Source organism: Sinocyclocheilus grahami, unplaced genomic scaffold (genome assembly GCF_001515645.1).
Source record: "Sinocyclocheilus grahami isolate Dianchi unplaced genomic scaffold, SAMN03320097.WGS_v1.1 scaffold1485.1, whole genome shotgun sequence".
Lineage (NCBI taxonomy): Eukaryota > Metazoa > Chordata > Actinopteri > Cypriniformes > Cyprinidae > Sinocyclocheilus > Sinocyclocheilus grahami.
In genome coordinates this window covers 88,085-143,129 of record NW_015506664.1, presented here as the reverse complement: position 1 = coordinate 143,129, position 55,045 = coordinate 88,085, and the positions used below count along the sequence as shown (strand labels likewise).

The 55,045-nt window shown below is 39.9% G+C and overlaps 3 protein-coding genes across 4 annotated transcripts; 2 read left to right on the top strand and 1 right to left on the bottom strand.

The window, feature by feature from the left end:
- The first annotated feature begins 1,518 nt into the window (after positions 1-1,518).
- LOC107570629 (zinc finger protein 536-like) lies at positions 1,519-12,974 on the top strand. 2 transcript variants are annotated; one of them, XM_016256879.1, is made up of 6 exons: positions 1,519-1,699; positions 7,220-7,310; positions 7,406-9,464; positions 9,713-9,856; positions 10,740-11,422; positions 12,145-12,974. In XM_016256879.1, the coding sequence occupies exons 3-6, from the start codon at positions 7,409-7,411 to the stop codon at positions 12,595-12,597; spliced, it is 3,336 nt and encodes a 1,111-aa protein (XP_016112365.1). In that variant the 5' UTR covers positions 1,519-1,699; positions 7,220-7,310; positions 7,406-7,408; the 3' UTR covers positions 12,598-12,974. The 2 variants fall into 2 exon arrangements, with proteins under 2 accessions (XP_016112365.1, XP_016112366.1); XM_016256880.1 differs by lacking the exon at positions 10,740-11,422 and having other exon boundaries at positions 11,462-12,974.
- Positions 12,975-34,661: 21,687 nt separating this feature from the next.
- On the top strand, positions 34,662-42,663 carry LOC107570621 (E3 ubiquitin-protein ligase TRIM39-like). The gene is made up of 7 exons (XM_016256873.1): positions 34,662-34,671; positions 34,781-35,397; positions 36,605-36,700; positions 39,519-39,752; positions 40,341-40,488; positions 40,568-40,594; positions 41,900-42,663. Exons 1-7 carry the CDS (start codon positions 34,662-34,664, stop codon positions 42,442-42,444), a joined length of 1,677 nt encoding a protein of 558 aa, XP_016112359.1. The 3' UTR covers positions 42,445-42,663.
- Positions 42,664-48,205: 5,542 nt separating this feature from the next.
- Positions 48,206-52,792, bottom strand: LOC107570627 (pyrin-like). The gene is made up of 5 exons (XM_016256878.1): positions 52,778-52,792; positions 51,922-52,155; positions 51,685-51,826; positions 49,033-49,059; positions 48,206-48,947 (listed from the first exon to the last, which is right to left on the bottom strand). The coding sequence occupies exons 2-5, from the start codon at positions 52,102-52,104 to the stop codon at positions 48,391-48,393; spliced, it is 909 nt and encodes a 302-aa protein (XP_016112364.1). The 5' UTR covers positions 52,105-52,155; positions 52,778-52,792; the 3' UTR covers positions 48,206-48,390.
- Positions 52,793-55,045: the final 2,253 nt, after the last annotated feature.

The following is a 55,045-nucleotide window of genomic DNA, read 5'->3' as shown; positions in this document are numbered from 1 at the left end:
ATTATAAAATCACTGTTATAACATTTAAAGATGAGTTAAAAGTCAAAGTTTACCATTTTGTTCATACAGACATATCAGTTTTTACAATTATGCCAGATTATGATTACAGTGAAACCTGAAAATGAAATATACACTCTTAAAAAGAGAAGACTTGCAATAAGTTTTGTTTCACCTATCAATTATTTCAAATATCTATATCTAAAACAAAATGTGTGTGCATGTATAACTGTGTATGTGTGTGTGTCTCTGTGTCTGTATGTTTAAGTAAGCTTATTGAGTATTAATAAACTAGTTTAATCATTTCATTTCAGTGTGTGTGTGTGTGTGTGTGAGCATATTCTACATTTTGGATGTGTTTTACTGTCAGCCATACATCCATGTTGGCCTAGACCTTAAAATAAACCACCTTCAATGCCTTCATATGCTTGAACCCCGGTAATTGCTGCTTGCAGCTATATTTATTATTATTATTTATTAATTTATTAATTATTGATGCAGTGAAATGCTCCAAATGCATTAGGAGTTCAACCTGTACTATTTAATTAATTTTCAAAAGGTGCAAAGGTGCCGAATCTGGTTTTCTATCTGCAAATAGGCCTAAAAAAACAAATAAATAAATACAAATTAAATTAAAAATAACAGTAGCTGGTTATGTATTATTTGTTTGTTTATTCATAGATCTCAGGTCAAACAGCAGACTATATATATATATATATATTGTGTGTGGGGGGTATATTTAGATAATAATAATAATAATAATAATAATAATAATAATAATAATAATAATAATGATAATAATAATGATGATTTGTTGTTGTTGTTGTTGTTATTATTTAAGTTATTAATTCTTGTCATAGGAAACATGTACTGAATCTCATATACAAAGCTTTTCTGTTATTGGCTTAAACAAATAACAGTAGGTGGTTATTTGTTTATTCATGTATCTCAGGTCAATAGAGGGTAAATATCAGATGCATATTGATATCTATAAGAATATATATATATAGTCTATTTAGAGTATATATAGAGATACATTATTATTATTGACTTTGCTATTATTTCTTGTTTTACAGAAAAGTGCCAATAATGCTACAAATGCATTAGTAGTAAATGCATTTATGTATTTATTGTATAGTTCATGCATCCGTCAGTAGCTGGAATAGTGGATGACCCGCGCGCGCACCTGCGCAGCTTCCACGTGGAGCGCAATCTCAAGCAGCTCGCAACACAAACCCGCAGAAGAAGCCCTTTCTGACGGCCACCAAAGTTACGAAGAAGCGTTCACGATCTTCAAAAAAACGCTCGATGCAAATCTGAGCCCCGCGAGACACTCGCACGCGATTTGCAAGCGCGCGGCGAGTCAGAAGTCCATCCCGCAAATCTAGAGATCGTTTTAAAATGGTGCCTCTGCGAGATTATAATTACATTTGCAACCTTCAGCCTCCGCCTCTCTCTCTCTCATTCACTCACTCACGACTGCACAATAAATGGATCTTTGAGAAGAGAGAGAGAGAGAGACGTGTGAGGAAAGAGAGGAGGAGGAGGAGAAGATAGAGAGGGCAGAAGGGAGGGGGCATCGGCGTATGCTTGTATACAACTACCCCCGATTTCCATTTTTCCCCCTAACTCCTAATGTATTTAATTCAAGTGAAACGTAATCATGACGTGTGTTGTCATTAATCTCCTCGCCGCCTCTCCCGTAAGTACATTCAGCCTTACTTTCAGCACAAAACACCCGATTCCTTTCAAATAACTGACCTAATCTGCGCTTTTTGAGCGATTTTACTGATGCACATCGCTCGCGAGTGCGCGTGCAGTTTGAGACGTATAAAGAGCGATTGCTGTCGCCTTCACAAACAACAAATATCCGACGACGACTTTTTTTTGGGGAGGGGGGCTGATCCGGGTGATGCAAAGCCATGGAGACTGAATGGTCGTCGCGTTTTCTTTCACGTGCATGCACCGGGACATTGATTGGCGTCTCGTCTCGTGTGTCTCTGTTAGGGCGCATCATACGTGTTCTCGCGCATACACACTTCCTCACTTTTGTCTCGTGCCGTGTATGTTGCCGGTGTGTGTGTGTGTGAGAGAGAGAGAGCGCGCGCATGCTTGTGTGTCCTGAAAGAGATGCGAGACTCGCGCATGAAAATGCAACTTTCGTTTTTTAAGGCCCTTGAATATTTTCAGAGCCTCGAGTGTGGAAAAAAAGTGCCCCGAACTGAGCGGAACAAGCTGATTGTAGACGTTTGAAGTTTTTTTTAGAGCGAGAAGCGACTGTTCATTTCTCCACTGCAGCAACATCGCGGAGTTGTATACTTTATGAGAAGCTTTGGTTAGTTCTGCTCCAGTTTGTTCCGCGTCAAAACCCGCATGCTTGAACTTAGTTCGTGAAGGTCGATACAGATCAGTTCTGAAAAGCAGCGTATTAATAACTTTGACGAAAAACATGTGAAAGCGTTCGGTGCGTGTTAATATAATAGCTGGAACTGCACGCGCTCTGCCTGTCCTAGAGTCACCTCGCAGATGCGCGCTCGTAATCGCTGTTTAAACTGTAGCGCAAAACCTGCAGCTGCCAGCTTTACCAACGAGCCCTGAAAGCGTAAAGTTTCACACAGTGTTTTGTCACGATGGCGGCGAGATTGGCAGCGGGTTTCCAGATGAAACCCCACGATGGCACTTTTCAGCTGCACCCTGATCGCGTGTGCTTTCCCCCTCCCTTCATCTTCTGTTGAAAGAAAATCAGGAAGAAAATGGAGCGCACAACATCCCGTCCCAAAAGCTGCGTTTCTGCCTCCGTTTTGGGAAAGCGATGCTTGTGTTGCTTCTGTAAATCGCGCTTTCATGCTCGGGCTTAATCGTGGTCGTGCGCGCATTTGTTTGTGAGCATTTATTTATTTCATTAATGTGCCTTTTTAATTGAGATGGCCGCGAGAGAGGGAAGGCGACTGAAAATGGTTGCGCGTTACTGACGCACATCACGCGAGGAATGTCCTCTCCACAGGCTGATGTCCTGCAAATACATCCCGCCAAGAAACTTTATGCATGCATGTAAATGCAAATCACATAAGGTGCCATTCCTTGCCATTATTTAACGCTGGCACAGATTTGGGGCATAAGGCTGTTATCTCTGCCCTCGTATGTGCTCGCGTGAGGGGTGACGGAATGAGACCTGCCCCCTGAACTGACGTGAAAGAGGGCAGAGCAGCGCAGAGATGTGGCCGAACAGGGCCCTGTACAACTCTTACAACCAGATCTGCTCCTGCTCATCTGCGCGGACAGCACGTCTGGATGAGCTGTTGAAGTGGCTTAAAATTTGACCCAATCATCCACAGATTTTCGGTCTGGATGCACAAATATGAATGGCATAATTTGCACTAACATACATCCTATACTTTGAATTTGGGGAACTGGGATTTACTCATGTTCATGAACGATCAAAACCACATGCTTGCAAGGAAAACATTTGTATATACTTGTTTTATGAAAGGAACAACAGGTTGTCAGTACTAAGTATTTGTGCGTTTGGCATGACAGATATGCCTGCTGTTATTATGCATCACGGAAATATGCCAACTGCATGCAATTTTACCAAATTTGACCACAGGCTTTTGAATGGTGTAACAATGTAGTTATGTTCATTTAGTCTCATTAGATAACATTTCTGATGTCAATAAATCTCATAAAGCATACTTTTATGTGACTTGACAAACCATTCTTTACATACCACATTATTATTTTTTTTACATAAGCATTGCCAAGTTCAAATTCAGCAGATATGTGTCTGTATGAGTTCCTCGTTGTGCTCAGATGCCTGAAGCTAAACTTTCTAGCACAGCACACTGCCTTTGTGCACTTGTTGCGCACAGCGAACACCTTACAGCTCGTTTCATTGGTGGAGGTTCCTATACTTTGAATTTGGGGAACTGGGATTTACTCATGTTCATGAACGATCAAAACCACATGCTTGCAATTAAGGAAAACATTTGTATATACTTGTTTTATGAAAGGAACAACAGGTTGTCAGTACAAAGTATCTGTGCGTTTGGCATGACAAATATGCCTGCGTGTTATTATGCATCACGAAAAAATGCCAACTGCATGTAATTTTACCAGATTTGACCACAGGCTTTTGAATGGTGTAACAGAATGTAGTTATGTTCATTGAGTCTCATTAGATAACATTTCTGATGTCAGTAAATCTCATAAAGCATACTTTTATGTGACTTGACAAACCATTCTTTACATACCACTTTTTTTTTTTTTTACATAAGCATTGCCAAGTTCATATTCAGCAGATATGTGTCTGTATGAGTTCCTCGCTCTGCTCAGATGCCTGAAGCTAAACTTTCTAGCACAGCACACTGCCTTTGTGCACTTGTTGCGCACAGCGAACACCTTACAGCTCGTTTCACTGGTGGAGGCCAGAGGTGGGCTGTTCGTTGTAAAACAAAATCAAACTAATTCTGATTGAAAATGATCACTTCTTTAGATCAACCTGAATCAGAGCTCGTGCTCTCTTGATACTGACTCTGTCTCAGGTGATCCGGCATTGGTTTTGACAGGGCAACTTATTAATATGTGATTACATCACATATACGTCAGGCTCTTATTGCAAGTTAATAAAATGAAAAAAAAAAAGCATATTTATGCTCCCAAATAAAAACTACTTTTTAATATTAATCTAAAAAAATGCATATGCGTTTGGGTTTTCCAAAGGCTTAAATCACTGTCATCCAGGAGCATTAATCACAGTTGCAGTGTGTTCGAAAGTGGTTGGAGTGATCAGATCAAACACGTTTTGGATCCCGTTTACACCTGCATTTACCGTTATTGGATCACCTGAGATGGCTATTCATACCAAGTATAATAAAACTAATCTTAAAAATAAAAAATGTGTCACTCTCCTTTAAGTTGTTCCAAACCTGTTTGAGTTTCTTTATTTTGTGGAACAAAATAAGATATTCTGAAGAATGTTGGTAGCCAAACATCTGAAGGTCCCTATTGACTTTCATAGTATTTTTATTTATTTATGTTTTCATAAATAAATCTGGATCATTCGGAACATCAACTGATTGGTTTCCAACACTTTTCAAAATATCTTCTGTGTTAAGCAGAAGAATGAAATTCAGGTTAGAAGCAACTCGAGGGTGAGTAAATGATGACACGGTTTTTATTTTGTGTGAACCATGCCTTTACTTTAACGTGAGTTTGTTAACACAGATTCAACAAGAGCTCTTTGTACTGTATACCTGAAGGTGAACTGGAAAAGTGCAGTTTTTTGGTGAAGTCTTCCGATTTGACAGTAGAGAAGAATTCGTTTTATGTGTTTGTTTTTTTAAAGCACCTCAGTGAACCATTTCAATGCCGAAATCTTTGTTTCATGCTCTGTTAAGGAGATAATGGGCAAGATTGTGACGTTTTGAACTTGCTTATCCTCTCTTCAGCATCTTTGAACTGAACCTTAAAACTGTCCGCAAGTCTCTCAGGCCTGGTTTCACAGACAGGGCTTAGGCTAAGCCAGGACTAGGCAATAGTTCAATTAGGACATTTAAGTATGTTTTATTAACGTGCCTTAAAACAAAATATTACTGGTGTGCATTTTGAGACAGAACAGAGACACTGATATATTTTAAGATCAGTCAGTGCAAGTTTCTTCCAGTTGAAACAGCTCAGACTTACATTTTAGTCTGGGATTAAGCTTAAGCTTTGTGAAACCGGTGATCAGAGTAATATAAATCGAGGAGATCAGGTGATGTTTGTGGAATTTCAACCTAAAAAGTGTGTGTGTGTTTGTGTGCATTATTTGTGCATGCAGCTTTATCGCTCTCCTGCCTTCATCTCTCCCCTCCCCCCTCTGTCTAGCACCTTATCACTCTCTCCATCTATCCAAATTTGGAGAAGCTTTATTGGTGTGACAGGGTTGGTCAGACACAAATGTGTCTGTCAAGGCGGAACAGTGCATTGCCATGACGATATTCATATGATAATAATGCCAGCAGACCAAACAGATCGCAAGATCCTCCATTGCAGAGCGGAACACTCTGTCCCCTTTCTCGACAGATTTACTCATCAAATATGCTCATTCAGAACGTATTTGCGTTCTTCATTTATATTTTTTCTTCACTAACACCCCCCGTTCTTCTCTATCTCGCCTGTCTGTCTCTCTCCTCTCTTTCTTTTCTCTTCGCCATGTTGGCAGGCCCCAATCTACCAGCTGATATCAGCATTCCCTGGCACTGTGCCAACTGGCACCGCTGCAGAGAGACAGAGAGTGAGAGAGGGAAAGATAGAATGAAAGAAAATCAGTCAGGAACAGAGGGAGGAGGGAATAAGGGTGAAAAGAGAAAAAAGTGCAGGGGGTGGAATCACAATCTATGGAAGTGAAAAGGCAGAAGGAAGGAAAAAGAAGGACAATAATGGTGGGATTAAGAGAAAGAAAGAAAGAAAGAAAGAAAGCAAGAATGAAAGATAAATGGGGCGGGGGGCAGTGTGATTGATATAGTGTGATATCGTTGTGAGTCACGGCTGAGCTAAAATGACAACTGGCTCTGTTAACCACCATTTCATCCAAGTCTTATGTCACAGATACACATACTTTTACACACACTAATACACAAACAAACACTTTTTTTTGTGTACATGAATTCAAACTCAGACACAGACATACAGTTCTGTCTGTTCACAGAGGTAAATACTGAAGAAGAAAAAAAACACCCACACAAACATAAGCATAGTGACACATATCCAGGCATACAGACGCCCTCACAGATGTTTAGCAGATTGTCTTTCTGTAATCATCAATGAAATTAATTTTCTCTTAATTATAAAAGAAGCAGGTGTTTTTTCTTTCTTTCTTTTTAAATGGTGTCTTAGCCTGTCTCCTGCAGGCTTATGCGAATACATGCATGTATGGCTTTATGTAATTGTTCACTTCTATCAGTGCATTGTGTGTTAGTGTGTGTGTGAGTAGCTTAGGTAATGAGGGATTGGTGGGGGGTGAGAGAAGTTGTATCTGTGTGTATGGATTTTAAGGTGTGTATGTATGTATTTTTGATTTAAGCAGCTACTGTACGTGTATGTGCAGGAAGGGTGTGTGGGGAAGTCCAAACATCTCACGCCCATCCTGTTTGGGACAGTCCATGTCCTGCTCTGCCCTTAGATCCGTACACAGGAACAAATGTGTGTGCACTCATTTTTTATTCTGTGTTGTACTTGACAGGGGACTGTTGGAGGTGGTCAGGCAGATTGCCACCATCAGAGTGCACCCTCTTTAATTCAAGGAACTGAAGCATGGCATAGACACATCAACAGTGAGTGATCTATCTATCTATCTATCTATCTATCTATCTATCTATCTATCTATCTATCTAGATCTAATCACAATTGTCTATATTTTCTCGATCAGAGTATGGATTCCCCACCAGAGAGTATGCTGGCTCTTTCCTGTGAGCCCCCATTGTCTCCTCCCTCCATGCCGTCCCTGGACCACAGTCCCCAGTTCCTACCCCAGAGTCCTCAATCTACCCCTTCTAGCCCTCAAACTGAACTCTATGCTCCAGTATCACCCTGCCCCCTTCCTGAGGCCAGCCTCCAAAATGAGGAGGAGGATGAGGAGTTGTCAATGCCCCCATCACCCACCCCAGCGGTGGCGCTGTTTCCTGGTGAATTGGAGCTTGGCAGTCCCTCATCAGACATCAGCCCCCCAGCCACACCATTAGCACCTTTTCCTGGTTTTGGAGCTCTGGAACAGGCGATCTCCTCTGGTCAAATTACCACCTGTGATGATGAGCTGGATCTTCAGCTTTTCAACAATGAGGGCATGGCTGTCCCCGGAGGGACAAGCTCTGGGCCTGGCCTAAGGTTCCCGTGCCATGTGTGTGGAAAGAGGTTCCGCTTCCAGAGTATTTTGTCTCTGCATGCTCGAGCACACAGTTTAGACAGGGAGCGTCAAGCTTCAGCTTCCTACCGGACCACACATGCCAAACTGCAGCAAAACCATGTGGGCGACAGTGTAATCCAGAATCTCAACAACAGAGAGCTTGGGCTGAAACAGAGTTCATTATCTGGGTCATTACAAAAGAGTATAGATGAAGACATGGTTCCAGAGGAACCTCTTCAAACTGCTAGCAGCCCTCAGTTCCTCTTTGAAGGAACCACAGCCCTGACTCCACCTCTAACAGAGGAAGCACCAATCTCAACTTCCTTCTCTCCACTTGGCCATGCCCACTTGGAAGACAACACCCCCTCCACAGCTGCTTCTGCCTTCCGGTGTCATGCTTGTAAGGGTAAGTTCCGTACAGCTTCAGAGCTGGCACGTCATGTGCGGATCCTCCACAACCCCTACAAATGTACAATGTGTCCCTTCTCAGCCAGTCAGGAGGAAAGCCTGGCTGCCCATCTGCAGGAGAGCCACCCACCTGAGGATCCTGTCATTGAAACGGTTTTCCCTTCTCCCCCTATAACAGCACCAACAGAGACTCCTCCCTCACAAATACCAGTTGTTCCAGCTTTCCGATGTGAGACATGCGGACAGCGTTTTACTCAGTCCTGGTTTTTGAAAGGGCACATGCGGAAGCACAAGGACTCATTGGATCACAAGTGCCAGGTGTGTGGCCGTGGCTTCAAGGAACCTTGGTTTCTAAAGAACCATATGAAGGTTCATCTCAACAAACTGGGCCTCAAAGCTGGATTGGGAAATCTGGGCCCGGCTGGAAATGAGCAATCCAAAGGTCCAGCAAGCACACAAGTGCTGGGGGCCCTGTATTCTAACTTGCTCCTGGCTCGCAGTATGACTGGTGGCGGTGGTTCAGGAAGTCGCACGGAGCGGTCAGATGCCAGTGCAGGCTCAAGCAAATCCTCTATATTAGGTTATTTGGGCTTACCCAACGACAACAGCAATGGAAGTTGCATGGAGCGCCTTCAGGCAGTGGCACAGATTGCAGGAATGGGTAATGGTGGAGGACGGGGAGGGGACGCAGCAGACGGAGCAGACAAGGCAGCCATGTGGCAGCTGGTTGCTCGCAGTCTGGTAGCAGCACAGCACAACCATCAGCAACAGCAGCAGCGATCTCATTCACACCATGAGCTACCTTCCTCACGAGGCACCGTTGCTGGGGAAGCCAAGCAGTTGAGGGCCTACCTAGGTGGATTGGGTTCTAGAGAGGAGCTAGAGGGATCTAGTCCACCTTGGGAGTGTCCAGATTGCGGCAAGCTGTTCAGAAGCCTTCAGCAGGTGGTTGCTCATGCCCGTGTCCATGTCCAGAAATCACAGAAAGATCAAAGTCCCCGAGGGGGCATGTCCAGGGAAGAGGACATTATAAACAGAGTGAGTGGAGCTCAGGCAACAGGTGGAGTAGGAGGAGGACAAATAACTAGTGACAATGAAGGAAGGCAGGAGGGAAAGCAACTACCATCAGGAGTCGGGACAGCTGGGAGCTTCCATTCTGTCATATCACATCTTTCTGGTAAGGATCAACCAGCATAATAAAAAACAGATGACTTTATCAGTACAATATTTCTTATCTGTTACAATCCTTCATAGGCTATTACATTGCAGGACGCAAATTTTATTTTAGGGGGGGGGTTTTCACTGATGTTAGTTTTCGAACATTTCCTCCCTGTTTTTCAGGAAGGCATGATTGTTTTTAGAAACAGTGTAGTCTCAGATTCTATTTCAAAGCAATTGCTTTTATTCATTATATGTTATCTCAAGGTCAGAATGGTCTAAGGGGGTCATCCTCTTCCACTTCATCTTCAAGAGAGCCTGTTCAGGGAACAGGGATGAAGGATTGCCCCTACTGTGGTAAAGCCTTCCGGTCTTCCCATCACCTTAAAGTGCACCTCCGTGTACACACAGGTAAGGCCAACATGAACAGTAGAAATGTGATTCTCAACCAAGTGGCATGTGCACACCAGGGTGTACTTAAGAGGGTCCCAGGAGCCATTTGGAAATAATTATATTTCACTAAACCTATAAAACAGAAATTAAGATATATAATATTAGATTACATATTAATCTACAGTAACATTATTTTATATTGATCCTACTGTATAACAATGGTAGTCAAAAGCTACATAATCATGCCTAGTCCTAATTTTAGTTTGATATGTTGTGTGGATTACACTTGTAGCAAAATACTGTATAGACACCAATCTCAAATTGGAAAATACTGTAAAAATAGTGTTTTTATTTATTTTTATCTATTTAATGTTCAAATATTTAGTATTTATTTTATTCTACTTGGATGTCTTACATTATGTGTCCATTTAGATAAAGCATTTTCACTGCAGAAATCTCACAGAAATGATGATGATGATTTTGCTAGTGGTTATTATTTTTATTATTAGTTATTTTTATTAATTACATTGTATACCCCTGTATGATAATTTTCCTGATTTAGCTTGATTGAAACCATTTGCTATCAGGTTTATCCACAAAATGTCATCTACTAAAAAAAAAAAAAAAAATTCAGTGATCTCATGGTTGATGAAAGATAGAATGTCCTAATTTAACTGTAATGCACTGGGGACTACACCTGATGTTGCATATGATGACAAGCACTGCCATCTATCTATTACTGTGTGTAACTGCATATAGCCATTTCACATAGGCAATGTTTTACTTAACCACAGCAGCCTCCCTAATGAAGCATTGTTATTCTTATCCAAATTTCTGTTATTGAAATCCCATTTTAGTTTAGTCAATCTACTTAACAAGAGTGCTTTTTTACTTGTTTTAGGTGAGAGACCATACAAATGCCCACACTGTGATTATGCTGGCACCCAGTCCGGCTCTCTCAAGTACCACCTTCAGCGTCATCATCGTGAGCAAAGGAACGCTATGGCAACCACCACAAATTCCCCATCACTGAGCTTCCCCTCTCTGACTGGCTCTCCTCATGAAGGGGTGAAAAAGCGCCGTCTCCCCTCCATGTCCCAGTCTTCTTTTGGGAGGGACCCTGGAGAGGCTCCTTCTTCAAGGCACAGTCGGTCATGGGCTGCAAGCCCGCCAGAGAAGGAGGGCACTACTGCATCTGGACGTCAAAGAGAGGGAGACGTGGAGAGTCAGTATCTCAGTCTGTCAGGAATGATGGGTACACTCTTTGCTGGCGGTCTAGAACCAAGTTGGATTGGGGAGGTACCACCTCCGAAAATGCCCAAAGTGTCTCGACGAAAACCCCTTACTACAAGCCGCATGATGTCAGCAAATGGCTACCAGAGCGGGATGAAGTCCAGTGGGTCCCAGGAAGGAGGCTTTGAACCTCTGGACCTTTCCCGCCGCCCTTTACAAGATGAAGGGGGAGTGAGTAGTTCTGTAGGTGGACCGTCAGGTGGCTCTAAAGGAGGGAATGACATCCTCAATCAATGTGTCTTCTGTCCCTTCCGGACCTCTTCTGTTGAGCTGATGGCCATGCACCTTCAGGTTAATCACTTAACAAGAGTGCTTTATTACTTGTTTTAGGTGAGAGACCATACAAATGCCCACACTGTGATTATGCTGGCACCCAGTCCGGCTCTCTCAAGTACCACCTTCAGCGTCATCATCGTGAGCAAAGGAACGCTATGGCAACCACCACAAATTCCCCATCACTGAGCTTCCCCTCTCTGACTGGCTCTCCTCATGAAGGGGTGAAAAAGCGCCGTCTCCCCTCCATGTCCCAGTCTTCTTTTGGGAGGGATCCTGGAGAGGCTCCTTCTTCAAGGCACAGTCGGTCATGGGCTGCAAGCCCGCCAGAGAAGGAGGGCACTACTGCATCTGGACGTCAAAGAGAGGGAGACGTGGAGAGTCAGTATCTCAGTCTGTCAGGAATGATGGGTACACTCTTTGCTGGCGGTCTAGAACCAAGTTGGATTGGGGAGGTACCACCTCCGAAAATGCCCAAAGTGTCTCGACGAAAACCCCTTACTACAAGCCGCATGATGTCAGCAAATGGCTACCAGAGCGGGATGAAGTCCAGTGGGTCCCAGGAAGGAGGCTTTGAACCTCTGGACCTTTCCCGCCGCCCTTTACAAGATGAAGGGGGAGTGAGTAGTTCTATAGGTGGACCATCAGGTGGCTCTAAAGGAGGGAATGACATCCTCAATCAATGTGTCTTCTGTCCCTTCCGGACCTCTTCTGTTGAGCTGATGGCCATGCACCTTCAGGTTAATCACACCAGCAAGTCTCGTCGCAAGAGGGGAGCCCCTCTCGCTTCCACCAATCATTCTCCAAGACTAACTTTGGCTGGGCCGGACCATGATCCACTGGCTTTATGGAAGTTCCTGGGTGCAGAGGATGGAGTAGCATCCCCTGAGGATTGGGTCTTGTCCAAGACAAGAGCTGAGAACAGAGTCAGCCCAGAGAACAGGAACACAGAGGACAGTTTTGAACTGACCCCTGGAGCTGTGGGAAGCGTCGGTGCCACAGAGAAGGGACTTAATATGAGAGAGGACCTGGACGAGGAAGATGAGCAAGTTGATGAGGAGGAGGATGACCTGGAAGCAAATGGCAGCTTTGGAAGTGTACCACAGTATCAGAGCAGAAGGGCTGGGTTTATTTCATCAGACCTCGCGGCTGAGGATCTGCTCAAGGAGGAGGAAGGTGTCTTGGGGAAATAACATCTAACAAGCGCCCTGGATGAGTTTGGACATAGCAGCAGGAGATAAATATTTGGGGAATACAGTTGTCCAGGGTCCCTCTTATCATTCAAACAAAGGGCAGACCAGTCGCTATGCTAACATACTGTACAGTATCAGTAAACAGATAACCTGCAAAAGTATTTAAATCAAACATTCCCCTTAATATATCCTCCTAGCCCCCTTGGTTAGTGATCGATTACCTCTACACACACACACACACACACACACACACACAGAGAGAGACTCTTAATCACATAGAGATATCCAGTATTGTATGCTAGTCTAAGCCTGCCTGTCTCGGGGCCTTCTTGAACACTGTTCTCTTGTTCCTGTCTTCTTGTCAGTGAACGCAATTCATGCCATATGTACCTCACCTCCACCTGCGGAATTGCAGCGGAAACACAAACGGGATGCAACACCTGTAGCAGATGTCCGCTTTGATAACACAAGCCACTGGCCCAGAGGCATAGATTACGCGGGGGACATGGGGGGCGCCCCCCCCCCCCCCCCCCCCCCCCCTTAGCATATGCACCACTGAAAGCTTACGTACTATCTAGCTCCGAGGCCTTTATAGAAGTTACTTTAATATCTATGATGTTACTTTGATGCCGATGAGATGAAATCCAGCTCTTCTGCTCATAATTATTATCATTGTTCTGTATTGTTTCATGGAAGAAGAAAAAAAAACTAAGCAAACAAACAAAAAAACATGAACAAAATGTGTCTCTTGAATGTTGTACAGATAGAACTAGAGATGTTGTGTTTCTAAGGAGAGATCAAACCGTGAGACCTGCTCTCCATCGCTCCCTGCGCAGCCAAACATCTGCATCAGCAATGATGTGGCTCTTTTAGGACGGCCTAACTGTGTACAGGGATCAGGGCAATAGTTTTGTTTTGTGTGTTTGTGTGTGTGTGCATTGATGTCTTAAAAATTAATATTTTGTGAAGATATACTGACACTGTGAAATAAGCATAAAGTATTCCCTAACAGTGATGCGCTGCTCAAAAATTCACTACGTTTGACATGCACTTTTTTTTTTTGTTCCACCAGAAGTGTGTGAATTCATAAATATTAACCAGTGAGAGGGGAGAGGTGGGGAGAAGGTCTGGTTTGGTCTTTTCAGTAGCTGACTGCTGTTGGTGGCAGAGGAAGGTGATCTAACATAGTAGTGACTAATATGAAATTGTGGATTGAGAAAAAAAAAACGTAGAAAAGAATCAATAAAAAAACAAAAACATGTTTTGCTTGCTGAATGATGTTTTACATTGCATTATGTTCCCTGCTATATTTTATGTGTGTGTGTGGGTGTGGGTGTGTCTGTTTGTGTGTGTGTGTGTGTGTCTGTGTCTGTGTGAGTGTGTGTGCATGTGTGTGTGTGTGTGTCTGTTTATGTGTCTGTGTGAGTGTGTGTTTTAGTAAAGTATGTGCTTGGGGATAAACGGTCAGTACACTGATATATTCATGTAGGAGGTGAAGGGTGTAATTTCTGTGACATTAAAATACTCATACCCCAGTTTTACATGCAGAGTCACATTAAGGTTGACTTTGTGAATAGTGTAACGTTCAAAACATTGGACAGCCGATAAGGTGTGAGTTTAAGGGTAGTTGTCTGTTCAAAATGCACCCTTACTTGGGTAGACAAAAAATGTAGTACAATAATGTTTGTGAAACTTTACGTTCACACGATCATGTTAATTAGATCATATTGCATTTTAAAATTCTCATAATCAGACTGCAGATATTTTTTATTGATCACATGATGACATGTTATTGACAAAATGGCAGCCAATTATTCATAAAGTCCCTAATTTAACCATATGGCTTTTGTAATTCAAATACATAAATTCAATACATAAATTTAACAATATTTTGTATTTATCCTCCCTATATGCAAAATACGCAAGCTGCGTAGGGCCCCCGAAACACCAGGGGGCCCCCTTGCTCTCAAATATGATTTAATTTTTGTTTCGTTTTTTGAATTTGGCTAGCGGTTATGCAAACATGAATGCTCATTTCTTTTAATGCGATGCACTGTCACCCTTTCTATGTAAAAATCAGTCAAATCATGTAATGTGAATGTCGTCTTGCTCGAGACGAAACAAAATTGAGTTGAAAGTGTACCGAGCCACGTAAGAGACACTGTTTCTCAAGCGCTTTCTGCGAGCGCGATTCGAGGCGGAGTGAAACACGGACAAATGCGTTTCATTCATTCGTTCATAACCACGCATACCCCACTCCACCGCACCAAACCAATCCAGTGATTGTAGCATTGCAGTTGGCATACACACCACTGCCAAAAATAATTAAGCTGAAGTGCTTAGCAGTCTGACAAGGTTTTCATGGTTTAACAAGATCTTCTGCATAGTTCATTTGTTAACAGAAGTGTTACTCCCATATGTGCTGTACACAAACACAGATTCCTTCCTAGCAGCTCGGACTGGCTTGAACAAAGCACCTTAAAGTAATTGTTACACAAACTCGTTTACCCAATTCTCTCCCCCAAGGACCATCATGGAAACACTGATAGAAACTGTCTTTGGTAAGTGTACCGAACTCTGACATTTAAAGAATATTTACTAGATTTAGGTCAGTCTAGAGAGGTTGTCCTGATCGCTCTAAACTGATTTTAAGACAAAATTTCACATTTTAAGCAGTACTGATAACAAGCCGTTCAAGCTCAAAATAGCAGCTGTTCTCATCTCATCACAGAAATAAAGTGACTGACAATTCTGCATTTCAGGGTCAGTCCTTGCCTTTCTTTTTGGGATAGGTTCAGGTTGTTCTCTCGGGCTGTTGTCTACTGTTCTACTGGCTGAAGCATTAGGACAGACTGTGTTTTGTGCAGTGGTGCCTTTTGCATTGCTACACACAGCTGTTTTTATTACAGCATTAACAGTGGCTATTGGAATGGACGAAGAGATTGCCGAACTTGAACTGGAGAATTTATTTCCTGGACTACTGTCAGCAACCTTTAACACACTGAGACATGCTCAACCTCTCACCATCATAGGAGCAGCAATAATGTGCCTTTGGGGTTTTGGTTTACGAGATGAAGACCTGTGTCTAGGTCAGTGGGGGATGATAACTGGCATCACATCTGAACTGAAAACACCAAAAACGGCCATTCTTACAATAATCACTGGAGTAGCTATGATGGCCTTTGGAAGCACAGATGGACAGCAGGCATATGGAAACTTTATATCATATATATTAAATATTTTATTGATTATGCCTCTGATGATTCCTTTTGTTACTGCATGTCTGGCATACATGATTGCACAAAGTGTTCCTGCCTCAGATATATGTGCTACTGTATTAGCACTGACCATTTTTGTCAGACTAAGAGCTGTCGTGTGTTTCTTCACACACATTAAATCGCAATATGTAGGGCTAATCAAGGCTATCTTAAAAACCGTGCGTGTCTTTGGGGCAATCGTCATATTCAGTTTCTTTATAGCTTTGCTGTTGATTTTTGTTGGTTTGCTTCCCCATTCATTTTGGGGAGATGATAACAATGCAAGGTTATTGCAAATTACAGTAAAAACGCTTTGCTGGCAAAGTTTTTTCTTTAATGAAGTATCAAACATCAGGGCAGCAGAAAAAGGCTGGCTGGATGTAAAGGCTGTACAAACAGTACTTCAAATATTTGCAACTCTTGATGCAGCAATCACTCTAGCTGTCATATATGGTACAGCAGTTTTAGTGAGAGTACAAACTCCAGGGATGGAAGCTGAAGGTGGGCTGATCTTAGCCTGGACGGGTACAGGAGCGACTCTGGCTGTGGCGCTGGTTGTGCAGATGGTTCATGGTCAAGCCATGCTGCTTAAGGGACTTGCAGTGTCTGTGTTGATATCTGCATGTTTACTCTTTATTTTTAAAATGTCCTTGCAAAGTGCAAACATGCGACCTTTGTGTATTAATGCCACAGAGGCTATAAAGCAGCTTGGCTGGATGTATGTGGCCACATTGGTAATGGGATTGGGAGTGGCTCTGATGCCTGCATGGATTGGATGGGCATGTGTTGCTATTGGAACATTTCTGGCAATTAGCACTGTCCGACTGATCCCTCTTCAAGAAGATACTGATGAAGATGATGAAGATCTGGATGAAACTGATTAAATCAGACAAAGATCTGTTGGGTGAGGGTTTACATAGACATCACTAAAGAGGTGATTTTAGGCTTTTCACAAACCAGTTGTGGATTTCATATTTGTTGACCCTATATGGATCTCCTCTGCCTATGTTGTATTCTAAAGAAGACACTCTAAGGGTTTCCAGACAAGGTTTTTAGACGATCTCAAAACTTTGAAGACGTTGCCAGGCTGAAATCCCCTCTTTGCAGAGCAATTGAAAATGAATATGTTGTCTATTGTCTAATGTTGCCAAGTGTATTGTTGAAACATATTTAAATTGTTCAAATAAAATGTAACAATTTCATACTCTTTTTATTTCTTAATTAAAGAATCGGCCTTCTCAGCTGCCATACATAGAGTGACCAGACAGGGGTGCCATAAATCCGTGCTTCTTTATAAGTGAGTCTCGGATGTAAAGTGGCAGCTGGAAACCTGTTTGTTCGAGCTGCAAACATTGTGAAATAAAATGGCATTTTGGATCACTTTGGCTGGTTCTCAAGCCATTTTACATTTTAGAATAACTCATAGTATGCCATGCATGTTTTTATCTTTCTTCCAAGCTCTTAAAAAAAAAATGCACCTTTAATTATACTTAACCCGTTCAATCCCAAAATGTTCCCAGACCTGAACATAATCAAATGATGCATCATTAGTAACCCTTTGAAATAATCAAAGGGATAATGTGTATACTGAGTCAACATATTTCTGCAGTCATCAGAATTTTTATATATCTCAGCCCAGCTATTTTAAACTGTTTCAACACATTCTAGGGTTGCTATTAAGCATTAAAAAACCCTTATACAACACTGATAGGAACACTGAGATAAAAGTCCACAAAATATCCAAACAAGTTTTGCTTTATTGTATCATAGTTCATAGAATTGTTATATTAGTGCTACCAGTATTACAACATCAATATTGTACTTTATTTGTAACATTTGAACTTTTAATTTAGTGCAATATTCACTGTATCGTTGTCATTGCAACATTTTAGTGCAACCTTCACAAACAACCGCAACTGGATTTATATGTAGCCTATGCCTAAATGCACTGTATTATCCCAGCGGTCACTATTGTTGCCATCAACATGTTTCCATGTGACCAAACTGAATATATGTGAATTCATATATTAATGCTAGACACCTTAAAGATAACATGCACCAACAATCTTTGCCAATAACATACTTCACCAGCCTTTCGTTTTAGAGTTTGATGCAGTTTGAACATTAAATCAACTGCTCTGGTCATGTGACAATTTGCACTAACCATGTGACAGTGCACATATTTAATTGAGACCTCTTCCATATCTGCAGGAACTGCACTTAATTAAAACACCAGTCAGTATCATTTTTAGAGCTTTATCAATTAAAACCTTCTTGACGGTCACTATTGATTGATGGGTTAACATTGCAAAGCTTTTTGCACCAAGTGTTTCGTTGAATAGGTCCATACACCCCATGATGTCCTCGCAGTTCAGTGCGCGTGAGTGGGCGAGTGGGGAGTGTGGAAAGGAGGGGGTTTCGCGCGCACAGCCGCACTGCTCTTCTCAGCTCGCGCCGCGGATTTCCTCTGGATTTCTTTCCTCACGTCACTCCGTCTCGCCTCTCGCCGTGTTACATACTCGCGCCAAAAAGCAAGAAGAAGCGCGGGAAAAGGGAACGCTGGAGCGCCGGAGACGCACAGAAAGAGAAGGAAACTCAATATCAACACCACCTTTCCAAGATGAGCGAGGTGAGTGAGTGAGTGAGTGAGTGAATCACGGGGGCTGTCAATGCAGCAGATGCACCAGTGACTGCAGGTGAGTCTCCGGTAGAGCTCCTTACTGCCTGCCTCGTGTGTACGTGTCGCTGCTTTAGGGGAAAACATGTCGACAGGTGCGACAAAATGCAGGATTTGAAGTAAAAACTGAATGTTTTTTTTAAAAAGTCGTTGCTGTCTTGCACTTTCCATGCATTTGCGCCTCCCCATCCACCGCATCTCCGAAGCTGCGCTAAAGAGACTCGCTCAAGGCATAGATCAGAGGCGCGAAATCACCTCAGTACTAGACAGTGTGCGTTTCTTTCTCCTTTTCCCGCTCTTTTCCCAGAATAAAGACGCTGCTGTCGTAAATCGGTGGCATAGTGGGTTTGCTAACTTTTTTTTTTAATTCATAGTTACTCGAGAAAACAAGTTTTTTTTGGGGGGGGGGAGATAATGTATTCTATTTTGAAAAAAAATTATAATAATAATAATACATTTAAGGGATGAAGTGATATTAGTGTCTCAAAAAAAAAGTTGGTAGGCTATAAGTTCAAAAACCTCTCTGGTTATTTTGTGAACTCATTTCATGCATTTTGATGTAAGTGATAGACCTGTCACACAGTGGTAAGATTATTTGGTATATAAAATAGTTTTTCGCTTCCCTTCCGCCCCTTAGCAACAGCGCGAACACTATCTCAGAATATCCCGCCCGATCTCCCGCCTTTTTATTGGCGTGTGGTTGGGCTGCACGATAAATCGCATGCGATATTTAACGCGCATCTTGTCAGAAAGCCGGTTCTGTAATCAGCGGTACATCTCCATCACGTGCGTGCTTTCACATTGAGCAGCATTAACTACACAGAGCCGTTGTTCACTGACGAGCTGCGCAAAAAATCGTGTGAATATGAAAGTGGTTTTGCGCAGCTCGTAATATATATATATATATATATTATTTTTTTTTTTTTAACTATAGTTAAATTGGGGAATTCACACCAGGGAAATTTCATTTTCCTTTTAATACCGATAATCTCAAAATAACCAAATACTGTTTGATTTATCGAGATGTATACTTTTTATTGGGTTTTGAAACCTGTATTTACAACTTCTTGTACTGTGTCATGTGGTCATTGTAAGCTCGCATCTGCTAAACCAAGGCAAATATATTGGCACATTTTATGATTATCAGCATACGTTGATGAATCGTCAGTCTTTATTTGATTTCAGCAATTCTAAGAACATCTCATTTGCCATTATTAAAATGTTATACATTAGTATTATATTAGCCACCTTGCTCTCTAGATATCCGCATTAGCACTGCTCAATAAAACAAACACATATCGGTTGACATTGTGCCTTTTTCAGTTTCAAACTGTGAACAGTGATTTGTGCCCGCTGTCATCTCGGTTATTATCTTCTACTTTTCCACTCTGCTCATTATACATAACATGGATTGTCTTTCAACAAGCATCTATTGCACTTGAGAATCTGTTCCCGTGATAACAAAAGCATTCTGGGTCGTATACACCTTAGCAATGTCGCGTGCGCCTGACCTGACCATCAGAAATAGCTCTGAGCCAGTGTCAGAATGTCATCTTACAGCCATGCAGCCATGTTGGGAACTCATGAAACAAAATGCCAAGGGCTTATCAGTCAAAATTGCTTGGTTGATCTGATCAGAGTGCGTTGCCAAAATGTGACCAGCTCCTTCAACACATCTCGGGAGTATTTCAAAGAGAAGAGTAATCAGTGCAGTCCATTACATTTCCATCTCTTCATTACGAGAAATGCTCACAGGGTCTATAAACTACATTCTACAAGCTACTTTTCGAATCATCTAGATTTAGTCATGGACAGGAGAATTTAGTAAAACATGACTAAAACAGCTTCATATTATAAAATTTTTTAGTTCAAAACTGAAATAAATAGTCAAGTAAAATCTATTTATATATTTATCGCTTTTCAGGATACATATTTATACTTATACATAAGCAGCTTTACAAACAATTCTGTTAAAGTGTTACAGTTTATAATATCTTAATATTTTGATATTTGGCAGATTAGAGCTCGGCGATAATATAGTCACATTTTGCGATGAAACAACAGCAATCAAGCAGTTGAGACTTACTATAAAGTGTACAGTGGGTATAGAAAAGAATCACCCCCTTTTTAAAATAATCACATTTTGTTGCTTTGCAGCCTGGAATGAAGATGGATACAGTTTTTGTTTTATCCAGCTGTATTTACTCTGTGCAACTTATAAAATCCAAATGAAATATATAAACACCAACATGTCAGAAAAAAAAAAAAAAAACAATCACCGAGTTGGAAAAAGGATCACCTCCTTGTGTCAGTATTTTGTTGAACCACCTTTTGCTTTATTAACAGCCTTTGGTCTGTTGGGATTTGTCTCTACTAACATTGCACATCTAGACTTTGCAATATTTGCTCACTCTTCTTTGCAGAACTGCTCAAGTTCAGTTAAATGTGATGGTGACCATTTGTGGACTGCAGTCTTCCAAGTCATTCCACAGATTTTCAATGGGATTTAAGTCTGGGCTCTGACTAGGCCATGCAAGACATTTACCCTTTTTCCCCTGCAAAAGGTTGGAGGTCCAGCTTGGTGAAAATCGTGGCTCCCCTTAGATGTTCTAAGGCAGCTGGGATGAGAGGAAGGGAGTATCTGAATTTAACGGTGATCATGTTGAGGGCTCGATAATCTATGCAGGGCCGCAAGCCTCCATCCTTTTTTGCCACAAAGAAGCTAGAAGCAGCAGGGGAAGTAGATGGTCTCATGTAACCTTGCTGTAAGGCCTCCCAAATGTACTCCTCCATGGCCTCTTGTTCAGGTACTGTCAAAGGATAGATTTTGCCTCTGGGTACTGGTTCACATGGAAGATCAATAGCACAGGCCCATGGTCGGTAACTGGGAAGCTCTCTTGGGACAGAAGACATCTTTGAACTGGGAGTATACAATAAGTCAGGGATGTCAACGGATTGCTGATTCACGGGACTCTCGATGGAGGTAGAGTAGACGACCACTGATTTGAGTTGACGTGGTAACGTAAGAAAACATCACTTGCTCCATTTCTTTCTCTCACCATTGTCCCAAGAGAGCCATCCCTAACCACGATTGCCGTAGGATGACACCAGCAGTGCAATTCTGCAGAACCAGTTAGTGAATTTCCTCTTGGTGAAGGATTCCAAGACGAGAAAGAAGTGGGCCCACTCTATACCGGATGTCTGCACGGTTCAGGGGTTTTCTAGTGATGGATTGGTCTTGATGTCTCTCACACGGGGTCTTCTGGAGGTGGAACTGGCATCAGAAATCAACAGAGATAAAGTTCCCGGTTGATGAGTGCAGTGACTGGAAAGAAGATATTCGAGAAAGTAAACATTTTGGTAGTAAGAGGCAATGAACTAAAATAGTTTGCTTGGACAACACTCACCAAAGGTCGATGAGGTTGGATGGGGCATTCCACAATAACATGCCCAGCAGCATGTTCTCTTTGGGTCAACCACCACCTGCGTTCAGCCAGGGATAACTGTGTAGATTCCACTTGCATGGGTTCTGCTTCTGGAGAGCTGGTGCACTCTGGTTGATGAAAGGCGGAGGAGATTCTAGGCTGACCCTGGAAGGTTTCTCCACAACTCTGCATATGATTTGCTACTCAAATAGAGAGTTGGACAAATTTCTCGAGGCAGATGGAATCATTGTATGCAGCGAGATGCAGCCGGAGTTGAGGAGACAATCCCTGTCGGTAAGTGGTGATAAGAGAGCTCTCGTTCTAACTGCTTGATGCCACTAGGCAGGGGCACCTTAAGATAACCAGAGCCCCCTGGGCTATAGCATTAGGGTAGGCCAACCTACCCTAGATATATATATATAATTTGTTTAAAGAATGCTATTGTCACTGCTGCAAACTCCTATATATACTGTACATATAATTATTTGAAAAATATAATCTACCTGCAGCCAGTATGCCCCTCCCAAGTGTAGGCCCCTAGGCTTCAGCCCGTTAAAGCCTGTGTGTTAATGCGCCCCTGCTGCTAGGATTCAAAACAAACTCTATTTTGTGCTGTGAGGAAGTTTTTTGACTGCTCATGTGTAAACAGCGCTAAGCGGTCCTGCCCACCACCGCAGTATAAACGGCAGCCTATACAGCACAATCTCTCTCGGTTGCATGGTATAAACGGCTCACCACATGGCCAGCCCTAATAGAGACAACCAGAGAGAGAGGGAATGCGACATGCGGCACAGAAATGTAAAGGGCCTGGAGAAAGAGCCACACACACGGAAACACTCGATCAGCGTTTGCATAAATGGCAACTTCAACTTCTACAGGTTTCCCTGATCTCTCTCTCTCTTTCTCTTTCTCTTTCTCTCTTCCTCCCGTCTCAACCTACAGCAGCTCCCTGGGGCGGCACTTAAATGCTGCAATCTGTCTCTGTCTCATGGGCATCTCTCTCTCTTGCAGGCACGCTTTCGCTCCCACTCCCTCCCTCCCTCCATCATTTCACCTGTTCTCCAACTGCAGTTCTTACAGAATGAAACGAGACAGATCTTTATTGCCGAATCAGCCGAGAGACGCAGAAAGAGAGTAAAGGGGAGGATGTGAAGAGCGAGTCAGTGAATGGACGCGAGGCAGGGTGCGAAGGCGTTAATTACGTGGGCTGCTTTTCCGTTCCCGTCTTTCTTTCACGCTGTCTGTGACCTTGCTTTTCCCTCCTCTTTCCCCTGAGATTTCTCTCTCCCTCTACATTTAATTCATCTCGTATTTCAGCCGCATTTCACCCCAAAAACCGATATCTGTTTCCTCTCTTTCTGCCTTGTGCGGTGCAGCCGCTCCATAGACGTCTCTTCCGCTGTCTTGCTTTTAAATGGGAAGGGAAAAGTGCCTAAAAAAACTCCCATCGCTCCGAGCAGAGGACTGGGGAAAGAAAGCGGAGGTGAATAAAAACAAATGCATTAGAGGGCTTCACTGCTCCACTGCAAATCTCCATCCTACGGTGAACGGCTGCAGTCACGTGACATTACAGCAACGTTGTGGCAATGTTGCTGAGACATTGATGGGGATTGGCAACTACAACACTGACTCAGTTTCTGAGTTCTCTCTCCTTTTCTTGGTACATTTTGTTCCTGCCGTGTTTTTTCTCTACAGAATTGACAATGATGGCTTGAGAGTTCAGCTGGTCAACTTCTAAAGAATATTACCTTGAATAATATCTTGGTACTTTTCAGCCTTTTGATGATATTTGACATATTGCCATGTTTATTTTTTAAACCAGAGAAACCTAGGGTTGGGTGGTATGATATAATTTCTATATCAGAAAACTATATTCTACTCAGAATATGTATAGTGTAAACATGGTGGACTTTACAGTTACCAAGAAGCATCGCAACTAATTAAAATGTACAGTTCAACTGATTTGCCATCACATGTCGCTTGCATATCGGCTCATCCAATCAGATTTGTAATGTATTTTTATTTAAAATTCAAGTGTTTCATAGTATAAAGCTGCTTTTGCATTATCAGGCTTGTTTGTTTTTTTTTCAATTTTTTTTTCATTTGTTATGATCTCTGATCTTTTGGTTTGTGCTCCAAATAAAAAATAAATGAGATGGAGCTCCTTTCATTTGTAAACTAGCTATGTATTCTACTGACTTAAACAAAATTGGGCATTACTACATGGATACACATGCAGTGAGTCATGCAAATGTGATAAATAGAGACTGAAATGTAGGCGACACTGATATATATGACTGATATGAACACAGATGATCAAATTAGGTCACGTTGTATGTCTTTGTGTGTTTCTGTGCAACTGCAATAGTTCACTACAGATGGTTTACAAACCCACACGTTCACCACCTTAATACAAATATATATGACGAGAGAAAATTTCCCTTTAGACATTAGAATTTTTAATAATATTTACTATAATGATATTCTTTATCAAAATATTTAATCACTAATAAATGCTCTCTTTGACTATTAATAAAGTAAGTCTTTGGTTATCATTTACGCGCCTTCATGTCATTCCAAATTGTATGATTTTCTTTCTTTCGTGAAACACAAAAAGAGACCCTTATCCCTTATAAAAAATAAAATAAATAAATGGTTTCAAAGCAGCTTTACAGACAATCATGTTAATGTTTATAATACCGTCATGCTTTATAGTCACATTTAGCAGATTGATGCTGGAAAAATACACAGAAAAAGCCTCAATTATACACCAAATGTGCATACTTTACTCTTCATTACGTTGCATTAGTGCTAAAAAAGATGAAAGTTTGAGTTCATTTCATTCCACACAAAATCACTTTCAACACACATGTCGTAATTATGTCAAACTCATAAGTAGGAGCTTCCAGGAGGACTGAGCAGCATTACACTGCCAGCGAAGCATAGCTTTAAAAGACTGGATGGGCTGTCTGTTCACTGAATCCTAGGTGCTTTATGGTACTTTTTAAAGTTTGACATCCCCTGGACACTGCATGGTTTTGTTGTATGGAAAAGAGCAGCTTCAGTCGCATAGATTTTTCATTAAGCAAGAGAAAGAGAGAGAAGCATAACTTAATCGAGCATGAAATTAAACTAGTCTCCCCTCTGCTGCTCCACATATCCACTAAAGCCACATATCTACCCCTCAAACCCCCAAAAAACTCCTCTTTAACTTCCCATTTTATCTTTGTCCCATATGAGAAAAACTATCATCTTCTTTCACACATAGAGTAAGCACAGCACACAACAGTCGCTTCAGAAAAGCACAGTGCACACGTCCACCTCACATCTTCTCTTGTCTCGTCTTTCCATTTCTCTCTGTGGTTTTGAGTGAAGCATGGTACAAAATCTCAGGTTTGGTTCGGTTTCAGTCAGTGGAAACCATGCGTCAGCCGGGACTTGACTCCCAGAGTGATGCCAAAATGGTGACAACTAGCACGATTGAGTAGTACTGACAAGCATCTAGTGCCTGTTCTAGTCCACAAACTTTAACCTAAAAGGTATGCAGTTTCCTTACAAACCTGAATTATTGATGCACCTGCGGTCAGCGCAGAGAATCGAGAGACGACAAGAGCCAAGAGGACCTGGAAGAAAACAGGATGCACTGCTTCAAAAAGTGTAATAAATAACAGAAGGATAAAAGCTGCAGCCAATGGAAGAGATGCCTAAATACGATGTAGTCGTTGGCAAGAAACTTTGCCCTCATCCTTGCAATCGATCCCGTTCTCCCTGTGACATCTGATCAGAATAGTATGTAGAGCGAGTGCCACTGAAATGAAATCATTGATCAGTTTTAGCCAGTCATCGGACAGGATCAGGATACGCTATCGTGTTACAACAGTGGTAACGTGAGCCGAGGTGCATACGCGGTATTGACTGACTGGGCTTCCCAACACACAACCACAGATTTAAAGATGCTGGAGAGATCAGACAAGAGAAACACGTGTATGATGTGAGGAGGAAACAAAAACGCACAAGATTATTCGCCATGAATAGTAACTCCAAATCCCCAGTGCACAACTTCCGAGCATTCACACTTTTCCTCGCATTAAAATCTGCATGTGGCACACTGACCTGCTCTGAAAAGCCAGGCCTATATCTACGCTTCAGTCTCTTGTCTCAAACTAATTAATGCTCTATTAATTATTATTGGAATGTAACCTCTTTTTCTATTTAAAGGAGAAAATCTCTTTGCTAAGACTCAGCTTTGTATGAAAGTTACCTTCATAACCCAATGGGCCAATTTACATAGTCAAAACTCCCAGTCAGAGACCATTTATGGTCAAATTCAAAAGAGTAAAAAAGCTAATTCAACCTCAACCCCATTGGTTTCTCCTTTTGTTTCTACCTCTCATTAACTCTTTGTACCCACAAGACCGCTTATATTTGTCCCCTGTGGTTCTATATGGCCCATTTTAAGTATGGCCTCATTCTGCTTCCCCTGAAGGCTTTTCGATCCTCAATCTCTCTTGTATTGCATGTCAACTGGGATTTTGAAGCCTGTTTTAGAGTTTGATGGAATATATGACGAAGCAGCTGTGGTCCATACTGATGTCATAGATACTATATTACAACTAGAACATAATATTATTCAACACGGAGACAAAATGAATAGGGTACTGTATATTGAAAGCATGCAGCTGTATATCTTAAACACCCTGCTTTATGATATTTCTCAGTTCCGTTCAATAGCCTTGAGCACTCGAGTGATTGACATCGGTCTTGTTCCAATTCTTCAGCTGTCTGCTTTCTCCTTCTCGCCCTTCATTGCAAGCTAATCCGGTTAAGGGCTCAGAAATGAGGCGTGATAGAATTTGGCTCACCGAGAAAAGAACCTCGCCATTCATTGAGCGAGTAGTACTACAGCCACATTTCACATGTGTCTAAACCTTTCCAGCCAGCTGAGGGTTAGAGAATGGATCGAAAGGGAGACATTTTCTTGAAATCTGCTGGAACCTTTAGCAATAACGGCAATGCTACGAGAGACAAGAGCATCTCCAAGTGCCAGAGACACTGACAGACCTCGCCATCCACTGCAGGGAATCCACCGAAGTCAAGAATCGCCATCAAATGCATCCCGAAACCCAGCCTTGCTTATCTGCTAACCTCTTTGAAAAAAAAGTTTGCATCATTCTCTGTCGTATTGCTTGTATTCTTTACTCACTGGGCTGAACATCAGATTGAACAAGATAGACGTCAGTCACACTGTAATCTGCCCTCGTTAGTCCTGTTTGAATTTGACTGAGAATCCATTGTTTTGTTGTTTTATACCTCTTGTTCACATTGAGGTGCTGCAAGGGTGTGGATTGGACATTTTGGGGTTTACAGTATGTTGCTGCTTTTTCTGTGTTTTAGAGAAGAAATGTGGAAATGCTTGTGACAAATCATCTTTCTGAGGTGCAGAACCCTGTATTTTCTGTTTTAAACTACTGTACTCTATGTGTGGATGAGTGAGAGATGCAGCGCTCAAACAGCCCTCAGTTCTTTTAACTCTGCACAATTAAAACTTGCTTAAGAAAACCTCCACCGTGGTTGTTTTGTGTTATTCATGTATTGTCATTTGTCTGTTTTAACCCTACCCTTAAAATACCTGCAGCTATTGGAACTTTCCAGGATCAGATTTCACAACTCTGTTAAGTCTCCCCTGTTAAACATGGTACGGTCCATAAGATCGTGGAGCTTAAGAAGACACATAATTGGATCCTTTCTACAGAGTAGAGCAAAGACAAGTTAATATTGCTATTGTTTCGCTATCCATTCTCATAACCGCTTGTCCTTCTGTATGTAGGGTAACATGGATGCTGGAGCCTATACCAGTGTCTCAGGCCATAGGCAGGGAACCACTCTGGATGGATGGCCTGTCAAACACCGGGATTGTGGGGGAAACTGGAGCAAGCTTAACATAAAAATGCCTCCTGGCTTGTGGTTTCAAATCAGGGAACCATTTGTTCTGAGGCTTTGACATTGCTACCCACTGAGCCACTCTATTCACAGTTTCCCACGTTTTACTTTAAATTGTCAACTTCCTAGTAAGGTGTACAAAAAGCATTGTCTGAAGGTTAAACACCTTCTTTTGCTGACTTTTTAACAACAAATTAACAAAAATAAAGACCTTTTGTAAAGGGTCAACAACGGATAATTAAGGTGGCTGTAAAAAATATACACGCCAGAGGATAATACATTTATTACCCATGGAATGCTGACCTCATTAATCCATGATATGACGTCCTTGTGCTAAAATGTTCCCTTCCGTCATCTCCCATCTGTGTGATTTTTTTCCTACTGATATCAGGCCAGTGTTTTGTTCCCTATATCAGTTACATGTGCGATCCAAACAGGGGAAGTTGGTCCAAGATCAGTTGTGAAGGAAAACTTCCTCACAGTTCATGTTGTTATCCCCAAAGGAGGTTTGTTTCCATCTCTCCATCCCCAGAGTCAGTCTGTTTGGCTTCACGTATGATGAGTATAGACTTCAGCTTCATTAGCCGCTGTCTCTGGAGTGCAAGAGCCCCCCAGCAACCACCTCGGCTCTCTGTGTAATCTCCCAAAAGTAGCACGTGGGAAGAGACAGAGCACTACTGGGTAACAGTATGGAAACTAATGCGCAACACCTAGGAAGCTGGGGATAAACATAGTGGTTACAGATTGTATGCTGAGAGCTATAAACAAAAATATACTAGTTTTCATAATTTAATCTGTGATCAGTAACGGACTACACTTTGTAGGTAATCTCCCCAGCTCTGTCCAGAGATCACCAACAAGCCGCGCAACTGCCATTGAGATGAATGGGAATACAAGCCGATAGCTGTTTTCAGGCCTTATAATGAAAACTTGATTCCAAATCGAGGTCGTTATCACATCTGTTTCCATTTTCTCACTGTCACTGATCACAATACAGTATATACTGGGCAGTTCTCCACCACAGATTGATGTGCTAATCTTACCATATTTTACCTTTCGAACAGCCTGCCTCAGTCTGTTGACGCTGTGCTCTCTCTTCACACCCCTCCGGGGATGTTTCTGAGTAGAGTGTGATACGGTGTTATGGCACATTTAATTTCAGTGTGATAGCCGTAAGGGCCGTCTGGAGGGCTCTCATGGCTCATTTTATTGCATCATCCTTTTGATGAATGTTTTCCCCTTTGGTGCACTACTACGTGTTTAACTGAAGCTGCAGACATGTGCACTCTACCTATATCTCCTTTAGACCATTTGACCATATTTTCAAGGGTTTAAATCTAGTTTTTGTGTGTTTTGATTCTGGAGAATCACCATTCAGTAATGCAATCTAGGTTACTTGTTTTAAGTAATGTATTCTGACTACTTTGTAAATTACTTTTTATCTAATTTGTTTTAAACTGGCCATTAAACGTACCGTATTAATATGAAAAAGCAAAGAGAAATAAAACATATATATTTTTTTATATCAACATCATTAAGTGCATTAAGCATTAAGCAATTAATTGAATCATGACTTTATTTGCATGACATTTACATGACCATTCAATATTGTGAATATAGACAAAGCTAAATGGTATGACACACAGTAGGATTTTTAGAAAGGAAAATATAAAAGAGAAAAATGGAGAATAAATAAATTAGGAATGATTTATTGCCATTGTGTGAATAATATGCAATCCATAAAAAGTAACTGTAATCTGATTATGAGCATTATAAAATGTCATATAGTTTAATTACGAGTACTTGATTTTTGGAATCTGATTACGCAATCCAGATTGCATGTAATCAGTCACTACCCAGCACTGCCTCCGAATGTATGCGATCTGCACTGTGACCAAAGGTTTATGATTCTTACAAGTTTTTGTTCATCATGATAATCTTCACAAATGAACACAACGCTGAAAGCCTCAGAAGTCAAAACGTAGGTTATCAACAGATTACACCATGGTCGCTTGACGTCACCACCCTTAAGCTTCTGACAGCTCTTCCGTTAAAAATATTTTCCCTGAAAGTTTGAGGTGCAATAGTTTGCAAGAACATGATTATAAACACAGCAAGACTGAAAAAGCCACTAGTGAGTGGAGTTTACCAGTTTGGTGTGATTCCATTTAATGTCGCCAACAACAAGTTGATATTACTTATGTATTTAATGTTACAGAATAAAATATGAAAATATATTGAGCTTGTGTTAACCCTATTTCAGACATATAACCAAAAAAAAATGATGACAGAAGGTAAGCATGAAGGTCCACCACTAATCATGAAATCATGAGAAATTGTATGAAAATGTACAAATGAGATCGTATGAATTATCCACCAATTTGCCAGAACGTTAGTTAAATAGTTAACAAAATAGTTAAAAACTGTTGTTATATCAGTATATCACTAAAAAGGTACATATCAAACTTTTAAAAGCTCTCCAAAATATGGTCACATGCAAAGCATCTATAATAATAATCGCAATGTTGATTTCATGAGAAAATTTAACTACTGTAGGGTCCGATATGTATGAAAGTGCATGCATGGGTGCACAAACTGTATATTTGTACAGTTTTGTATGATTCTGCTTACACCGCATTGACAGTCAGGTTTAGGGTTGTACTTTCCTACTTGATTTTTATTTATTTTTTTTGTACAAATCAATCAACATATTGTAAACCAGTTTGGGTTGGGCTGTCAATGAGGAAAGTTACTTTTTTTGTCTTCATCATGGTGTAGTTAGGGTTAACCCGACCAAGCTAACTAGTCGAATCTTGACCCAAAGTAGCTGCAGTGTGATGGCCAAGCATTTGTACTCGCATAACATATGTTGGCGAATTGATTCATATGAATTCATACGTATTTCTCAACTCATCAAACTCATCAGCTTACATCCCACTGATGGTTATGGTTGGACTTTCATGCTTGCATTTTTTCTTTCTTTCTTTCTTTCTAAAAATCACATTGAACGAATTCACATGAAATCGCCTCCTCGTAAAACAGTTGTTTTCTCATGAGATTGGGTTGAGAAGAACCTGATTGAGGCTCAAGGTTTCATAATAAAAGAGAAGATACTGTGTTGTCTGTATTATGCTAGGAATCCCTCTTTTCACCGGCAGGTTTTCTGTACAGTTTAAAGCATCTGTGTGACTCAACGTGATGTCATGAGAAATCTGGGCTGTATGTTCTTTTCTGGGCTCATAGTGGGCGGGAGTGAAAGCAAGAGAGGGAACGAGAGAGGGGGAGGAGAAATGAGGGGATATAATGGGTTGTGTGTAAGTGTACACCTAAAGAATACATCGACACAGGATCTCAGGGGAAGTAAATGTGTGTGTGTGTGTGTGTGTGCGATCGCAGCAGCAGTGTAAAGTGCTGTTACGTGGGGGTGGAGAGACAGAGGGAGAGAATAAGTGAGAGAGAGAACAGAGCTTCTAATAATAACCCTGAGAGGGAACACAATGATTGAGGCACTGAACGCACGGACAGAAGAGAAAAAGACAAAGAGAAAGCCGAAAATAAAGCTCAGTAGATCAGCGAGAAAGACTTCATGTTAAATGGTAATGGAATAAATCATGGTTGAAGAGGGGGGAAAGAGGATCAGATGTGGAATTATGTTTTTAAAACATCTGCCAGACACATATTTCAGAGCTCTTCTGTTCATGTTTACACTGTGATACTCACAGTATCATTCAATCATGCCTAGCATAAATGGCTGATCAGGGCTGTATTTGTCCGTCAACACCCGTAAAGACAAACTCCAATGACTCCAGATGAGGTGTTTGAACATTGGTCAGGTGTATGTGTGTACTGTCAGTGCACTAAAACATTTACAGGATTGCTGCAATGCTGTGACGGGAATAAAGATGGCTGAGTGCTGCCCTCCTCTGGTGTGATGAAGGTTAAACATCCTCCTCTCCCTCTCAAGACTGCCAGGAACATCTGAAAAAAAAAAAACATCTGGGATTGTATCTAATATAGCCTCACAGTTTCACAGCTGAATGATGTGTATCCTGAGTGTTCAAAAAAAGTAAGATACCTGTGGATATATGAGACAAACTAGGGGTGGGCGATATGACCAAAACCTTATATCACAATATGAGTAATTTTATTTCACGGTAACTATATATATCACAGTATAGTTGTTTATGATTTAAATAAAGCCTTTATGATATCAACATTTTTGATTCCATAGACATTTCATAATGTGATAGTGTCAATATCACACACACACACACACACACACACAAACCTAATGCTAGCATAAATTAAAAAATAAATAAATAAACTTAAGCGCACTGAAGTAAACAGTCAGTGATTAAATAAGAATAAGAAACTAATTACAAGCAATAGGACAACAAATAAAGTAAAATAAATACTACACAATACTACATGTATTGTATAAAGTAATCAAATGTATAAAAAGCACTGCATATTCTTCACTGTGTAAATTAAATATATATTTCTTCTTATTAAAGTTGCAAAAGTGATTTAGTCAAGTGGAGTGAGAGATTTCCTCTCTTTTATTGTTTGATTAACTTGAAAGACAGACAGCAGGAATATTAGACTGCTGGAGAAATGAGGGGATATAATGGGTTGTGTGTAAGTGTACACCTAAAGAATACATCGACACAGGATCTCAGGGGAAGTAAATGTGTGTGTGTGTGTGTGTGTGCGATCGCAGCAGCAGTGTAAAGTGCTGTTACGTGGGGGTGGAGAGACAGAGGGAGAGAATAAGTGAGAGAGAGAACAGAGCTTCTAATAATAACCCTGAGAGGGAACACAATGATTGAGGCACTGAACGCACGGACAGAAGAGAAAAAGACAAAGAGAAAGCCGAAAATAAAGCTCAGTAGATCAGCGAGAAAGACTTCATGTTAAATGGTAATGGAATAAATCATGGTTGAAGAGGGGGGAAAGAGGATCAGATGTGGAATTATGTTTTTAAAACATCTGCCAGACACATATTTCAGAGCTCTTCTGTTCATGTTTACACTGTGATACTCACAGTATCATTCAATCATGCCTAGCATAAATGGCTGATCAGGGCTGTATTTGTCCGTCAACACCCGTAAAGACAAACTCCAATGACTCCAGATGAGGTGTTTGAACATTGGTCAGGTGTATGTGTGTACTGTCAGTGCACTAAAACATTTACAGGATTGCTGCAATGCTGTGACGGGAATAAAGATGGCTGAGTGCTGCCCTCCTCTGGTGTGATGAAGGTTAAACATCCTCCTCTCCCTCTCAAGACTGCCAGGAACATCTGAAAAAAAAAAAACATCTGGGATTGTATCTAATATAGCCTCACAGTTTCACAGCTGAATGATGTGTATCCTGAGTGTTCAAAAAAAGTAAGATACCTGTGGATATATGAGACAAACTAGGGGTGGGCGATATGACCAAAACCTTATATCACAATATGAGTAATTTTATTTCACGGTAACTATATATATCACAGTATAGTTGTTTATGATTTAAATAAAGCCTTTATGATATCAACATTTTTGATTCCATAGACATTTCATAATGTGATAGTGTCAATATCACACACACACACACACACACACACAAACCTAATGCTAGCATAAATTAAAAAATAAATAAATAAACTTAAGCGCACTGAAGTAAACAGTCAGTGATTAAATAAGAATAAGAAACTAATTACAAGCAATAGGACAACAAATAAAGTAAAATAAATACTACACAATACTACATGTATTGTATAAAGTAATCAAATGTATAAAAAGCACTGCATATTCTTCACTGTGTAAATTAAATATATATTTCTTCTTATTAAAGTTGCAAAAGTGATTTAGTCAAGTGGAGTGAGAGATTTCCTCTCTTTTATTGTTTGATTAACTTGAAAGACAGACAGCAGGAATATTAGACTGCTGTCACTTTAAGAGCTGCCCGGATCCAATATACTGTTACACATGCGTTTTCTTGCTCAGCTGTTTGCTTTCACTTAAACCTAAATTACTGTGTTACGTGGATACTTGCAAAGACAGGCATTTTGACACATAGTGTGTGTATTTAACCTTTCAAGGCCTATAAAGCAGCAAAAATAACTCTGTTCAATACTCCCTTTTTGTGTGCACGCCTCTCTGACAGCGCTCAGAAACAGTCTCTCGGACAGCATGCACATATAGCAAAATAAGTTCCCGTTGCGTTTGACACGCTTATGCGGAAACTCCTGTTCACTCTAATACTGAAGCCTGATTTGTTCACGTTCTTGTAACTGCATGAACAAATGCAGTTCATGATGTTCGAAATGAGCAAAATGAGTTAAAAATGAGCAAATTCAACCCACCAAAAGGGGTGGAGCCGACCGCTATATAAGTCGGCTCTGCGTGCCATTTCGTCAGAATTTTTCTCCTTCAGCGATGAAGATCATCTCCTCGCTGGACTCAGAGCAGCACTTTGTATGCTTCGGAGGCTGCTCTAAAGGGCTGCTGGTTATCTCACTGGATAGTTGACAGTATAGCCCTGGCTTATGCCTCAGTGGGCTTACAGTGTCCTATCAGAGTGAGGGCCCACCCCACCAGATTGATGGCCTCCTCCTGGGATCAGTCCAACGGGATTTATATTGGTGATATCCACCTTCACTAGGCTTTACATTTAAAACCTCTTCTGAAATATCGAAAACAATGCTGACACGCGTCATCAAAAATGGCAATTATACTTTAAGAATCCAAAATTGGATTTGATTAATTCTAAATGATGAAAATGAGTGCATGTAAGCAGAAGACAGAACTGCACAAACCTTCCTTCTTCCTGCTCTTTCGAATTCCACTTTTTGGTGCCTCCAGTCTAACTCCATCTCTTTCTCCCTCAACCCTTCGCAGGCCCGCAGTCTCCGGGGCGAATCCTGTCGGAGGAGCAGTTCTCCTGCTCCATCTGTCTGGAGGTCTTCGTCGAGCCCGTCTCCACTCCCTGTGGCCACACTTTCTGTAAGGCCTGTCTGCAGGGCTTCTGGAATCACAGCAAGAAGTTCCTGTGTCCCATGTGCAAGAAAGCCTTCTCCAGAAAACCAGAGCTCAGCGTCAACTGCGTGCTGGCTGAGATCGCAGAACAGTTCCAGGGTCTGTCGACGATGTCCTCGGTTCCTGAGTTCGTGAATTCCCCACAGAAAGATGACGACTGGGGAGACTTCGCTAAAGCAGGAGACGTGCCCTGCGATGCCTGCATCGGCCGGAAGATGAAGGCCATGAAGTCGTGTCTGAGCTGCCCGGGTTCGTTTTGTGAAGCTCACCTGCGGCACCATAAGAAGGGGAAGGCAATGAGCTCGCACAAGCTGGTGGAGCCCATACACAACCTCGAAGACAAGATGTGCAAGACACACAAGCGCCTCCTGGACGCCTACTGCCGAAACGAACATGTGTGCGTGTGTAAGGAGTGCACAGGGTCCTCGCATAAAGGCCACGATGTTGTCTCCACCGAACGAGAGTGGAAGAAAATAACGGTGAGATTGAACCCTTGTATTAAATAAGAAAGGGTATGTTCTTTATGGTACTGCTCGCAATTACATTCAATACAATTCTTCAAAAGTCTGTAAAAACAACAACAACAACAATATTAGTATTCAATTGTAAAAACATGAGAACATATGACATATAAAACTATAAAAAGGTAAAATTCTCATTTTTAACTAACTACTAAATACAACTTTTGCCTCAAACTCCTAATTACTGCTTATTAATAGTTAGTAAGGTAATTGTTAAGTTTAGGTATTTGGTAGGATTAGTGTTGTAGAAAATGGGCATGCCGAATATGTGCTTTATAAGTACTAATAAACAGCCAATATGCTAGTAATATGCATGCTTATAAGCAACTAGTTAATAGTGAGAACTGGCACCTAAACTAAAGTGTTACAATGCTTTCTTGTAGCTCAAACAGTAGAGCATGTCACCAGCAATGCCAGTGTGTTGGGTTTGATTCCCCGGGAATGCATGAATTTAACAAACATAAATTAAATTATTAATTTAATGCAATGTAAATTTCATAAGTTGCATGAATGTTAATGTTAACTCTCTCATAGGGTATCTGAGCAATGGCTGTTGTCACATTCTTGTGCATGCACAAATATCACTGCATTATTGCAATGAATAATAGTAGAAATGTTTGGAAATGTAAACAGATATTTCTTACTGACACACTACAGCAAAAGATAGAAATAAAAACAAAAAATAAAACCATTTTTTGTTGGTGAAAATACTAATGGCCTAAGACTTTTGCACAGTACTGTACATCAAAGAAATGTGTTCATTTGGGTCTGGCAGCTGACTTTAATCATGAAAGTATGTATGCAGGTCAAATTGACCCACAAACAATATAATCAGAATAAATTATGAATGCACATTCTACAACAGTGAAATATAATAATAAACATAATAATTCCTTACATTTGTATAGCACTTTTCTGGGCACTCAAATTGCTTTACATAGAAGGGGGGAATCCCCTTAACCACACTTTGCAGGCTTGATCATGACCCTAAATGAGCACAAGTCTCAACATTTCAAGGATAACACCATAGGGTGTTAACCAGTACTTCTGAAAACTCAAAATTCAAAATAGGACAAACTGACTCGCCACATAATTACTCAAATGTATTTTGGGAGCTTGACAATTCAAGAAATGTGACTTGTGGATCTTATTGTTTGGTTCATAGAGTCAGCTGGGAAAGAAAAGGTCGGAACTGAAACATCTAATCAAGGAGCGAGAAAAGAAACTGGAGGAGATCAAGCAGTCCATAAAAGTGCTCAAAGTGAGTCCATATATACTCTGTGATGCTTCTTTTCTTGAAAGGCTGAGTGGCCTTTGATCATTTTTCTTTGATCAGTTCCATGCTCATGTGCGTATATTATATATGCTTGGTAGTTTACATTTCTGCCATTTGGATTTTTGCTAAAAAGCTACTTTTACAAGTCTTCAAACTTCAGATAATCCGTTAAAAGTAACTAAATGCTTTTGACCTATATCCATTAATATGTATTGCATCCGCAAATCATAATAGATTATAAATTGCAAACTGTAATTGCTGCTTACAGCTATATTTATTATGCATGGCAAAACAACACATAAACAGTATGTCACAAACAATTTGATTGTAATCAATAATCATAAATAATAATGATCTGCAATCAAAGTCTACATAACTAATTCAATCTATGCCTTGAGCTCTGTCCCTGTAAGGATTCAGTAAACAGCCTGTGGCAAGTTCATGGGTTTGAAAACCCTGAAGATATTATAGAATTTCACAGAATATAATTTGTGATTGCCAGACCTGGAAGGTTCAAGGAAATTAATGCAATGTCGGAAGGGGGAATCAAAAACTGGAAAAGTCCCAGTACAGACCCATGGTGAAAGCTGCCTCTGCCTTAGACTGTTTTGTTGAGAATATCTGTTTACCTTTTGTTTCATCTGACAAAACCAGTTAGGGCACTGCAAATATTTGCCCATGCTGTCACACCCCTCTTTAACTGAGAACATTGCCCTTCAAATGCTGAACAACAAAAGCAATTCAGGATAAAAGGAAATTGAAATGCCTTTTGTTTTTGACTGGAAATAAACATATCACTTGAGTTACAGGAAGTGTTTCTGTCTTAAAGTGGAAACAGAGCTGAAGTTAGTGACAAGTATGGCATCACTATTGACAAATACCTCCAAAAACGGAACATTTCCATCCGTGATATTGTATCCTTCCTGTGAGATCGGATTCGGGTTTGTGTCAATGGCATGCAAGGTTAATGTGTTAGTGTTTTGCCTGTTCAATAACTGTAAATAGATCACTGGGCCATTATGAGTCACATTTAAAAATACAAAGAGGATCCACTTACATAGAGGGTGGAGAGGGAGAAATAACTCATATTAGCCTCATTAATGCTCATGAAAGCATTAATGATTACAGTAATTACTGTAGACAGAGATAAAGATGTCGGAGCAGGTATAGATGTGTTAGAATCAGTATAAGTTTCAGCGGTTCAACTGGTCTGTGCTGTCAAAACACTCGGGCTGAGATTCTGCATGCTCATGTCAACATGCGATCTGCATGGGTTTGTCACAAGCCTCTCTGGTCTCTGTCCTGGAACTGTTCTGTGCATTTTCACAACAGAGAAACCAGAAAAATCTGATCCATGTTGGCCTCAAAATCAGAGTTACCTACATGATCCTGCAAACATGACCTGCAGCATGATAGTGGTGTTGTGTGTGATGTTTAGGCTGGGAGAACATTAAAACTGTATTGCTAGAAAGTTTGAATCTCTGAAGAATGGTGTATTATCTACACCTAAGGCAAAACAAATATTCAGTCAGGCTGAATTCAATTAAATTCATGCCATACTATCGGTGGCAGAACATGAAGCTTTCAGCTGCTTTGCCACCTGGCTACCAGAAGCGGCATATTCAATTTCACTTTCATTTCAGCAATGACATATAAATAATAAAATAAATAAATAATAAAAAAACAATAATTTATCACAGACATGACTTTCGAAAATAAAGTTATTTGCAGTGCTGAATTTGATCATTGAATGTAAGTGGTAAATACAGTGAGATTGTATTATTTAACATATTTAATTATTGCATGTTTGCGTAGAGTTTATTCGCTTTAGAGTTTATTTGAAATCTAAGGAGTCTGTGCTGAGCGTATATAAGATGACATTTTTTACAGTAAAATAATGACTACAAATAGTAAATGTATTTGAGCTGTAAATGATTATTTTAATGTTTCACAGTCATAGTTTTTATTTAATAGAATGGGGATTTAATGCAACGTTGAAAAATACAAATGTGAAAGAAGGAAAAGAATGTTGATGGAGCAAATAGACATACACAAATACAGAGCTCTGGCATGAAACTCTAGATGGCGCAGTCCGATAGATCTAACTCAGGGGTGCCCAACCCTGCTCCTGGCGATCGACCAATTTCTTGAATTGTCCAACCCTAATCAAACACACCTGAAGCAACTAATTAGGGTATTCAGGATCACTTAAAAATTAAAGGCAGGTGTCTTTGATTAGAGTTGGAGCTAAACTTTGCAGGACAGTCGATCGCCAGGAGCAGGGTTGGGCACCCCTGATCTAACTCAATCTGACCTAATGACATCCTTATCACATGGCACAGCTGATTGGTTCTCTCATTTATCCGTAACCAATGAGCTCACTGCTCAACATTCAAATATATAACTAGTGCTTGCCGTAGCAGTGCAGCTTGCTTCAGAAACCCTCCCCCTTCCCCAGCTCCACCTGTATAGATCTCCTATGAGGTGATTCATGTATGTTATATGGGGGTTATTTCATGTATGTTATATTTGCAGCAGCAATATTTCTTACATGCTCACAGCAGCATGTTGTGGATGTATTGGCGGTGGATGTATTGACAGCAGCAGCGTAGCAGATCTATTCCGCCAAGACCAAATACGTTAACATTGTCATGTACATTACCATGCCAATCCCTCCGAGAGTTGTCATGACTGAAATGTAAATATGCGGAGAAAGGAGACAAAATAATACATAATCAATCTTAAATAAGGGTTATTCGGTCAGCTGCTGTATGATGACACATGGCATCCTCTCTGTATTCAGGACAGCAGTCAGAGGGAGGTCGAGGAGAGCTGGGCGGTTTACGCGGAGCTGCAGCGGCTGCTGGAACAGTCTCAGGCCGAGCTGCTGGAGCTCATCACGACGCGGCAGAAACAAGCGGAGCAGCAGGCCAAAGATCTGTCCAACGGCCTGGAGCACGAGCTCAACACCCTGAGGAAGAGGAGCAGCGAGCTGGATGCACTCGCTCAGACACAGGACAGGGTGCTCTTTCTACAGGTCACTATACACTGCCATTCAACGTTTGATTATTTTGAAAGAAATTAATACTTGTATTCATCAAGGATGCATTAAATTGATCAAACGTGACAGTAAAGACATTTATAATGTTGCAGAATGTTTCTTTTAAAAATAAATGCTGTCCTTTTGAACTTTCTATTCATCAAAGAATCCTGAAAAATGAAATGCATCATGGTTTCCACAAAAATATTGGGCAGCACAACTGTTTTCAACATTGATGATAATCAGTCATGTTTTTTTGAGCAGCACATCAGCATATTATAATGATTTCTGAAGGATAATGTGACACTTAAGACTGGAGTAATGATGCTGAAAATACAGCTTTGAGCAGAGCAATAAATCACATTTTACAATACATTCACACAGAAAACATTTTAAATTGTAATCATATTTCACAATATTACTTTTCTTTCAAACCCACTGGAAAATCTGAGGCAGTGTGACTCCAAACCTTTGAGAAAATGAGAAAAAATTTATTTAAATAAAAAAAATGTCCAGTTCCTAGAATTGACACAAACAGTGTGTGCATCTGAGCTTTGTTAATTAAACCTACTGTTTTTCTTCCAGTTCCTGCCATCTCTTCCTCCTCCACCGGAGCCGTCTGATTGGTCAGCTGTGTCCGTGAACACGGATCTGTACCTCAGCACTATCAGGAAGTCCGTCTGCTTTCTGGTGGACAAGTTCCAACACGAGGTCAAACGGCTTTATGGGAAAGGTGAAGAAGCATTTCCCTGCACTTTCCAATTCATTTCAAACTGGCAGTATTTTTCATGAAGTGTTTATTTTCCTTTCAGAACTCCGGAAGCTGCAAAACTATGCAAGTAAGAGCCATTCATATTCGCATTAGTAACTAACACAGTCATATGAACACTGCAGGACTGTATGGATCATTTCCATGTTTCAATCTTTTTCAGCTGAAAAAATATCGTATCATATGGATTAAGATATGAGAGAGACAAAGTTATTTTTAGATCAACGTTCACACAAGTCAAATCTCAATCTGTTCCTCTAGAGTGCAGGCTTGAGCTCACTGCCACTGCATTATCAAGTATTACACTGATTTATGACAAAACCAGTGTGAAGTAACTGTAGTAATTAAGTAATTGTACCTCATTTCTATACTTCACTATTATTTTAAGGAATATGCAGCCACGCCATATCTACAAAAGAGAATATCAGACTTGAACTGGTAAAACAATTATCTTTATTTAAAATGTTTCAAGTCTTAACGTGACGAGGCACCCTACCTAGAACATTTTCCACCAGCCGCCACTGCCTTTAATGTTAATAAAACAACAAAACACAAAGAAAACAATCACTGACTGATTAACTTTAATACAGTTGCTTTAATGAGAATCAGTTTATAATTTATACAGTTATAAAGCAACCAGCCAAAACACCCCAACAACTACATCATAATAAAACTCATTAGCAACCACATAACAACACACTAGGAACCAATGATTAACAAGCAGATCTCACAATATCTTCACAAAATGACAGATTTCACAGGTCATCATGACATCGTGATCTCTTATAAATCACACTCTCACATCTGTTTTCTATGAGACAACTGTGATAATCCATCCTTAAAGGGAAATCTCAAGAGCTGCACAAGCACAGACTTTGACCTAAAGCAAATACCTGATTCACAATTAAACATTATGCATTATGCCTATAAAGAACAATACTCAAAACCATAATTAAATCAGCTGATGATGAATTTAAGCAATTAAAGAGCAACACGACACAAGTTTTTAACCACAGTTCAATAAACAAATATTGAGCAACTTGCATTTTAGGCACAATCCTGTCAGTTATTTCGTATATTTTTTTGCTCTGCCAATCGTAAAAAAAAGCTAAAAATCTACACTGAGTACCAGAGTACTATTAGTACTATTTCAGTCTTCCTACTTCAAAACGTCACATTTAATTCAATGTGTTACTACTTTGTAATTATCTACTAGCATTTTCTGAGTGAAAACTGTTTCGAAATATATATATACGTATATATGAATCAGCGTTGTTGAACAAATTGGTTGAAAGAATGATTCAATGATTCGCTCATTTCTGACTATTTTTGTGTTCCCCAATGAGAGACTTAACTGATATCATCTCCTCTCTAGGTGAGGTGATCTTGGATTCTGCCACAGCTCAGCGTGATCTTTGTTTTTCCGAGGATGGCCGGCAGGTGCGCTATGAAGAGCAGCGAAAGAGCTCCATGCATTCAGACACGCCACGGCGCTTCAACCCAGCGCTGTTTGTCCTGGCGCGCGAGGGTCTTTACTCCGGCAGATACTACTGGGAGGTGGACGTGGGACACAAGACCGCTTGGACCGTAGGAGTGGCCCGGGGGTCGGTGAAACGCAAAGGCGAGATCCGCCTCAGTCCAGAAGGAGGCTTCTGGTGTTTATGGCTGAAGAGCGGAGAAGTGAAAGCTCTTACTGGCAACAGAGTTCCTCTGCATCTCTCCACACTGCCTCAGAAGCTGGGCATCTTTCTGGACTACGAAGCTGGCCAGGTGTCCTTCTACGACGTGAAGACACGCTCTCATCTCTATACGTTCACTGATGCATTCACTGAGAGTGTCTACCCTATTTTCAGCCCTTGCATCAACCAGGACGGAAAGAACCCCGGAGCGCTGGTCATCACCGCTGTTAAACACAGCTGAGACGGCAAACTCACTCTGATGCACGAGTTTCTTGGATTCTGGACAAATAAAACACTTTTTTATAAGAGTTTTCTCTGTAAATCTTAAAACACAGTATGGGAACCAGCATGCATCTAGTGTAAGAAGACTATGTTACTTTGAAGGATGCAGACACTTCAAAATACATATGCACTACTGTTAAAACGTTTGGGGTCAGTAAGAAAGAAATGCAGTCTTATTCAGAAAGATATGGGAACCAGCATGCATCTAGTGTAAGAAGACTATGTTACTTTGAAGGATGCAGACACTTCAAAATAAATATGCACTACTGTTAAAACGTTTGGGGTCAGTAAGAAAGAAAAGCAGTCTTGTTCAGAAAGAATGCATTAAATTGATCAAAAGTGATAGTAAAGACATTTATAATGTTAGAAAATATTTATATTGTTTCAACATTGATAATAATCAAAAATGTTTCTTGAGCAGCAAATCTGCATATTAGAATGATTTCTGAAGAATCATGTGATACTGAAGACTGAAGTAATGATGCTGAAAATACAGCTGCGCATCACAGCAGTCAATTACATTTGAACAGATATTGACAAAGAAAATGGTTGTTTCACAGTATTGTTGTTTTTACTGCATCTTTGATCAAATAAATGCAGCCTTAGTGACCATACAATCTTACTGGCAACCAACTTTTGATCTGATGTGTCTGTTGCTTTCCTTCCCCTATTGTTTCCTATATATTTGCATTACCCATTTTTATGTTTTAAAGATAGTGAAAAAGTCTTTGAAGTTATTGACTCCAAACCTTTGAATGGTAGTGTACTTTGGTCCACTTTGGCTCCACATTACTATTAACATGAACACTAAATTGAAGTATGACCATTTTTCAACTTGTGAATAGAAGTATAGAATTGTAACAACTCTAATCCAGTCATTTATGCATCTGAATTTGTTTTACTCTATTAAAAAATGTAATGAGTCTGTATGGGTGGTACGACTACAGGAATAAGCTAAATGGAGAATATATCAATCGTATAGATCAGATCACTTATATATTTCCTGTGTTAATTTTTACAACCAGGATGTTTGGATGCAGGTTTGTAATGAGTTTTTCAGAACTTTTGAATAAAATGTATAATATGAATTTGTCATTCCATGCCATGAATGAATATATACTAGATGACTGCTAAATAAAAGCAGCTTGAGTCAGTGAATGGTTAATATTTCCTGAAACTAGAATAGCCTCTATGTAGACAGGGGTGTAAAAGCAAAACTAGGCTATGGGGATGGGTGAGGGGGGATATTTCAGGGTAACTGTCCCGCCAGCTGTCCCGCATGTCTCTGCTGTCCAGACCAGGACAGTCATTGTGGTCAGTGCCATTTGACTACAACAAACCGCCGGTGAGTCTCTCTTTAAAACACTGACTCTTCAAGTCAAAAAAGCTACTGTAGAGTTAATGAAGATGATTGAAGAAACTGCATGTTCTGCATGTCATTTCAGCAAATGCATAGCCAAGATGTGTAGACAAGGACTCATTTGCTAATGAAAGCACACTCAAACATCTTGAAGCTCTTCTGTTGCCAAACAATAATAATGGATAAGTATTGCTAAGTCTGCAAAAATGTGTTTAATAATCAGCCTTTAAAAACTATAGACTGAATGGTGTTATGGATCCAAAAAGGAGCAGGAGTCTGGGAAGCCTAGTATTTTTGGAGTGATGTTAATCTTTGGTCCTATGAATAGCCAGGCTTTACATATTACTGAAGTCTTTCTGTGTCAAAGACTGTTGCATGGTGCTAAGAGTGCAAGGCAACAGGCAGATTGATAATCAAATCCAAATGTATATTTAACACACTGCAGAGCTGTCAATAATGCCACCGAGTATGTTTAAAAATGGACTGGTAATTTATCCATTTTTAGGATTTGTGCTAATTTTGTTCTAGTTTTATGGGATAAGTTATTCAAAAATTATTGTGCACCATTCATCATCCACACTACTCCATTTTATTGCTTTGAAACTACCTTAATTTATAGGGTACTGTTATAGGTAATAAAGCCTTTCTAAAGTCTTAGCAAATAATGAAAAGGTAACTAAAATAATTGTTTTTCATTGAAATATGCTGAAATACTGCATTTAGGCCCTGTTCAGTTCTGACATAAAACATCAACTTCTCACGATACAATCAATTCCTGATGGATGATCTCAAACACCAACCTACTTGATTCCATTTTTGTCATAACATTAATATATTTTGCTTATAAATACATCACATTATGGAAGTAAAATGGGCTGTGAATGCAGGTTCATGTTGACTTTAATAAACTATAACTATATCATCGCTGTTGGGTGTAAACCTCATATGTCCATATTTAATTTTGGTTTTTATTTGATTTTCATAAACCAACGCTACTGGTCATCCTCTTTGTCTGTCTGTGGGGTTTACATATTTTAGATGAAAAGTATTAAACAGCTTGTAACTAAACCTCATAACTCTATTGGATCACCAGAAGAGCTGTGCTCAAACTAGTGGAGACTCTTACTGAAGAAGTAGAAAAACTTGCAGACATAGGTAAGAACACTTTTCTGCACTGACACTTTATTTTCACCACAACAAGTGGCACTGCTTTAAATCAGGTTGGTTGTAACTGTGAAAAATTAATAAAAGAGAAATGTGCTTATTTGTACCAAATGTGCATTTGTAGTGTTTTTCAAATCTTAAAAGTATATTTAAAAAAAAAAACTGTAATTGCAGATAATATAATATTAATGAAATGAAAAGCCACTTAAATGTACTTAAAGAGAGACACTTTCATGACAGTTTTTTAACAATTAAGTACACTTAAAACGTGCCCTTTGTGATTTAAAATTACAAGTTTTAATTAAAGTTAATTTGAAATCATTATATTTTAATAATCTTTCGTCATCCTTTAAAGCAGTACAGGGGTGTCCAAGCCTGCCCCTGGAGACTTTAGCTCCAACCATAATTAAACACACCTGAAACAGCTTAGCAAGCTCTTCAGACTTATTAGAAACATCCAGGCAAGCGTGTTGGAGCTAAACCCTGCGGGACATTGACCCTCCGGGAACAGGTTTGGAAGCACAAAGTTAACCATAGTGTCATTCGATGCTACATTTAAAGTTTTAAATGAATAATATTGCAACTTCATCATTGCAAATGTGTCATTATATAAATATAACATACATGAAATAACCCCCATATAGCATACATGAATCACCTCGATCTATACAGGTGGAGCTGGGGAAGGGGGAGGGTTTCTTCAACTGTGCCAGGAATATCGCGTTTCTTCCTCTCCACCCCTCCTGCTCTCCATCGAGCCCAAGCTGAAGAGAGTGGGCGTCTATGTGGACTACGAAGAAGGACAGGTGTCGTTCTACGACATACAAAACAAAGGTCACATCTACACCTTTATGGACTCGTTTAAAGATAAACTCTTCCCATTTTTCTACCTCTACTGCTGCGACAAGGCGTCAGACACCATGATGATCTGTCCGGTGCAGGAGACGTCTCATACTAAACAGTGCTGAATCACGAGCCACGCAATGACTCTACAGTACTTCTGTTTCTATACGGTTACTTTGTGCATATTATAGATATTTAGTTTTAATGCATGGCCACGCAAAAAGGAATTATTCACAAACAACCAAAGCATACAAGACTGAAATATACATGAAATATAATTTAAATTGAAATAAAATTGAAATATTTATGTAAATCAGTGCAAGTGTATATATATATATATTTCTACAAAAATTGAATCAGGTTTATTGCATGGCCAGAATGTGAGGTAAGATGCAACGAGCTGAACATGACGACGCTGAAAACAGCAGTATTTGCCAAATTATTATATGATAAAAATGTTAAATAGGGAGGCCATCTGTCCGACTCATTTGTCCTCCTTTTAAGATCATCACTATTATACACTTTATTCAATGTTATATAATTAATAAATCAAATTAATGAATTAAAACATACTGTAGGCTAAGTTTAAGCTTATATTATATAATGCAGCCTACATTTTGACACAACATTTCCAGTACTGTTTTTGCTCCAAAATAGTCGCAGAAGAACGTTTGCATCTCAGATTAACACAGTGCTGTTTCGTTCTTGAATGATTCAGCGTTTTTTAATGAATTGTAAAGATTCACTGACTCATTCATTAAGACAGTCACTTGCTTCATTCTTGCATGAATCGGCCGTTCTGTACAAATCTGCTGAATTAATGAAGAAATTAACCAATGACTTATTCATTAAGACAGTGACTTGTTCTTACCTGGCAATATTAGTTTCATATTCCTCTTTGGTGTTATAGAAATGTCCATCCTAATGTTAGAGATGCAAACTACTGCTCACCTTAGGCACATTTTTTCTAAAGCTGGACAAATACGGTTAAAAATGTTAAATGTAATTTATGTTTTAATTTAAAGTTGGTAAGTGGTGTTGAAAACTACTATTTGCATAATGAGCCAGTGTGTTATATGTGGTGTGTTGTGGGCCGCTCTGTGCCAGGGGCCACTTTTTAGGCTCAGTCTGCCCCTGGGTTGGGGTGACGGACAGGGTTTAAATTACGTTTCTTTGATAACACTATTGTTCCGGGATCAGCGAAACACATGAATCTGTGAACTTTAAACTGAACCGATAAAGTGAATGTGATAATTGTATCATGATGTCTCACCTAACCTGATCCTGACACACCTTCTGCACAGAATTCATCACTCAACTCCTGCGGCTGCCAGAAAACCACAAATAACTCTGAGGAGTGTCAAGCACCGGCTGACTCATCATTTCTCAGAGTAGGTTGCGTCTTGAAGTCTTTAGAAACACTCAAATGCTGACATTTCAAATGCTTTCATCTTATGAAACATTGTCAGGATTTTTTTTTTATTTTTTCCTCAGCAGAGTTTTATCAAACCTGACAGATTGTTTTCCTCATTCAGATATTAAAAGCCCACACTTCAGAAAGTGACTAATGCAAGCAGTTAGAAATAAAAGTAATACTTTTTTGAGAACATTCAGCACTCTTCTCCAGTCTCTGGAGCAAGCAAGCACTTCCCTGTGGATCTGCATGTGTTATTCACTCGTCTGTCCTGCTCTCAGGCCGAGATTTACATGAAATGTGAAAGATTTGTTCATGAGTGTGTGGATAGACAAGCTCTCCCTCTTAATACCTACAGTTATTAAAACATAATATCTATAATAAAATATATTATAATAGAAAACAGTTTTAAATTGTAATACTATTTCACAACATTACTTTTTTATTTTGTTTATTTTACGGAGCCCCGCACATGACATGCAAGAAAAAATTAATAAATTGTTTCATTCTCTCGATTTATAAATCGTGTGCACGATTTATTAATTTTTTCTTGCATGTCATTTGCGGGGCTCCGTAGTATTTTATTAAATGAATGCATAAATGCAACATTTCACATGCATATACAATTGGCTAGTTTAATAGTTTAATTGCCATTTCACAGTAACATGTAGTCTGTTAACATTCATATGAATATTCACATTTAAAGACAGATAGATATATGGATGGATGGATAGATAGATAGATAGATAGATAGATAGATAGATAGATAGATAGATAGATAGATAGATAGATAGATAGATAGATAGATAGATAGATAGATAGATAGAATATTTCTATAGATACATTTTTAAAATTATTTTAGTAGAAATTTGGAGGACAGCACCCTGTTCATTAAAATATTCTTAAATATATATATATATATCAATTTTTAATGCTCTATAAATATCTCTAGATGTACAATGTATAATTTTCACCTCAATGCTTGTTTGCTTTTCAAACCACTCAAAGTACTACAGAGGATATCATACCAAAGAAGAAAACAAAGACATAAACGAAAGGCAATCATAATATTTATGAATATTCTGATACTTCACATTTCAAACTCTCAAAATCAGGCCTTACTTTCACACAGAGATGTCAGTTTGATTGACAGGACAAATGACCAACGGGCTTGAGTTGGATCCGTCTTTGTTGGGATGAGGATTGAAGTACGGACGGATGGCTCCATTAAAGCTGCACCGAGTGAATGAGTAAATATGTGACAGAGCCTCCATATCATAGAAGGAGACCATAGCCTCCTCATAATCCACAAACACTCCCAGCTTCCAGGGTTTGGAGGAGAGCTGAAGCAGGACTGGAGGGTCTTCAAAAGCGCCGTACATTTTTTGACCGCAGAGCACGATGGCCCAGTAACCCTCGCTGGGTTTGTAGGACACTTTGCCCTTCCGGTTCGCTCCGTCCCTCATCACCCCCAGCTCCCAGCCCACCTTATTCCCCACCTCCACCACCCAGAAAGCTCTTCCCGACGTGATGCACGGTTTTCCCAGGACTCCTCCGACCAGGCTGAACTGTTGCGGGCTGCCCGGGATGACGTCACTCTCTCCGGTGTCTCGCACCTCTTTACCGTCTGCGGACACCTGTAAGTGCGGATGCGCCGTTTCTGCGTCCAGAGTCACGTTTACTGCACAAAGACCAGATTCTCAGTTACTGAACGTTTGAGAGATTCGTAAACATGCAACACGCTCAGAAATGTTTCCAACACGTACCTGAGAAGCTGTGGATCCTTCTAATTTCTGAAATAAGAAAAGATAAAATGGCAAACAAATTTACAAATCAAATTTACAAGCACGAGACTGTCTGAACCATAATAAAGATTTCTGATATACACATTGATACTGTTCAATAACCATATTCATAAACAATGATACTTAAATGTTACTGTAAAGTACATGTCCACCTCTCGCTTGGTACATGACACCAAGTGTCATTCTTGCCTGTGCACCTAATTAAGTGCACTTAATTGTATTAAATGTGCACTTTAAATCTTAAAAGTATATTTTAAAATTGTACTTGCAGATAATATAATATAAATGAAATAAAAGGCCACTTAAGTGACTTACAGTAAAGAGAGACACTTTCATGACTATGTTTCTAAACACACTTAAGTACACTTAAAAAGTGTGCTTTGTAATAGTCAAATTAAAAGTTTTACTTTAAAGTACAAATTAAAGTTTTAATAGGAATGCCATTAAAGTATATTTTAGTTTATCATACGTTTGTCAGCTTGTCAAGACTTTAACCATATTTTAAAGACTAAAAGTAATTAGGAAATTACATATAAAGATGTACTTAAGTCATACTTAAGTGGGTCAAAAATACTCTAAAGTTCAACGAAATTGCATTAAATATAAATTTAAACTACAATACACTGCCATTTAACTGCATTTAACATTTAGAATATTACATTCAGTTAACACTTAAGTATATCTTTGAAAGTATATGATTTTCATAAAAAGTACTCTTTCTAATAAAATAGAAGCATCATATTATTATAAAGAATAAAAAAGGCCATTTAAAAATTACTTTTATTAGAAATTTAGAGAAATTACAGTTAGAAGGACAGCACCCTGTTCATTAAAATATTCTTTAAAATATATACAAATTCTAAATGCTATACAAATATCTCTATATTTACAATGCATCATTTTCACCTCAAAATGTGTTTGCTTTTTAATCCACTCACAGCACAACAGAGAATAGCACACTAAAGAAGAAAACAAAGACACAAACAAAAGGGAATCATGTCAATCTCACTGAATGCTAATATTCTCGCACCTCATAGTTTCAAACTAGCTCTTACTTTGACACAGAGATGTCAGTTTGATTGACAGGACAAATGACCAACGGGCTTGAGTTGCTTCCGTCTTTGTTGGGATGAGGATTGAAGTACGGACGGATGGCTCCGTTAAAGCTGCACCGAGTGAATGAGTAAATATGTGAAAGAGCCTTCATATCATAGAAGGACACCAGAGCCTCCTCGCAGTCCACAAACACTCCCAGCTTCTGAGGTTTGGTCTCCAGATGGAGCTGGACTGGAGGGTCTTCAAAAGCTCCGTACATGTTTTGAGCGCAGAGCATGATGGCCCAGTAACCCTCGCTGGGTTTGTAGGACACTTTGCCCTTCCGGTTTGCTCCGTCCCTCATCACCCCCAGCTCCCAGCCCACCTTATTCCCCACCTCCACCACCCAGAAAGCTCTTCCCGAAGTGATGCAAGGATTTCCCAGGACTCCTCCGACCAGGTCGAACTGTTGCGGGCCGCCCGGGATGTCGTGACTCACTCCACTGTCGCGCACCTTTTTACCGTCTGCGGACACCTCTAAGTGCGGATGCGCCGTTTCTGCGTCCAGAGCCACGTTTACTGTGCAAAGACCAGATTCTCAGTTACTGCATGTTTGAGATTCTGCAAAGAATGGGATTTGTAAACATTCAACGTGAAGAAGTAGCTCAGAAAGTGTTCCTGCACATACCTGAGAAGCTGTGAATCCTTCTAATGTCTGTAAAAAAGAAAAGATATAGTGAACAAATGTACAAGTGTGAGACTGTCTGGACCATAATACATATCTTTGATATACACCTTGATACTGTTCAATAACCACATGCATAAATAATGATACTTCAATGATACTGTAAAGTAGACTGCATTGAATTATACAACAGATACCATCATATCCACATCTCCTCTTCAAAACAAGATCTCAGGTGTCATTCATGCCTGTGCACCTAATTAAGTGCACTTAATTGTATTAAATGTGCACTTTAAATCTTAAAAGTATATTTTAAAATTGTACTTGCAGATAATATAATATAAATGAAATAAAAGGCCACTTAAGTGACTTACAGTAAAGAGAGACACTTTCATGACTATGTTTCTAAACACACTTAAGTACACTTAAAAAGTGTGCTTTGTAATAGTCAAATTAAAAGTTTTACTTTAAAGTACAAATTAAAGTTTTAATAGGAATGCCATTAAAGTATATTTTAGTTTATCATACGTTTGTCAGCTTGTCAAGACTTTAACCATATTTTAAAGACTAAAAGTAATTAGGAAATTACATATAAAGATGTACTTAAGTCATACTTAAGTGGGTCAAAAATACTCAACGAAATTGCATTAAATATAAATTTAAACTACAATACACTGCCATTTAACTGCATTTAACATTTAAAATATTACATTCAGTTAACACTTAAGTATATCTTTGAAAGTATATGATTTTCATAAAAAGTACTCTTTCTAAATGTATGCTGAAGTGTATTTATTTTTCATAAGGGCAATCAAACAGTAGTATGAGTTCAAATAAGCTTATCCAAATGCCTAACTCTAATTACATCACAACTCTCAGATATAATCACTCACCGACAGTGCAAAGTTTCTCCAGATGCGTCTCAATCGCCGCCATTAAGGCTGCCTTTGTGTTTCTCATCGTGCCAAAGTTGAACTCAGTGTCAATGGAAACCGTCCAGTCATCTGTGAACTCAGCTGGCACAGCCGGGTAAGACTGAGAAAGGGAAAAACATGCATTTAACATTTACTAAAATTGTTATAATTAAATTATTACATAAAATATTGGTCGATGCATCATGTTTGACTAACCTGGATAAAGAGGATGTCATCTTCCTCACTCTTAGTGTGATGCAAAGTGGCGATGGCCTCCTTGTACTTGAGGATGTCTTTTTGTATTTGTTGTGTCTTCTCATCCATCTCATTCTCCAAACACCTCCTTCCATTCTCCAGAGGAGCGATCAGCACCTGCTCTGTTTCCCTCAGCGCCTCCATCACTGCAGCAAACACCTTCTGTATCTCCTGCTGCTCTTTCTCTAGCAGAGCCTGTGAAGAGTGCACGCATGTTGGACAGAAATGGAAAGCATATTCTTGATCTGGCAAACTCTAATAGGACTGGCTCGCTTTACATCATTTATTTGAGTCTGGATCAGTGTTGTTATTAACTAAATCTAAATCTATTAAAAATATTTTTTTTATCAATTAGATCAAGCTGAAATAAAATAAAATATAAATATGTGACAAAAACAAACAAAAAAATGTAAAGGGAAATCAGAAAAGTAGCCTTGGTAACAAACCTATTTATACATACTGCAATAATTATAATTAAATATAACATACTGCTATAAACAAATACTATAATATACCAATTGATATACAAATACTGACAAAAACTGCTATAGTTTTTGTCATTTTTGTATATATATTTATATATATATATATTTCTGTCATGACAGCTCTCGGAGGGATTGGCATGTAATGTACATAGCAATGTTAATGTATTTGGTCTTGGCGGAATAGATCTGCTACGCTCCTGCTGCTGCGGCAGAGCAAATACCGAGACTTGCTACTTCCAATACATCTACAACATGCTGCTGTGAGCATGTAAGAAATATTGCTGCTGCAAATATAACATACATGAAATAACCCCATAGCATACATGAATCACCTCGTAGCAGATCTATACAGGTGGAGCTGGGGAAGGGGGAGGGTTTCTGAAGCAAGCTGCACTGCTACGGCAAGCACTAGTCATATATTTGAATGTTGAGCAGCGAGCTCACTGGCTACCGACACAGGAGAGAACCAATCAGCTGTGTCATGTGATAATGATGTCATTAGGTCAGATTGAGTTAGACCTATCTGACTGCGCCATCTAGAGTTTCATGCCAGAACTCTGTATATACTGTATCAACAACAACAACAATTACTGTAGCTACAACAGCAATTATGGGGTCAAGCACAAAGGAGGCATAGTGAAGAGCTAAGTAAGCATGGTAGAGAGCATCAGAACATGGTCTTGACTTGATAAATCAAGTTGCAACAGGCAGAGGCGTTGCCAAGATATTGCATAAAACATTGTGCGGTTCATTATATCCAATTTGATGAGTTTTACAAAAATAGTTTGAGTTATCAAAAAAGGTTAATATCTTTTTCCTAGCATGGTCTGATGAAGATCTGTGACGAAATGTGGTGAAGATCGGACAAACGGTCTGAAAGAGTTAGAAAAAGTAGTTTCTTGACCTGATGCAAAATGACAGACAGCAAATTGTACGACTTTTGAACAATGTATACTGTTGGACTTTGTAAGATCCAAGGAAGTGAGATTTTTGGTAATTGGACGAAATTCATAAAAGCTATAAGCATTTCTGCTTATACTTACTGCTTATTGCATTGACCCAAAACTTCATAGCTATCTTTGGGGCATGGTGCCAAAGACACATATTAACTGTTGTACCAATATTTCAAATTGTTCATTAAATATAGTATTTTATGACAAAATTAAAAATGGCCGACATTCAACAATCTATATCACTGTACTCCATGTGTCTTAAAGAATCCAAAGATAATGTTATGACAAACTGCCAAATACCAATTTTTCAGTTTTTTTGCAGCACAATTTGGCACTTTTCCTGAACTCCTCACATACCCTCATGATATGATGGCTATGAAGTATACCAAGTTTCGTCTCAATATGCCAGAGCATTGCACAGATATAACCTCAAGTCCACTTTGTCATGCTCGCCATCAAATTTGTTAAAGCATTATATGAGAATGGTTTGAACATGATGTTACTGTAGTTCTAGACTAAATGTCAGCATGCATTTACTCATCTCACTCGCACAAAAATAGATTCAGTATTCCTCAAAATGAATAAAACATTAAAAAGCAAACTCAGAATATGATGCAAACCTGCAAAAATTGAATGGTAAATAGCACAGATATTCTTTATGTATTAATCCCATTTTATTAACCAATGTCTTTGCTGCTAACCTGCGATGATCCAATTCAAACATACTACTAAGCAAAAATGACTTTAAATAAATATAAGATTTGTTTTTGTTTTTTTTTTGCTGAAGAGTGATCAACTTTCTTCTCCTGCATCCTATTGTTCATGCAAACCAGAGTGGCAACACAGTGTCACGATCTCTAGCAGGAGCGCCCATGAGCTCAATCCCATACCCTTGCCACTCACCCCGGACTCCATTCCCCGTAATACTTTGCCTGGACTCATCAGCACTCATCATCAGTTCACAGCTGTCTCTTGTTAGAAGGACTATAAGGGGCTGTTTACACATGGTCACATCATGTATTTTGTCTGTTCGGATAGCTATCCGATCGTGAAAAGACCGGGTGTAAATGCCCTCCGAAACGCATTCGAGACGGATATAAATCCGATCGCTCAAACCACTTCAGGAGGTGGTCTGGGCCGCATTCCAGGCAAAACTGGACCAGTGTAAATGCATCTGGTTGTTGAAACCACATATGTAAATTTTACTCCTCCCAAAATGTTAAAATAATAAGCGTGTGAGAGCGTGTTATAGGCTATATGACATTAGTCAGACTGCGCTAATGCAACACGCTTCGCTGCGGACGAGTAGCTGAGTATCTCTTCAGCAAGCCGACGTGCTACCTGCCGCGAATGAAACAAAGTAATACGCAGACGGTCAGCACACAATCATCTTCATTAAAAGTAGTAAGACAAACTTATCTTTCCAGTGCTGATGCCACACGCTCTCCTATTGCAGTCTTTGATCTTGAAATGTTGCTGATAATTAATAAAATGCAGCGCTTATCTTTTGAATTTGTTGACTTGAACTCCGTTCAATTTAAATATAGCGCGGGAATTGAAGATCGGATTTATATCCATTTTGCAACGACACATTTATGTGGCCAAGTGTAAATGGAAACCTTTTAACAAATCAGATAGATATCCGAT

What these genes read in the sequence shown, in the direction of transcription:
- LOC107570629 (XM_016256880.1), top strand. Translation starts at nt 7,409, where the DNA reads ATGGATTCCCCACCAGAGAGTATGCTGGCTCTTTCCTGTGAGCCCCCA. An exon ending in TGTCATATCACATCTTTCTG is followed by an intron (nt 9,465 to 9,712) that starts GTAAGGATCAAC and finishes TGTTATCTCAAG; the next exon opens with GTCAGAATGGTCTAAGGGGG. An exon ending in GCACCTCCGTGTACACACAG is followed by an intron (nt 9,857 to 11,461) that starts GTAAGGCCAACA and finishes TACTTGTTTTAG; the next exon opens with GTGAGAGACCATACAAATGC.
- LOC107570621 (XM_016256873.1), top strand. An exon ending in GAGAGTGGAAGAAAATAACG is followed by an intron (nt 35,398 to 36,604) that starts GTGAGATTGAAC and finishes TTTGGTTCATAG; the next exon opens with AGTCAGCTGGGAAAGAAAAG. An exon ending in CAAACGGCTTTATGGGAAAG is followed by an intron (nt 40,489 to 40,567) that starts GTGAAGAAGCAT and finishes TTTTCCTTTCAG; the next exon opens with AACTCCGGAAGCTGCAAAAC.
- LOC107570627 (XM_016256878.1), bottom strand. Translation starts at nt 52,104, where the DNA reads ATGGAGGCGCTGAGGGAAACAGAGCAGGTGCTGATCGCTCCTCTGGAG. An exon ending in ATGACATCCTCTTTATCCAG is followed by an intron (nt 51,827 to 51,921) that starts GTTAGTCAAACA and finishes TCCCTTTCTCAG; the next exon opens with TCTTACCCGGCTGTGCCAGC. An exon ending in GGAGAAACTTTGCACTGTCG is followed by an intron (nt 49,060 to 51,684) that starts GTGAGTGATTAT and finishes TTCTTATTTCAG; the next exon opens with AAATTAGAAGGATCCACAGC.